This window comes from Eptatretus burgeri, chromosome 4, assembly GCF_056783735.1.
Source record: "Eptatretus burgeri isolate ZD-2024b chromosome 4, Ebu_testis_v1, whole genome shotgun sequence".
In the NCBI taxonomy this organism is placed as follows: Eukaryota; Metazoa; Chordata; class Myxini; order Myxiniformes; family Myxinidae; genus Eptatretus; species Eptatretus burgeri.
Window position 1 is genome coordinate 62,716,122 of NC_140964.1, and position 72,089 is coordinate 62,788,210.

The 72,089-nt window shown below is 42.0% G+C and overlaps 1 protein-coding gene across 1 annotated transcript; it reads right to left on the minus strand.

Moving 5' to 3' along the window:
* Positions 1–1,556: 1,556 nt before the first annotated feature.
* Positions 1,557–46,326, minus strand: LOC147028198 (actin-related protein 3). The gene is made up of 12 exons (XM_085878347.1): positions 46,073–46,326; positions 44,262–44,317; positions 43,915–44,039; positions 41,162–41,272; positions 39,216–39,311; positions 33,951–34,058; positions 32,978–33,121; positions 32,703–32,876; positions 29,948–30,040; positions 11,530–11,655; positions 11,218–11,301; positions 1,557–1,946 (listed from the first exon to the last, which is right to left on the minus strand). The coding sequence occupies exons 1-12, from the start codon at positions 46,114–46,116 to the stop codon at positions 1,851–1,853; spliced, it is 1,257 nt and encodes a 418-aa protein (XP_085734473.1). The 5' UTR covers positions 46,117–46,326; the 3' UTR covers positions 1,557–1,850.
* Between the last annotated feature and the right edge of the window lie 25,763 nt (positions 46,327–72,089).

Genomic DNA, 72,089 nt, shown 5'->3' on the forward strand with positions numbered 1-72,089 from the left:
TTCTTCAATCAGCACAATTTTAGGTGGCCAGCCAGCACTCTCTTATTACAGCGAGCATTTTAATGCACCTCCCAAGTTACCTGGAGGCATTAAAAAGCAAACCACAAAATGTGACCACATCACAGTTTGTTTCCAAATCACAACCTTCCATTGTCAACAAAGCAAATTATATCTCGGTTTTATCACCTAACTGGAATAAAATAACATGCTCACTCCGAGGACATCGGTAGTTATAATTAACAAAGCGTGCCAGACTAAATGACTGCATTCAAAACCAGAAGGGCACTCGGTAGAGCGCATTCCTCGACCACGTAATGCCTGATTCACGAGAACATATCGGGCTCAATACATTTTTGAAATATCGTACTATATATATATATATATATATATATATATATATATATATATATATATATATATATATATATATATATATATATATATATATATATATATATATATATATATATATATATATCGGTTTTGGCTCTACCTCTCAATGGTGAAAAATCACTTTAAGGATTAAATAATTCTCGAATACAGATACGGATTAGGATCTTCACCAAGATTGAATCAATTTGTCATGGTCACACACCAACCTGTCCACCAAGTTTCATCAGAATCTGTCAACAACCTTTTGAGATATCATGCTATATATTAGTTTGGCCCCAGTTCTCAATCGTGAAGAATCACTTAATAAATTAAAGCAGTCAGATCCAGATTCGGATCTTCACCAAAATCTAATCAGTTCGCCCTTTTCACCCACCCAACTTCATTCGGATCTGTCCACAACTTTTTGAGATATCCTGCATAGACAGAGAAACAAAAAGACAGACAGACAGACAGACAAAGAAGGGTGAAAATATAACCTCCTTCGCCGCCGGTGGTGAAGTTAATAATAATGTTTCCATCAATTAGCCATGCTTCAAAGCTCCAAGGAATTTTATTGAAATCTTGCACCTTCCAGAGATCAAAATTGGCGATACAAAAACAAAAATGGGCCGAAATCAATCGGGGCTGAACAGAGAAGCCGGACCCGGGAGTGTGCACGCACGCGCACCTGCCCGATTTGCCATCGGGAATCGAGATTTAGAAAAAGGGATTATTAAACAATGAAAAATTTCCTCGAGACACTGTCACGTCACGTTATAGTACCTCATTTCATGTGGTATCTGTATCAATTTTCTTTCAATAATAAAATGCCATTTGCATTATTTACACAATATTTGTTCGTTTTCCTTTGGGCATGCACAATTCTCCGAACAAAAATTGGTTTCAAAACAAAGAAAAAAAAAATCTTTTTGTGAAAGAAGAGACATACAACAATGCAAAACATGCAGATTGAAAACCTGTACAGGATGTATTGTCATGACCAATTCACAGAAATGTACAAGGCAATTGCAAACTATTGGTACGGATGGGTAGAGGAGGGAAGGAGGGTGAGGGGCAGTTCTGGAGGGTCAAAAGAGTAGTTTAAAATGAGGAACTAGATGAAAGAGTGGATTAAAGCACTCGATCGGTGCAGTGAGCAGGAAAACCCTCACCAAGTTTTTTTCTTTCTTTTTGACCGACCATTAGCCATGACAGCATGTGGCGACATCTTGATTTTTGCAGCTATTGGTCCAGGACAGGCTGCAGGTGTGCAAAGGTCTACAAGCTGAGTCCAAGGGGTGAGCGAGCAAAAGCTTGGCAGCAAGGATGTTGAGGAAGGTGGAAAAAAAAATCAAATGAGGAACAGACAAACGAAGAATAGCTGACACGGTCAGAATTTGGACACACGAATGGACAGCCCTTTACGTGCAGTGGGCGACCCTTATTGACCGCTTCCAATGTGGCACAAAAGGACTCCATTAAGACATTGCCCCAAAGACCGGGTTGTGGCGACAAATGCTTGGGCCATACTCTTCATAATCCTTCTTCGTGTGGCACACTTGGTAGAACTCGGGCTGTGGACAAAGTTGGGGATTAGTGAGAACAAGAGCAAGACATGAAATAGGCCGAAGTGTGGTTCATGACTGATGGATCGTGGAAGTTCACAATGGAATCACAGAATGCACATTTTGTCAAATTTGGCAGAGATTATCAATTTATGAATTTTAACAATTCACTAAAGTTTAGTACATATTCATTTAGAACTTGCTTATGAGACAAATATCACAAAAATGGAAAGAAACAAATCACTTGACACCAATAGCAGAGATGCCAACTTTTGGAAATCAGAATTAGGAAGGATTTTCAACCGACACCAAATAATGTGCGCGAAGCGCACATCTCGAGCGCGGAGCGCTCGACCCTTGCGGCGGGGTCCAGGGCCCGCCTTAGGGCCCTGGAAGCTCTGGGGTTCTAGACGCTCTCTAGTGCCCTCTGAGCCCTATTTTGGAGCATTTAACATGTTAAGAATTCCCACTTTTTGAACAAAAAAAGGGGAAAATTGTGCACTTTTTAATGTTACATGTATGTTAATATTAGTAAGTTAGGGGACAATCAAAGATTAACAAAAAGCACAAAAGAAGCAATATTTTTCTTACCTTACTGGCTGGTACTACTGCTGCTTGCTTTTTCCATGGCAGCTTTGCTGAGTGACAGCTGTGTGGCTCTTTTAGCCCTTCTGATTATGTCTTTGCTGTATTCTCTCTGGTAGCAAGGGGTGCTATGAGCTAGTTTTTCAATTAAGAGAGCTTCCAGGGTTTTGACACTCAAATTGGGACGAAATTCAGTATGATTCTTCCGTACAAGACTGAGTGCCCGCTCACGTGATGCGTTCGAATGAGGAATGACCAAGATTCCCTTCATCACTTTGCTCAAATTAGGATACTTCTTGGCACCAGTGCAGGGATCTGTGAGCTGTGAAATCCGATGCCACTGCTCATCCACTCTCACTGTCTCAGTAGCAATTGTAGCTATGGAGGCGTCTGCCTGGTAGTGAGCGAATTCACTCTCAAGACTGTCTATGTCACTATCACCGCCACTGAACAGACAGGGGAATTTCTTGATGAAAAACTCCACACAGTCAAACCCCACTTCTTGGTGTAGCTTAACATCCAGCACCTGAGCATGCTTGGCTAATTCATCATCTAGCGGCCAGGTTTTGAAGATGTAATTGCAGGCTTTCACATAATATGAGCGAACTGCACTGAAGAAACCTTGGATGTCTGACTCACTCAGAGTGAAGGTGGATTTCTTGAGACTCCTTTGTTCCCTTATATACAGTTTGGCATCGTTCCCAATCATGAGGTCCTCATCATTCTTCTGATGATTTCTGTCAGAGAAGGGTACATTTACCAGAGCAACCGATGACACCGATGGTTTCAAAAACCGTACGAAGATATCTTTCAGAAGACCATTCAATTCTCCGTGCAGGAGATGAATACAGGGTTCGTCTCTTTGGAGCAGAAGATTCCCCTTCTCAAAAAGCTTGTTAGCATATCGAAGGAAGAAACAATAGAGTTTTGTTTGTGGAGACAAGAACATCCTGTTGACACGTTTTTCTCTAGATTCCTGCACAGTGTTTGAGGAAGATGCGCTTTTAGTTGTAGAACTCGTAGTACACTTAGCCGCAGGGCGATCACACTTGCGTTTACTGCCAGCAGAAGAGGTCAGACTCGTAGTACCAGATCCAATTTTACGTTTGAGGAGAGAGCTTGAGGTAGGTGCAGCCAAGGAAGAAGACCTCTGATTCGAAGGTTTTGCTGAGCTTCTATCAAGTGATTTGGCAAAAGCAGAACTTAACTTGGGTCCTTCTTTGCCTGTAGATGGGACTATCACAGTCTTTCTCGACTCTGAAGGGATCTGCTTTGTAGATGAACGTGATGAAGGGCCGGTGATGCTACCTGCTCTCAGCATTGGTTTTGGTGCTGTCCCTGCTGTCTTCTTCGCAGCAGATACTGCAGTGGTAGTGGTGAATGCTGCTCCACTAGTGCTTGATCCTGCAGTGCCAGTACTGGCAGTAGATACAGTGCCGTCCTTCTTGCTCGTTGTTAGAGTCTTGGCTACAGTTGGTTGCATTTTTCTTCGTACTTCTTCTTTGAAGAAGAGGCGAAGTGGCTCCCACTGTTCAATCAGCCTGTCTAGGCACTGACCAAGGGACAGCCACCTTGTTGCGACATGCTTCAGAATCTTGTGTGTCGGGGCATCACAGAGTTCTTGCAGTGCTTTCACTCCTTTGACGCGTTTACTACTTTTGTCCAAGTAGTAGTAAATATCGATGAGAAAGTCATCTAATTCAATGGGTAAGGCCTGAGCCGCCTTCTTGGCCGTATTGTGCATCATATGGCAAGGGCATCCCATGATGTTAGACTCTGGATTTTGTTTGTGGATATAAGCAGCGACTCCTTTGTGCTTGCCCACCATGACAGAGGCATTATCAGCACAAAAGGAAACACAATTTCCCCACAGAATTTTCCTGTCACTGAACTCATGATCAAGCAGTTTGAAAATGTTTTCTCCAGTGGAATCTTGTTTGCACGCAGGCAAACTTAGCAAACCTTGCTTCACAATCCCAGCACTGTTGTCATAGTACGAAATCAGGACAGGATATAGCTGGGCCTCACCACTGTCATTGCTACAGTCTGTAGCTAGGCTAAATGGAGATAGTCTAGCAATATCGGCAATAGATGAAGCAGTAACATTTGACAACTCACCAATTACACTGGTCAACAACAAATTTGTTGTCTGCATTTTTTAAGCTGATTTAGGACGAATCTGATGCGCTGAATCCAAAACTCACATTAGTTTTATTCAATCAGGTCAAGTTTTTGAGATATGGCCACATGTCGTTTTTTACATTTTTGTTCACATGTACGCATGTGTGGAGCATTTTAGAAGAAGTTGGTGGGGGTAAAATGTCATGTCAAATAATTGTTTTGATTGGAAATAATTATTTTAATGACAAGAAGTATTCAGGTACGATAGTTCTAGGTGATTATGTCGAAAAGGGATCAGTTTGAAGTCATAAAACCTCAAAATCTTCCAAAAATTGGTGAGGCAAAGCATAAAGTTCGTGGATCAAAACTAAAGTTAATGGGGCAGATTTTGTAATAATGTGATACAAAAAAGTTGTATTTCTTGAAATAACGAACTCTGAAGAATGTACAATACCTACATGCGCCAATTTATGACATGCGCTTCTGCTCAAGCTTGGAGTGCCACAGTACGAACCCAAAGATTGGAGACTGTTCATTGACAGCAGCAAGCGATCACTGAAATGTGTTCTGCTACACAACGGCAACCAGTTTGCCTCTGTACCCATCGCTCACTCGACTACACTGAAGGAGAAGTATGAAGCGGTGAAGTACGTGCTGGAGAAAATTGGTTATGATCAGCATAAGTGGTTTATTTGTGTTGACCTGAAGATGGTGAACTTTTTGTTGGGACAACAGTCTGGCTTCACCAAGTACCCATGTTTTCTGTGCATGTGGGATAGTAGGGACTGTGCTCAGCATTACACGAAGAAGGACTGGCCTGTGCGGGAGGAATTGGTGCCATGCAAAGAAAGGAACGTCATCAACGACCCTCTGGTGGACAGAGACAGAATACTCTTCCCACCGCTGCACATCAAGCTCGGCTTAATCAAGCAGTTCACCAAGGCTCTGGACAAAGATGGTGACTGCTTCACTTACTTGTGCCAGGCTTTTCCAGGATTGACCATGGAGAAGTTGAAAGCTGGCATCTTTGATGGTTCTCAGATCCGTCAGCTCATCAGAGATCCAGAGTTCAAAAACTCAATGAACGAAGTGGAACTGGAAGCGTGGAAGACATTTGTTTTGGTAGTGAAGAACTTTCTTGGCAACAATAAGGCCAGAAACTACGCAGAACTTGTCAACAACATGCTGACTGCTTTCAGAAACCTGGGCTGCAACATGAGCATCAAGATGCACTACCTATTTTCACATATGAACCGGTTTCCTGAGAACCTGGGTTCAATGAGTGACGAGCAGGGGAGAGATTCCATCAGGACATGAAGGAGATGGAGACCAGGTATCAGGGTCGCTGGGACGCAGTCATGATGGCTGACTACTGTTGGAATCTGAAGAGAGACCTCCCTGCCGCTGAACATTCCAGGAGTTCGAAGAAACGGAAGTTCAAGCCCTGAAGTTTGAACAGTGGTGACGCAACATGCAATTTACTTGTACTTACCTTTATCAATGCCCACCATTCAGATGACAGTAATCGATGTTTCTATCATGTAATCAATAAATGTTGTTGGCAAAACATTTTTTTCTTAAAAACATGTTTAGGATGATATGTGTTGACAAAAATCAGCTGATAATGCCACAAAAATGTAATTGATTTTGTCACAAGATCTGATTTTTTCAAATCAACTTAGCACAAAAACCTGACCTGATGGAGAGAAACGGATGCCATTTCCTGATTCAGCAGTGCCAGAATACCCTAATTCACTTGTAGAAATCTAGACAACATTCAGAAAGTAAAAAATTGTTGACCAGTGTTATTGCTGAAGTTTTTGTTCTTGCACATCCATACTTTGAAGCAACTTTTGAATCTGGAAACATCTTTTGAAATAGAGGTCCAGCATGATCTGAGACTGATATGGGCAAGTTATGTTCCACAATAAATCCACTAAAGAGAAGTTCCGCTCGGGTAACATCCTCTTCCTCGCTTGTCCCTTGTTTGGTGAAATAATTCAGAAGTGTACCGGTACTCGTGCTCGAAGATCTCTCCTTTGCAATGTCTGTGTGCCGTTTGCTTCCAACGTGCTTCCGAATATCATCGCGACCTCCGTGCTCAACTGAAATATCAACACTGCATACTGTACAATACGCATGATGAATTCCTCTTTCAGACTTTCGAATACACGGGTATTGGAGACTGTATTCGGTCTTGCACTTCTGAGACCATTTCTTGGTCTTCGTAAGCTTCTTTTCTGCCATTTCGTAATCAACATCGAGGGCTTGAAGCATCGGTAACTTCGAAGTCGATGTTCCACAGCTGCAGCGCGACTCGTAGAACTCTAGCGGCTGTTAAACACCGCACGGTGGTCGCGACCGCCGGGCTGGTACGGGGCCCAGCTGCATGCTGCGTATCGCATGCATATACACTGTGCATACATACCGCATGCACTGTATTGCACACATACCGCATGCACTAAATCTCAGTGCATGATTGCATAAGCAAGATCCAGACCCAATGTTTCGCTGCTCCTCATTTGAATTTGCAATTTTTTACGTACAATTTGGTAGCAGCGAACGTTATGGAGTTACCACATGCTATACGTAGCAGACGATGCTTTTCATTCAATTCTCATACTAGTACATTCTGATTAGTGAACAGTGCAAAAATATCAAAATTTCGGGAGGATAAGGATAGTGATCGTAAGGGCGGGAGTTTGGGTGAATTTTCGGAAGCCTCCCGATGAAATCGGGAGGGTTGGCATTGCTGCAATAGGCAAGATCCACTGTTTAGCTGGGAAACTGGCCATCAAAAAAGCTTCAACAGATCCAGGCTGAAAATGAAAATAAACTCCATGCTAAGCTGGAAAGACCGTTACAGCCAGAGTAACAATCTCTCGTAAATAGATTTAATCAGCATCAACGGTGATCAAATATTGATCGCAAATGGAACCCACAACAATGATTCCGGAAAAACTGCATCGCCCCCAACTGGGACAGCCTATCCTCCTCATGGAAATAGTCCAAGAAAATCTAATGGCAAGTACATCAAGGCGAGAAATGGCCTTTTCACTTCTTGAGAATAGGACATTATTCAAAGCTTGTAAAATAATTATTGATGCTCTTAGAAAACAGTAAAAAGGAAAAAAAATCTTTAAAACAAATACCCATACAGGTTTTTTCTTTCCAGACAGGTTTCCACTGACAAACCAGACATAATCTGCTTAACAGAAACTTTCCTCCTTCAAGACGTCTCTGACTCCCAATAATCGCTCCTTGGTTACTCCCTCCTCTGGTGAGAGATCTGAGCCTTGTCCAGGTGGAGGAGTTGCTCTCTTCATCAAAGACTATTCCTCACTCACCATGCACTGCCCTCTCTCCCCCACACCCACAGGAATACCTCTGGCTTCGGTTTCCCCTCCTCTCCCACCGCATGTTTATATGTGTACTGTACCGTCCACCAAACAGTAATGACTCCATTTACACCTCACTATCCGAAAACATGGACCAACTTCTATCCTCTCATCTGAACTCTCTCTCTCTCTTCCTCGTATGTGGTGACTTCAACTGTCATCATGCCATTTGGCTTGGTGTGGGTACCTCTCTTACCTGCCATGGCTCTTCAGTAAAAGATTTCTGTGACTCATTGGGACTGACGGCAATCTGTCAACTTCCCGACCCGGATCTCAACCAATGGTACTCTATCTCTTCGAGATCTGATTTTCACCAATTTCCCAGAATACATCTGCTGTTCTTCCTCTGCTCGAATCAGTTCATCTGACCACGTGCATGTCAAAGTAGACATCTCTCTGGCTGTTATTAGAGAATCACTTCAGTGCCGTCGAGTCTGGCATTTCACTCAGGCCGACTGGCAAGGACTTCTAGCAGCCATAAAACTTCTAGACTGGTCTCCCAATTCTACTTCCTCCGATATCAACTCGTCCTGGAAATTCTTTCAAAGAAACTTGCTCTCTCTCATGCAGAGATTTCCCCATCTCGTCTTCAGTTGTCCTACCCTTCCTCCCGCCCATGGTACACTGAAGCTTGTGGCGAGGCAGTTGTCCTGAAACAACTTGCCTTTGCCTCAAGGAAGGCAAATCCAAGTGAAGGCAATCTCAGTTACTTCCACAAAGCTCTTAACAAGTGTGTGTCTTGAGGAGAGCCAGGAAACAACATCTTTGTCATCTCATATCTGAACTCTCAAACCTCTCTCCCTCCCCCAAATCCTGGTGGTGTCTAATCAAATCTGTTTATGGTGTATGTTCCCCCTCCATCCCATCCCTTACCTCAAATGGCCACACTGCTGACATGGCACGTGAAAAGGCTGAATGCCTAAACTCGGAGTTTCCTTCTAAATCTTGTGGCTGAAACCCATTGCTTTCTGTACCTACCTTACCCAGTCACACCCAGCTGTCCCTGGACTCTGGGTCCTTTTCTTCTGACAAAGTGGAGAGCTTGCTGTCAAACCATGACTCAGATTCTGCAACCAGTCCAGACAGCATCAGCCATCATGTCCTAAAAAAACTGGTCCACTGCTCTTGCTCACCCTCTCTCTGTTCTATTCACCCTCTCATTTGCTCAAGGTCATCTGCCATCTGCTTGGAAATCAGCAAACATTACCACTCTGCATAAAAAGGTGTAAAAACAGATCCCTGCAACTACAGACCAATCAGCCTTCTCCCAATCATCAGCAAGGTTACGGAATCCATCATCGCTTCCGACATTAAATCCTTCCTCTTATCCAATGGCCTGATTTCCGATCATCAATTTGGATTCAGACCAGGTCATTCGACCCTGGACTTGCTGTTCCTGCTTTCCCAAAAATGGATAGAGGTCCTCAATGCCAGGCATTAGATCAAAGACATCTCCCAAGACATATCATGTGCTTTTGACATGGTGTGGCACGCTACCATGCCCAACAAATTCTCTTCCTCTGGTGTCCAAGGCCATTTCCACTCATGGCTCGCAGACTTCCTCTCCTGTCGCAGTCAACGTATGGCCTTAAATGGAATTCTCTCATCCCCTCTTCCTGTCCAGGTTGGAGTTCCTGAAGGCAGGGTTCTGGGCCTAGCTAGTGCTATTTCTCGTTTTCATCAATTACGTCTCAGACTGAAAAATCCTCTTTATCTCCTTGCTGATGACTCCACCCTCTGCCGTACCATCTGTCATCTCTCAGACCGGCAAGCAGCAGCTTCTTCACTCTCTGCCGATCTGGATAAAATCACAAACTGGTCCAACACATGGAACATGTCCTTTCAACCCTGACAAATCTTACACTCTCACGACATCTCTCCAAAAGGACCATCTGGAACCGCCCCCCCCCCCATCTATTTTCTCAACAATCCTCTTGAAGAAGTCCTTTCATTCAAACTTTTGGGCCTCACTATCTGTCATGATCTTTCCTGGGAAAGCCACACGATCTTTCTCCAAGCTGGCCTCCAAAGCCAGTCGCCGATTGGGCATTCTGTCGTAAAAAGTCCTTCCTTGGCGCACCTGACCACATACAAAGCTTTCATCCACAACCTGATGGCGTACTGCTCTCTCTCTTCTGGGCAAATGCTCCCGCCTCTCACCTCTGTTGGCTTCATGCTGTCAAAATCAAGGCATTGGCAATCATTGGTATCTCCCACGATGAGGCCGAGTCTTTGGTTCCCTCACCGCAGGCAGTTTGGTGGTCTCTGTTCTCTTCAGTCTCCTCTCTGGCCTCGCTCCCCCCTCCACTCTGTCTGCAATGTCCCCACCCCCAACCCCCCATATTTCCGCAGGGCGCCCAAGGTCTGCCAGCAACCCCCTTCTGGTAAAACTACCAAAATCAAGAACCACTGCTCACCCTCATGCTTTCATTCCTCTTTTTTTCCATCTTTGGAACAAACTCTCACATACTCTTCCATCCCACTCTTCCCTCCAGGTCTTCAAAACAGCTGTTGTTCACCATCTCTTATCTTCCCCCATCCAAAACCCCAATCTTTTCTACCCTGCTAATCCACCCCAAACCCACCTCCTTCAAATTCCCTGCTTTCCTTCCTGAAAGTCCCTGTAGTGTCCATCTTGTTTATCCCGTTTACCCTGCTACCTTCCACAGATCTACCTTGTGTCTATTCCCCACTGTTTTCTGCTTCCCTCGCCCATCCGTCCTGTCTCCTGCTCCCCTTGTTATACGTTCTGCACGTTAACCCTTACATGTGCCTTGACATTGTATATTAAAAAAATAAAATAAAATAAACATTCCTTCGGGAGTGATGCACGGTGTCAATACCGACTCTCTCCAGCAGGGGGCACTGGTTAAAGCAATTGCACTACTGTATTCCATATGAACAGTGAAAAACTGCAAGTCATCTCCCCTCCCCCATCCTCGCAAGGGCAGAGGTGGGGGGGGAGGGTGGAGAAGTGGGTGTTTATTTTATGCCCATGACCTGACTGTGAGTTCCCCTATCATGCATGAAAAATTTGGTGGATCGGCCAAGCCGTTTGATTCAATCAGGTTGAGACAGACATACATTCAATAAGGTTCAGAGAGTTGATACAATCACAATGCATAAATCTAGGATTCCCGTATTTTAGTGTGAGGACCCAAAGTCCTGTGACTTACAGTGGATGCCAGCATGGAGCCACCAAACCACACAGCATATCGCTGCATATGGTGCGAAATCACTTGGACCTCCATTGGCTTCGGCTGCAAGAGCAAATGATGTAGGGTGAGAGGCACGATCACTTACACGGCCTCACAAATATGGAAAACTCTGAGACAAAGTTTACAACCAATTATTATTAACAAATGTCAAAAAGTGCTCATCGGGATAATGGCCATCACCTCGCATGTCAAGCTAATCGAGACAAAAAATGAGACAAATGTGCAAAAGCTGGAGTTGAGCGCCTTGCGTGCGTGTATGCGTTCTCGTGCCTTAATGCGGCCACCACTAAGCTCCTCGCTCAGCCGCAGTCGCCCGTCAACCGTACGCTTCAGGTCTCGCTGCAACCGCCGCCCAAAGTCCCGGAACATGGTCGAACCACCGGACAGCACGACGTTCTGTGGGACATCAAAGAGGATCCTTTGCACTCGCACAAACAATCCATTAAGCATTGTGAGATGGTGAGGTCATTCACCAAGAAGCATCAAAATTGCATCATCGACAAAGAACAGAATTACTTTTACGTCTGTAATTGGCAACTGGTTAAAAAAATAAAAAAACACAAAAAAAAACACCCAACAATTTACCAATTATACCTGCTGGAGCTCAAACAGCAAAATCAATTTCCTTTGAAAACTCGAAGCATTTGTTAGTGAAAAATACAATCTCCCGATTATTTCACATTCTTGACTGGTGAGAAATATTGGGTTTCCTTGAGGTCTACCCTTCTTCCCATCCGTGTGAACAACTCTGTTTGTTGCATTTTCACCTTCAGCTCCCACCCCCCCCTCCTCCACTATCCCTCCATCACTCCCTCAATTCCTCCCAACTATTACCCTGTTCCATGTCTTAAAATATAAATAAATAAATGAATAAAATAAAATAAAATAGAATCTTTTCCCTTCTCACCTTTCCCTCCCGTAACCACGTGACTTCCTCGAGACTCTCCCTCTCCCACTTCCTTGCCTTCCACATTTCCAATCCCACTTTGATCGTGAAGGTATTCACCACTCACCTTCACGATTTTTATCCCTTCAAACTCTTCCTTTATTCTGCCCCCCTCTTCCCTAATCTTCAAAAATAAATAAAATAAAAAGATGTCTCTTAAAATGTTGACTTCCTCTCTGCTGCTGTGCTCTTCTCTTTCAACAACCTGAGTTATTTTCAACCTTTCTTAAATCCTGTGTCAAAAATTCCATCTGTAACAACGCTTCTTTCCTTCATTCTCTCAATTCTTCTGAACTCCATCCATCCTCCAGTGAATTTAAACAAATCTCTGACCTACAATTTTTTTTTTTAATCCCATTTTGAAATGCATGTTCATCTTCCATTCGGTATTTTTTTCCAACTTCAGAGCAAATTCATCCCACCTCCTGAAATCTACCCTCTCCTTACTCCTCCCATCTTGCTCCCCATCCTACCTCTTCTCTTCACTCCTCTCCATTGCCATCTGCTTTCATAACAGTTCCCCCTCTGGTATCCCAAACTGTATGGTTTTCAAACATCCTTGGGCTCTGTTCCAATCGAACAAGTATCTCGCTCTCTCATTCAGTACACGCCTCAATATCTCAAACATGCTCCCTCTTTCCTCTTATCACACCTTTCCCTCTTCCCACCCAACCTAATTTGGTTCCCCCCCTCCCCCCGCTCCATACTTTAACATACCTCTACCCAGTCTCATCCTTCCTCTCTCACCACCTTCCCTTCTCCCTCTTCCCCCATGACCGTGCCTGCTCTCATCATCTCCGCTCCCTCCTCCCTATTCAAGACAAGCATCACACCTCCCCCTTTTCCCACCCCCTCAATTTTCATCACAACTCCCCCTCTTGCCCTCATGTCCTAAAAACCTGCTCTGCTGCTCTTGCTCACCCTCTCTCTGTTCTATTCACCCTCTCATTTACTCAAGGTCATCTGCCATCTGTTTGGAAATCAGCAAACATTACTGCCCTGCACAAAAAAGGTGCAAAAATAGATCCCTGCAACTACAGACCAATCAGCCTTCCCCCAATCATCAGCAAGGTTATGGAATCCATCATCGCTTCAGACATTAACTCCTTCCATTTCTCCAATGACTTGATTTCCGATCAATTTGGATTCAGACCACGTCACTCTACCCTGGACATGCTACTTCTGCTCTCCCAACAATGGATGGAGATCCTCAATGCCAGTCATGAAATCAGAGCCATCTCCTCGACATATCGCATGCTTTCAATACAGTCTGGCACACTGCCCTGCTCATCAAACTCTCTTCCTATGGTATCCAAGGCCATCTCCACTCATGCCTCTCGGACTGCCTCTCCTGTCACAGCCAACATGTGGCCCTTAATGAAGCTCTCTCATCCCCTAGTCCTGTCCAGGCTGGAATTCCTCAAGGCAGCGTACTGGGCCCTGTGCTTTTTATGGTTTTCATCAATGATCTCTCCGACTCTCTGGAAAATCCTCTTTATCTCTTTGCAGATGACTCCACCCTCTGCCGTACCATCGGTCATCCCTCAGACCAGCATACAGAAGCTTATTTGTTCTCTGCAGATCTGGGTAAAATCACAAACTGGTCCAACACGTGGAACACATCTTTCAACCCTGACAAATCACACAATACACACACACACACACAGTTTTTTTTTTCCAAAAGGACTGTCTGGAACCCCACCCCCCCCCACCCCATCTACTTCCTCAACAATCCCCCTGAAGAAGTAATTTCATTCAAGCTTCTGGGTCTCAGTATCTGCCATGATCTTTCCTGAGAAAGCCACATTTCCAAACTGGAATCCAAAGCCAGTCGCCGACTGGGAATCCTCCGTCATGCAAAGTCCTTCCTCGGCCCACCTGCGCTCCTGACCACATACAAAGCTTTGCAGCCTGATAGAGGACTGCTCTCCCCTCTGGGCTGGTGCTCCTACCTCTCACCTTTTCGCTGTGGAAAGCAAGGCATTTAGGATCATTGGTATCTCCCACGGTGAGGCTGTCTTTGAGTCTCTCACTCTCCCACCACAGGCAGGTCGGTGGTCTTTCTGTCTTCTACAGTCTCCTCTCTGTCCTCGCCCCCCTGCTCTGTCTGTGATCTGTCCCCCCCATATTTCCGCAGGGCACTCAAGGTCCACCAGTAACCTCCTTCTGGTTAAACTACCAAAATCACGAATCACTACTCACCTTCACTCTTTTATTCCTCTTTTTTTCTGCCTTTGGAACAAACTCCTACACACTTGAATCCCACTCTTCCCTCCAGGTCTTCAAAACAGCTGTTCACCACTATCTCTTGTCTTCCCCCATCCAAAACCACGATCTTTTCTACTCCCGTTAATCCAAACCAAACCCACCTTCAAATGCCCTGCTTTGTTTTCTGAAAGTCCCTGTAATGTCCATCTTGTTTACCCTGTGTACCCCCACCCCATCCCTCTCCCTTCCACAGATCTCATTGCCTCTGTTCCCCACTGTTTCGTGCTTCCCTCTCCAACCCCTCATCTCCTGCTTCCTTTATTACACATTCTGTGTGTTAGCTCTTATACAAGCCTCGATATTGCCAATACAATAGCTCTTATACAAGCCTCGATAACCAAAAAAAAAAAAAAGAAGTAGAAAAAAATTACCCCCGGCTGGGGGTGCCAGTCTTCTCTGAAGCTCTGTAGATGTAGATCTCTGATCGGCTGAGAATGGCTTCGATGTCGTCTTGTCTTTTGGTTCAACGTACAGACGAAAGCCCGGGAGTAAAAAGGATAGAAAACCTCAGAAATCAAACTACATTTCTGAGTTATCCGAAGATAGATTTTGAAAATGGTTGATTTGGAACATTTATGATCAATGTGTCTTCAAAAGGTCGGGTGAAATTTTTTTTTAACCATATCACATCGGCGATTTTTTTCCAACTTTGAAGACACGTGACTCGATAACCAGGACGAATTTCAAAAAACTGTCCTGACCAAATTTAGATATTGTTCCATATTATCATAATCCGAAGGAATTTCGAAGATCGGATCACAAACGGCGGAGGAGATAGATTTTGAAAATGGACGATTTCGCAACTTTGGAGTAGCCTTGACGTTGACCTTGACCTTCAATCGGGTCAAAGGTTATACCGTAGTGCATCCCTCATCGACATCTACCCACATACCAAATATCAAGAAAATAGGAAGAAAAAAATGGGGACCTACGTACGGACGGACGGATGGACATCGAGACTGGTTTATTAGGTCATCTCGTGAGAGATGACCTAAAAAGCACAACAGAGATGCCAGCACAAAGTGGACATCAGTCTTCAATCCCAGAAGTTTTCAATGACTCAAAAGGTACAATTTATCTGGAAATGGGAAGGAGACCACACTCCACCCCACCCCCATCCAACCTCCTCTCCCCCATCCAACCCACACCCACCTCCCCCTTTCAGACCTTATACTTCCTGCCCCCTCGAGAGCAATACATACTTCAAAGTAATTAATTTTGTGGAGAAAATAAACATTAAAGCTTAGACTTTAATCTCATGAACAATTCAGTGTGCTGAAACCTAAGCAAATCCAAAGGACTTGCAGAGGAAACCCACCTACCATTACAGTGGGACTGTCATTTTCCTTCCATGGTTTCAGAATGAAAAAAAACAAAAATTCACTGAGGAAAGTACAGTTCATTCATATACCTGAGGAAGCAGTACAGTTCATTTACCTCCACCATAACCGATCTTGTCTTGACCCAAAAGGCAACATGAACATCACCAGATAACACCATCAAAGTAATCAATTCCACCTCTGTAAAAAGCTCAAATCCCCTTTACCAATATTCAAGCTTTCCATGGTGCAGTCATCACCAACTGTGCATCGCTAAATAGAAAATCAAACTGAAGTGGATGACGATGACGGCAACACAGAATCAACGATGTTCGATGGAAAGACTCACCCACACCCCCAAAAGGTGGATTTTAACTGCAGCAATCGAACTGGTTTGACGCTTTGGCAGAAATGGAGGGAAAAATGTCTGATAAAGTAATTTGATGCTTGGCTTGACATGAAGAAAGTCGACATTGAAAGGGGTCGTGCTAAAGGCAAAAAAGGAGGATTGGCTTCGTGCTCAAACTTGGCAATCAATCGCTGAATGGAAAAAGGCCAAATGCAAAGACTCGACACATCAAACCAGGTAATATAACGTTGTGAAAAAGGAGATTTATCGGAAAAAGAAAGAAGGCATTTAAATACCCAGCAGGTAAAGAGAAAAGCTACATCGACAAAAGCTCAATCGGCAGAAATAGCTGCAACAAGGGTAGATAAGACGACCTACTCGGATAAAACTTGCAAGAGGTGGGTCGTCCATGGTCTTCAACAAACCATCTCATAAAGGGCTTGATTGATGCTAAGAGGGAATCTTGATTATTTTGTCCCTGGAAAACGATGCTGGATACCATTTACTGTCAATAGCAGTAGGGGTGGCCATGAATGAGATCCCGAGAAGAGCAAGCTGGTATTTGCCAGGTCTTGAATTGAGGAGGTATGGACTCTTTGTAACACCCGACTGGTTCAACAGAATGCCGGCGGTCAGACAAGGCCACACCATATCCCTTATACTTTAACCAGGTCCAAAGGGAAACGAGACAGCTAACATTGCTTCCCAAGGTGGTTATCATAACCTTGATCAAATTTCAGCTGATAAAATTATATTGTTCGCCACCGAGACAGACCGACAGTAGCCTTGACAAAACGTCGTATTCCTCCGCACCTTGGTTGGCATACCCAAACTCCTTGAGCAAAGAACATTTCTGGAAATAATTTTGTGTCTGGAGAAATATCCAAAAAGAAAAAACTGCAAAAGGAAGTTTGTTTTCACAACATTTTGGCCGAAGGAAAACAGCATTAATCATTATCATTAACGGCAGTGGGTTTACAGACTTGTGAAAGCTATTAGCAGTGTGATGCAATCACAATTAGAAATGTAAACGTTGAACATTGTGGTTTAATAGTTGTGGTAAGTGTGTACAAAGTGAAATTTAGTTGAATTTTTTGCTGTATCAATTTGCTTATTATTGCCAAACAAAGCTAAAGGAATGAAAAAGGCGATCAAGCAAAGTGGAGTTTTGGCAACGGCAAAGGCATTCAGTGTGGACCAAGGACGCGTGTGAGGGATGTGCGTCCGATCGTTTCTGCTTTCAGCTCCAGTGCACACACAGGCCAAGAGAAGCAGCAAATAGCACAGACGTTGAGAGAAAAGGGGACCAAAGGAATCCATCCGGTGGTGAGTTGGAAGGTATCCATATTATGCAAGATTATTGGTTCACACGACATGGAAACGGCACGGGTTGAATCATCCCTCGGGCCAAGACCAAGCCAAACTTTTACAGTCAGATCCGAGATGGCTTGCGACCACCAAGGTTTCGATTCCCAAAATCTATGGAAAACTTCCAAATAGATTGGTTTCCAAATAGTGTCGTCAATGGCTTGCGATCAGATCACCAAATGTGTCGAGATGTTTAACAACAGAAACGGAACAACACTTTAGCCAATATTCAAACTTTTAAAATAAAAATAAACCGATGTCACCCGCAGGGTGACCCGTATCTTGCCAAAAGGTGACCACGTGTGATTTCTTTAAGGTCACACTGAGGTGAACAGAGCTGCTATCCACCAGGAGCGACTCCTTGAGGAATATCTGCCTACGAGAGATTCCGATGAGAATCGTTCTACAGAGTAACCATGAAAAATGTGTTTGCCTCACAACGTCACCAAATGACGTCATAATGTCTCAAGCTTGACATCTCTAGAAAGCACTCATCGAGGTGTTCAATTTGAGGTACTACACGATATGGTTCCTAAAACGTGAAAATTTGACCTTGGGGTCAAATATGTTTGACCTCAGGCGCTAACCATGAAGGTCAAGGCCAATCCCCACCAAAAACTAATCAGCTGAGCGCCAGATCATATACTACATTCCCATAAAGCTTGGAGACTATTAGATTTAAAATACTCAAAAAAATAAGGATTTCATCGACTCCCCTGATTTGCGACAAAGTGACCTTGACCTTTGACCTTGACCTTCAAAATTTTGTGCACTGAAAGAGACCTCTATAGGCCTCTGATATGCGAAGTTACAAAAATTTCCAATGATAACTGTGCTCTGCAGAGTGATTTATATGTGATTACAGACAAAAAAAAATATGAAGGTCAAGGCCAATCGCCACCAAAAATTAATCAGCTGAGCGTATCACATTGGCGATTTGTTAGTCGATAGCGTAGCGCGCTGCACGTATCGCCAACGACCACGTGGCGTAGCCTGTTAAAAACCTGCCGCACGCCGATTTAAATCATAACCGCCTGAGAATTGGAAGTGTCAACATCGCAGTCACACCTTGACGATTTAGCCAGCATATGCCGACCTATGAAAAATGTGTCTAAAACGCTGGCACACGTCGAATACGGTATGGGTAAGTTGTGTATACGTTAAGAGCATGCTGAAAAACGATGAAGTACGCAGTCATATTTCGTGGTACGTTTAGTATGTCGTGAAATTTCAAGCATGCTGAAAATTTTACGACGTACTCGTCGTATGGCTCACACATTCTGCTACGCTTGGAATAAGTTGTAGGCACGATATGCGATAGTTGACACACGTCGACACAAGTTCCTTGTAAGTTACTCATAAGTCGAAACACGTCGAGGTAATGTTTAGCATACCCGAAAATGATTTTCTCCGTCAAGGCACATTTTATAGTTTTCTCCTTGGCTCCGTGAAGGCACATGACGAAATATCTGAAGTTGTTGTTGTTGTTTTTCTTTTGTTTGTTTTTTTTAGTCCATCACGAAAGTTAAAATATTGTTACGGCTGTGGAAATTCGCAAACCACCATTCAGGGTCCGTAGGTGAGATATCTCTAAGTACATGTGTAGTTCGCCCCAAATCCGTTGTCTCGAGGGAATTTATGTGATTCATTCGGGCTGCGACGCTTTTCTGTTATATCTTTATTTTGAACCAACGACGTCTCAACCGCCATCACACAACAACCACCATAACCACCACGCCAGCCATCGTCACCAACTACAACCACGCTCCAACCCTCAGACAACAACAACAACGCCAACAGCCACGACCTTTACCTTCACAACTCAATCCCGCAAACATCGCATCACAGTCGTTCCCAAACGGCACCATAACAATCAAATCACCACCGATAAACCCTCCACCACCCTCACTTCTCTCCTTCTACGGACATTCCCGCACCACCTGTAAACACTGAGCGTTGGGCTGTCTTGGGCTCGTTCAGCGATACGCACCGAGCCGCGAGCGCAAATAGCGGCCTTTCCGAGGGAGAATTCGGATCAAGAACGCTAAACGCCCACTTCTGATCCGTCCAATTAGCAAGCGCAGAGCGACTTGGCCCCACCTCCAGGCACGTTGGTGTGAAATCGATATATGCAAATTCTAGGATCAAGGGAGGTTCACGCCCACTTTTCCTCCGTCCAATTGGCGAGCGTGGCTCCGCCCCTGAGGTCATCCTGATCCGGATATTTGCATATTGTTTTCTCCTGCCGGCCTATAAAACGGCGAGCGCAAGGTGAATCGTGGCAGAGTGTGGCAGTAGCAGTGTGTGTCGGCAAGGAAGAGTGAGTCGAGTCATCGGTGTGGCAGCGAGTTGGGTTCTGCAGTCGGCTGAGGAGAGTTGCGGGAAGAGGCAAAGGAGCTCGGGTCCGAGGCGAGAAGGACGGCGGTCGGTGACGAGGTCACAGTGTGAGATCGCTCGTCGCGGGACCCAAGCCAGCCAGCCATTCTCCTCGGCCAGGGCATCAACAATTCCCCCTTTCCCCCACGCTGAGATAGTGCAAAAAGGGGGCCCCGTTCCCACCCCACTCCAAACGTCGTGCCAACGAAACCCGCCAAGGAGCACGGAGTCGGGGCACAGCCACGCGGCCACATCTGCGGCTCGTCCGCCAACGCGTCACGAGGACGCGGGTAGGACCCCCCCCCCCCAATCTCACGGACCTGGCCGCTCCTCCAGGTCACGCGCACATATTGGCTTCCAGGCCTGTTTGCCCCCTTGTCTATGAGGGTGGCTTCTTTCCTTTGTTTTTGAGTAAATGTGTGTTGGCGCCGTCTGTAAAGTAGAACTGTATAAGTGTTGCCGTGTGTACGCGTATTCGGTAGTAACTCTGCGTCATTGTTTCTTTTGTTTTAACTGCTATATGTGCATTTTGACTGTTTGGCTGTATATGTGTGCTTTCCGTGTGTCGCGTAATAAATGTGCATTGTGTGAACTGTTTTCCCGTTTCGCTTCGTCTTTTCTTTATTGACCCTCCATCCTGCTTCACGTAAAGGGTTCGTAGTGGGCTTAATACACCCGGTAATTAATATGAACCGTCCAGGTCGGCGATAACACCGCTCGGTTATCGCGATAGCACGGAACGGGCCGCCCAAGCGGCCCGTGTCCGGAGTCGACTTGCGGCGAGGTGCGATCGCCCGGTCGACCATTCGCGCAGGTACTTAGGTAGATCGAATTTGGCGAGCGACCCTATCCTGCGTGGGTGGGCAATTGGCACAATCGTGGTGAGGTTAACCCCCCACCCGTGACTAGCTCCCGCGTTGGTCCGAGAGGGTCACGACTGAATTGTCCGTCCGGTGGGCGACGTGCCACGATTCGAGTCACTTGGCCGTCCGCACGCCGGCGGGCGCGAATTCGCAACAATATATTCGGACATTTGCTTTTAAGTTTCGACGTGACAATATCCTCAAACAGAAAATATTCAGAGGAGGAACTAAGAATAAGACATGAGCAAACTGAAGAAGCAATCAGACGTGACGTAACGGCACGTGCAAAATATCGGAAGTTATTGTTGTTGTTTTTTTTATTTTTTTTCAGTAAGTTCTGTGGTCATCCGGAAGACGTCAATCAAATACGTCGACATACGTCAATATGCGTTGGAGGTATGTTACACATAGGTTCAAAGCACGTTACTCATAGGTTAGAAATAAGTTTTGGGTACGCTAAGCATTACCTCGACGTGTTTCAACTTATGAGTAACTTACAAGTAACGTGTGTCAACGATCGCATAACGTGCCTACAACTTATGGCCAGCGTAGTGGAACGTGTGAGTCATACGCCGGCATATGTCGTAAAATTTCAAGCATGCTAAAATTTGAGGACAACCGCAAAGTACAACGATGAAAGCCAGCGTACTACGACGTATGGCAGTGTTTTTCAGCGTGCTCTAAATGTTATCAAAACTAACCCATAACGTCTTCGACAAATTTTTCATAAGTCGGCATTCACTGGCTAAATCGTCAAGGTGTGACAGCGCCTTAACCATGATACCTGTAACAAGTCACAGATTTAATCTGACCTGACCTGAAACCAGAACTCGAAATGGAAGGGTTTTGAAAGTGCCAAAAAGGTGATTTGTGTTTTGCAGTGTTCAAATATATAATTCAATTGAAATAAAAGATTTTAAAGGTAGTTAAAAAAATTATTAAATTTCTGCAACTTTTCCAATGCAGTCTTTTACACCAACTTAATCAACACGTTATAATTATTCAGGCCTGTTATTTGTCCTTTATGTCGTCCATAAACAGTAATTTTCCTGTTTGGAATTATTTTCAATTTTGTTTCAATGCCAGACAGGCAGACAGAGTACAAGCATATCTCACTTCTCTTTGCGCATGTGTGCTCAGGCCAAATTCAGGGCCAAAGTAGTGCTAAACTTCAGGCTCGTTTTCCGATTTGTGTTCAAAATATAACATCAAGTTATTTCTCCATCATTAACTGACATTTGTACACAGAAGGACAGACAGAAAGACGGAGTGACTGACAGACGTAAACCAATTGCTTAACCCCACTTTTTGCTTTGCGTGCGTGGCGTAATAATAATAACTAGCCGAAACCCCGTCACAGACGGATTCCGTTAATTCAACCACCCTCACCAGCTCACCCACACTCGAGGGACATGGACTGGACAGGGCGTGCTTGCCCCCACCTACTCATCCCCCGCCCCAGCCCCATCCCCCCACGCCCCCCGCCTTCAATTTGCTTACCCCCACAAAAAATTTAAATACCCCGGTCCGTCCCCGCCTCTTCACTCCCCCTCCCCCCGTCTCTTGATTCCCCGCCCCACTTGCCCCCGGGCCCCCGCCCCCTGTCCACCCCCTCACACTCAACCCCGCTATATTCATCCCAGCCCCCGCCCACTCATCCCCCGCCCCTGCCCCATCCCCCCCGTCTCCCACTTTCAATTTGCTTACCCCCGCCCAAAAATTTGCTTACCTTGCCTCCCGCCTCTTCACTCCCCCCGGCCCCGTCTCTTCAAGCCCCGCCCCCGCCTCTTCACTCCTCGCCCCCGTCTCAACGAAAAGTGTTTATTCTGCTTCAGAGTTGAAGGTTGACTATTGCCACTATGTGCGATGCACTCTTACAGGTATGAAGTTTCTTTCAGTCCAGGTCACTGTACCGAGAAAAACGTGACGCGACCGCTTGGAGGAGCACAAAATTGGTCCTTCAGTATTAATATATAGATAATAATTTTACTACAAGGCAACCATCACGTATGTTTGTATACATGAATGTAGCCAAAATAGCTCCCCCTGATGGTGTGTCTGCTAGCACAGAAGTGGATGGGAAACAAGCCAGAATTAAATTGTGGAGATAAATATGCACACAAAATAATTTAATTCGAAACTAATGAAATAATGCAACTATCACAGAACATGGTTATACGAGCTGTTTGAGAAGAACAGTACTGAAGTGTGTTTAATGCCCAGCATAGACAGGCCCTTCATCTAGTAATAACTCGGCGTGCCTAAAGGTGCTGTCACACCTTGACGTTTTAGCCAGCAATGGCAACGTATAAAAATGTATGTAAAACCCTGTACGCTGAAGTTTTGGTCGTATTCATAACGTGTTGGTCGTATGCATAACATATTAGTAACAGGCACAGAACGTTTCGTTGTCTTATAGATAACTTATACCAACGAATGCTTAGCCTGTTGTCGGCGTTCACAACGTATGCCCAACGATAGTTTAACTTAGGCATAGCGCGCTGCACGTATCGCCGACGAACTCGTGGCGTAGCCTGTTAAAAATCTGCCGCACGCCGATTTAAATCGAAACCACCTGAAAATTAGAAGTGTCAACATCGCAGTCACACCTTGACGATTTATCCAGCGTATGCTGACCTATGAAAAATGTGTCTAAAACGCTGGCACACGTCGAATACGGTATGGGTAAGTTGTGTATACGTAAGGAGCACGCTGAAAAGCAATGAAGTATGCTGTCATATTGCGTGGTACGTCTAGTACGTCGTGAAATTTCAAGCATGCTCAAAATTTTATGACGTACGGCTCACAAGTTCTGCATACGCCAGCATAAGTTCTCAGCACGCTCCGCGATCGTTGTCACACGTTACTTGTAAGTTACTCGTAAGTCGAAACACGTCGAGGTAATGTTTAGCGTACCCAAAAATTATTTCTAACCTATGAGTAGCGTGCTTTGAACCTATGTGTAACGTATCTCAAACGCACATTGTCTTATGTTGACGAATTTGATTGACGTCTTCCGGACGACCACAGAACTTATTGAATGTGTTTCTAACTTACATCTACCGTATAATGGCGATTTGGCAGCGTCTAGGGGAATTGGTATATACAAATGGGCTTCACAAGAGGAACCCGTCAGTGTTCCAGAATCCATGTTGAGTCGATGTCAATGTCAGTAGTAGTAGTAGTAGTAGTAGTATTAGGTGAGCATGTCAGTAGTAGTAGTAGTAGTAGGTGAGCATGATGGGGAGTGTGTGGGTGATGATGGATCCTCGTTGCGTCCACGAATAGGAGACTACTTTGCACCATTGTTCGATGTTCTTTTCGGCTAATTTTTTTTTCTCATTCCCACGATGAACTATTTTTTTTGTTTCAGTTTTTAAAGTATTCAAAACGACTTGGACAAATGCATAATGTACTAATAATGAACACAGAACGCTTCGATAACTTATAGATAAGTTATACCAACGATTGGTTAACGTGTTGCAGGCGTCCACAACCGATGCCCAACGATGGTCTAACGTATGCATAGCGTGGCAGCGTATCGTCGACGATTACGTGAGGTTTTCTATTCAGAGGCTGCAACTTCACTTTTAATAAATGGCTGTCACTCGCCTATTGTTTTTGGACGCTGGTGCTCGGCAATTGAAATCGTTTTCATTGAACAAGTTAAATCGCTTCCACAGCACTGCAGTCACGGCACCAACAGCAGCAGGCTCAGTGCCAGCCTCATGCCAGGCTCAAGTGGATCCCTGTAGAAGGTGTACTGCTTGGTTATCCTTGGACCCACTCTGGTTAGCAGCTCGTCGAACATCGCTGGGGGCATTCGCAGGAAGTTGATGAAGGATGCATGGTCCTCGTTCCGGAGTTCCACCATGAGCTGGTCATATATGCCGTAATGGCGTCACCTCCCGATCCATGGTCTGACCCAGTTGCTTCTCCTCCGTTCACGTCTTCTTCTCCCGGCTCTATTGGCATGCAACTGGTGCAGTGTCAACTCTATGAGGTCATGCTGATGTTCGCGGACAGGTAGGTATTGTCGTCTCAGCATTGCCGTATCCTCCATCTCTCGGAATGACATGGACATGCACTCACCACGAGTCTAAAAAAAAGACTGATTCCTCCTGCGAAGCCCCTTTTTATATACCAATTCCCCTAATCGCTGCCAATACGCCATTATACGGTATCTGTAAGTTAGAAACGCGTTCAGCAAGTTCTGTGGTCGTCCTGAAGACGTCAAATACGTCTACATACGTATTTGTGCGTAGGACATGCTTTACAAATAATTCCCAAGCACTTTACTCATAGGTTATAAATAAGTCACAGGTAGCCTAAACATTACTTTGACGTGTTTCGACGTATGAGGAACTTTCAAGTAACGTGTTGTGAAGTGTGAACAATGTTCGTGTAGCATGCTTACAAAACGTTACTCATAGGTTAGAAATAAGTTTCGGGGACGCTAAACATTACCTCGACGTGTTTCGACTTATGAGTAACTTACAAGTAACGTGTGTCGATGTGTGTCAACGATCGCATAACGTGCCTACAACTTATGGCCAGCGTAGCGGAACGTGCGAGTCAAACGCCGGCATACGTCGTAAAATTTCAAGCATGCAAAAATTTGAGGACAACCCAAAAGTACAACGTTTAAAGCCAGCGTACTACGACGCATGGTAGTGTTTGTCAGCGTGGTGTTAACGTATACAAAACGTATCCATAACGTATTCGACGTGTGCCAGCATTTTAGACAAATTTTTCATAAATCGGCATACGCTGGCTAAATCGTCAAGGTGTGACAGTGGCTTCACCGTCGCTTCACTGATGGTTTTTTTTTTATCAAAAGACAGCATGTTGTACTTAACAAACACATTGCATGTCTATCTGTAAGTGTCAATGAGGATGTAAAATGAAGTAAAACACGTGGAAAAGGATCATTTATAACACATAGTTGCTCGTGTTGTTCGTGTGCTGCTTCCATGTACTTTTATATTGCTACATATCCTTGTGTGCACCTCCCGTGTCCTTTTACAGGGTTCCTGCTTTGGTAGAATAATAAATGTTACCGTTGGACCTACTACATTAAAGCTCGAGATCCCAATTCTTCTTCCTCTAACATGGAAACAGGCCAATAAATGTGGTTAAACCAACCCATTTTTATTACAAGTAAATGGATTATCAGATTTCCAACTACGTAAATGGATTATCAGCTTTCAACAGTACCATTTGTATTATTGTATGACAACAGAAACTCTTTAGAACTACAACGGCACTCGGTACAGTGCATACCTCCGCCAGGCTGACCAGTTTACGCTTTGTATCCCACCAATAGGCTGGATCTCGATCGAGACCTCAACAAAATATAATCAGCTTGTTCTTGACACCTAACCAACTCATCTACATAGTTTTGTCAAAACCGGTCCAAATTTTTCAAAAATATCATGCTATATATCGAATTTGGCTTAGTCTCTCAATGGTGAAGAATCAGTTAAAAATTAAAACATCTGGAACTGGATTCAGATCTTCACCAAAATCGAAACTATTCGTCCTCGTCACACACCCAACCTGTCCACCAAGTTTCATCCAAGTCAGTCCATAACTTTTTGAGACATGCTGCTCACAGACAAACAAACAGACAGATACGAAAACAACCGCCATCCACCTCCGGTGGCAAAGGAAATAGAGTTACAGACAGAGAAACTTGGCATATATATATATATATATATATATATATATATATATATATATATATATATATATATATATATATATATATATATATATATATATATATATATATATATATATATAGTGACGTCCACGGGACTTGAACAGTCCCGCCAACGTAGAATGAGCCGAAACGATGGAGGCGGTTTATTTGTTTATAACCCAAACATGGCGGTTCTAATCGCTCTACCGCAAACGGGACGAGGAAGGTGGCACGAGTCACTTTTCACTGAGTTGATGATGTTTATTCGTTTTTATTATTGACCAGAAATAACAAGACTCGGCAAGAAGAGGGATCCGGGGCGATTCGACGGGATGGTGTGGGATCGGGCGTGGGGAAAAACACAGACAATTCCAATGAATATACAGATCTCAGACCCTCTAAGGCGCCAAGCGCACACACACACACACACACACACACACACACACACACACACACACACACACACACACACACACACACACACACACACACACACACACACACACACACACACACACACACACACACACACACACACACACACACAAACGTAGCTATTTCTAGTGGTCAGGCTGGACCGTGGTTATGACGCAACTGTCCCTGGATCGGCGTCGGACGAGCTGGCCTTGCTCTCGTCAGGGGGGCAGGAGAAACCGTGGTGCTGTCGACCTCCTGGTCTTGGCCCAAGTCCGCTCACAGCCGCCAGGGAACCAGTTCTGGCGCCAAGTTGCGAGCAGGAGAGGGAGGCAGGTCCGCCCGCCGTTCGACTCCGTACTCCGAGTCAGCAGAACCCCGGAGCCAACCAAGGTGAGGCACGAGGCTCAGCAAGGCTCCAAGAGACGATCAAGAACACGATCGAATCAGGACAACAACAAGGACGCTCTCCGCGCAACAGCCTCCACACCAAAAAAACACGATCGTTTTTGTCCCGATCTTCTTCCTCTCCCTTTTCGACCCCCAACAGAACCTTTTTATCCTCCTGTCCTCGTCACTTCCAATCGAGCTGTTTATTGGCCCACCGCTGTCGCCTTCTGCCAATCGTGATCACGGGGCGGAGCCATCCGCTGCACTGTCCTGTGACGTCACGGCCAGTCTCCAGAGAATACCAAAAGGGGTTTACGCAGACACACTTACCCTATCCCGTGTCCCTATCTAATTACGTGACAATTATAATTTCCCCCCTTGAAGAAATGAACATTTACTAGACAACTTATCACCACTGAATTGCTACTTATTACATCGAGATCCTGGTAAACTCGAACAGCATGGCATACCTAATTAAACATCCTAATTACCCTTTGAATGCATACCCCCCCCCTCAAACGTAACAATATATATATATATATATATATATATATATATATATATATATATATATATACATATATACATACATATACACACACACACACAGGGTGTCCCAAAAATCTGGATGCACAGGCATTTTCCTAATATACAATTTGATATTTTTATTTTTATTTCAGATCCAAGATGGCTTAGAAACTAACAATAGAAGATCAAATTGAACTCATTCTCATGTACGCAAGACAGGATTCCTCACATGGAGGAGTTGCTGCTAAATTCAATAGAAAGCATCTTGATAAGCATTCAATAGCACATACCACTGTTAAAGTGTTCAAACGTTTTAGGTTCAGAAATGTTCAACGTTCTTGTATTCAGCGTATAAACAAGTGTCGCGAAGTCAAAGGTCGTCAATTTGAGCATATACTGTAATAAAACTTTGAAATAAATTTTTGCCTATGGATCCAGACTTTTGGGACATCCTGTATATATATTGTTACAAATTTGAAAGCTTACTGCACACAACAGCCAGAGTCCCTATAGATCAGTTATATCGGTAAGTATGTGTTTCTCGTTAGAATCCATCCCCTGTGTCTAATGGGAATTAAATGTTCGTGCGCTGCGGAGTTATTTTGATAGTCAGGGTTTTCTTTTACATTTTTACATCACTTAAAACTACAACAACACCTTCGCTCCATCCTGAAGCCAGAACGCTCACGGTGGGTGGAGTTCAAGAAGGATTTGGCGTCTCTCTCGACCAATCAGAGAGATGCGAGCGAGTTTGCCGTCGGTCGGCCAATGAGAGCCAACGCAGAACAATGTTACTCCTCTTCCTGTTTGAGGGGCGGTCCACCGTGACGCCCACCCCCCCCCCCCGGTCCAATCAGCGGACTTGGCACCTCTCTTGGCCTATCATGGGGGCGACAAGCGCATTTGCGTGCCAAAACAGTCCAGTGAGGGAGAGCAGGTCGGAGGAGGCGGCTCCTCCCCTCTGGAGAAGGAGTGAATAACTGTTCGGCACGATCCGACTGGTGGAGAGTTTGTTTTGGTCTGCCGGATCGCCCCGCCTTGCCTGCTGGCGCTCGCTGCCTCGTCCGCGCTGGTTGGTGTCCGCCCTTCATCCTCCGTCCCGGGTACTTGGAGTAGCATCGCGGTTGCAGGTTCGAGTCCCGCCGGTCCCAGACGTCGAAGACCACAAGAGGTGGACAGGTCCAAGATAGCTCTGGTTTCCAGCTCATCTTCCCTCGAGCTGGGAACCTTCAACAAAGACCCTACGGGGTCCATTTCTTTGGGTGTGTATCTGTGTGCGTGCTTGTCTTGTCAAGTAGAATTGTTAAGTGCTTTTGCTTGTACATTATTTACATTTCATATTCGGTTGCAATCTGCTCTTTGTCTCCCTTCCCGGTTTTTGCCAATTATTATTGGAAATAAATATCCCTTTTGTTAAATGTTCCATCTCGTTTCTGTGTTTCTTTCTTTGGCTTAGCATGGTGAGTGTTGGGAAATTGGGAAATGGTAAATTGTGCATTTGGACCGACGGGTCTTGGTAACCATCCGCTCGGGTTATGCACGGTTCGGGCACGATAACGGCTCGTTCCGCTCGAGGCTTGCCAAGGATGTGAATTCCCCGGTAGCTTTGCCACGTGGATACTTAGATAAATTGAGATTGGCAATCGACCCTATTCCACGCGGCCGAATTATTGGCGATTCACGGTCCTGTAAAGGACCCGTGCCTTTCGGAGTTCTCCGAGGAGCACGATCTAGATTCCGGGTGTTCGGGGGAGCCGACTCTACTGCTCCACCTAGCGGTCATGCTTGCCGCTGACACCCGGCTCCACAACAATATGATGATTTTATTTATATAGTGTCTTTTGCCGATGGATACAAGGCACTGAAAGAAAGAAAAGAAAGAGAAAGAAGTGGTGTGGGGATGATGAAAGATCAAATGGGGGAGGTGCTGCCTTGTGAGGTACTCAATCCACAATGCAGTTTTTAAAGAAAAATGTGAGGGTGCTGGGGGGTGGGGGCGAGGTGCATCAATTTAGCCGCTTCAGATTTCCCTCTTCACGAAGAAATTTAAATAGAAGCTTTTTCGGAAATTCCACCATCTCCAAATCACAGATTCACGAGCAGCTTGTTACCTTTGTCAGCAAGATCAAATGCAAGGTACTCCATCCAGGTCTCTCAACATACCTTGTACAATGGGCGTCGGACATCAATTGGACAATTCTGGATGACATCGTCCACAACTTCCGATATGGGCTGGGTGAAGTCTGGGTTGCAGAACTGGAGGGTGGGGGATAAAATAAGGGACACCAAATTGAGCCGAAAAATGCAACAAACATCATTTTGTATTTAACGGTGAGCAAAAAGAAGAATCCCTGCTCTCACACTGCAACAGATCCTCCTTAATTCTTCCCCCTTCCACACTCTTACCTTTTTAAAACTCTCTACTTAGTTACGTGGCTCTTAAACACGTTAGAAATTATTTAAATCAGCAATTCCACCACAGTTAAACCTCCCAACATGCTCAGAATAAAACATAGTATAGCAACCCCTTTTCAATCGATACTTTGAGCCATCTACATATTATGTAATTAAAAAAAAAAAATTAAATTTCCTCAAAACGTATCATGCTGGCAACTCTAACTCAATAAACAGAATTCAATATGGATACAAACAAACAGGACATAATAGTGACCGAAGTTTTTCATGCTGCACTCTTCAGGGTAAAAATCGCAGCAAGTGAAGAAGGAAGTGAATCCGTGTGCTTTATACGCAGGTCTCCATAAGGTTGACGCTGATTAGTTCAACCGTAATGACGTCACTGTTAATCCGAACGCCCATTGGTCGGCTCATCATCTTCACCTCGAGCTCCCACTGGCTGGAGCAGAGTTCGTCGATGATTGACGTTTGCAACCACATCGTGGAGAGAGGGAGGATGGGTTTCTCCTACATGCATGTAGAAATATCCAGCAACCACCGGCCACTGTACCTGCTTCATCTGCCATTGCACAGCACCTGGTTGCCAACCCTATCTGTGCAGACCAGTACAATGCAGATATGTTCAGGATATTGAGCCGGGTCAGAGCTCGTTTCATTTACGTATGTTGGAAGCAACCTTCATCCTTACCACCGATCCAATACTATGTCGTCAAAAGGAATTTGTACGATCTCTGTGTCTCTTTCAGCATGGAAATATCAAGGGAAGTACGGTAACAAATGGTGAATGGACCTGAGGGGAAACCCATCCCCCTCTCTCCAGGATGTGGTTGCAAATGTCAATCATTGACGAACTCTGCTCCATAGAAGTAGAGTCCATTTAGCATGTCCATTGTGTGTTCATCGAGCTTTAACACCATCAATGTGCCTCTCTTAACACGCACTCCGTCTGCTCTAATGAACAGGGAGGAAAACCTTTATTATTGTTTCCCAGAGAATCGGAAAGTTTCAATAAGGGAGTCCTGACTACCTTCACAATAAAGGCATTTCACCCCTGAACAACACCGTCACCATGGCCCATTCAGGCCTCTCCTCTTTCCTTATCTCCACCCCTCCATGCATCTTTTATTAAACTATCAATTGTAAATCGATCTCCCCTTCGATATGTGCAAACAATCCCTGATCAGATCACACATTGCTTGCTTTGATTGAAAATAAACACAAGTAGTGCAGGGTGATCCGATTTTTGAAGGTTTAGATAAATGAATAAATAAATAAACAATATGGCTGCCGAAGCACGTGACCGATGACATCATCAATTTTTTTCTGTGGACCAATTTATCATACTGATCGGATGTAGCGGTCTACGTATGCAATTATGACATCATAGCAAAGGCACCTAAGACATTAAAATAAATATAAATAAAAATAAAAACAAAAACATTTCCCAAGTTTCAATTTTTTCTTTGGTGCAGTTTCAGAGAGGTCCAAAGTTTTTCCTTTTTTCCAACATGGCTAACACCACATGACCTATGACGTCATAATTATCAATGAAACATTCTCTTTGAGTAGTCGCTCCTTTGGTGAAAATTTTGTGTCAATCTAACAAGCGGTTGTGGAGAAAAAAAACGCTAAAATACTGTGCGGATCAATAAGCAAACAGACAGACTCAAATGCCATACCCTCTCCGGTGAGGGTAAAGGGCACTTGAGCTTTTGAACCCAAAACGTAACCCACTGAACCCTGAGCTCCTTGGAGAAAAATCTGGCCGCTCAGGAAGATGGAGGTTTGAATAGTGGCTGGTAAAACGGTCGCTGGGGCTCAAAGGGTTAATCAGTTGACCTTTGTGTTACAATCCATAGTTATGCCATCTTTAGTCAAAATACCTTCAATGGTTCTCAAGTTATCGATCACGCAAAACTGCTACTTTCAGCTTAAGGTCACATAACCTTTGACCCTCTAACCCCAAAATTGTATCAGTTAATCTTTGCATTGTTGTGCATACCTGTATGAGGTTTGGTCAAAATCCCTTTAGCGGTTCTCAAGTTATCCTTGAGTGGTAACTAACATCTGCTGCTTTCAATTGAAAGGTCACATGGTCTTTGACCCTTTGAACCCAAAATCTAATCAGTTCATCATAATACATCTTTGTAACAAGTTTGGTCAAAATCACTTTGAACAGTGGTACACAAGTTATCATGGTAACAAAAATTGATCATGGACCGACGGACAATCCGAAAATAATGTCTTTGTTAAAAATGAAAATAAACATTTTTGGAAGTGTGACAGGAAGGTCCCACAATCTCCTTTAAACCCCATTGACCCTACCTAGCCAAACCCTCTTACCTGCAGGTTACTGTGTCCCCTCCCATCCTCTCCTCTCTCTTCCGTTTCCTGTTTGTTCATTCCCTTATTGTGTCCAACTGTTACCCCACTGTCAGTTCACACCCCCATTGACCATGCCTTGATCTTGTGAGCAAATAAGTTAAATGAATGAAGTACCAACCTCAGGGTGGAAGAAGATTTCTGGTCCGAGGAAGCGCTCATAACCAACATCGATGACAAATTCTTTCTTTGTGATGGCATTTACACCCGTGTGTTGCTTTATCCACTTCCCAGGGTCAGTGTCGAACTTGCTAAACTCCTTCACAATGTCAGGGCAGATGTACGAGTAACGCTCCTGGAAAGAAAGGAAATCAAATTTAAAAGGAGCTTATTGACATGAGGGAAATGCCACGTCGTCCAAGCAGGCCCGTTATATTCAAATTATTTATTTTCAACCTTGATGGCTTTGGCCGTCTCGAGGGATTGCTCCGGCGGGATTCCGACTTCACGCTCACGTAAAAGCTGCTGGATGAAATACGTGATGTCCCTACCCGCGATTGGGATGTGCTTGATGCAGCTTCCAATGACGTAGCCCTCCGCCTGCAACATCACATTCAAATGCATTCTCAGCATCACCACCACCAAACGTATGCCATATCCAGAGTAAACTACACCATCATGGACATGATGCACAAATTAAATATCATTTTCGAGTTTGTTCATTCTTTGGATTCTACAAATTAAGAAAGGTCTAGCTTTGAAAATGGCGACGTGGGATGAACTTCGACTTGCAATATTTTGGCACCACAGCAGCTTTGGATCATATTCCTCGTGCTTTGTCAAATCAGCATTTGTACTTCCTTCATGGTTTTCAGCAAAATGTAATTTAGCACAGTTGCAGTGATTAAACAGATCGTTTGGCATGATAAGGAAGTGCCTTTCCATAGAAGGGGAAACAAACGTTTTCTGCTGATACTGTCGCAACAACTAAGCTCCCACTGGTACCACCAGTCACTGTATTTCATGGCTAACCAAGCGGTGAGTGGGGGAGGGGGGGGGGAAGGGGCGCATTGGATCACACAGTCAAATTTTTAACACTCATTTAATGTTGGGGAGTGGTGAAATTTTATGAGCAACCAAAGGAAAAAAAAAAAAAATCAATGACATAATGGAATAAAAGTAAAGAAATAAAGCCTTCGTCACAGTTGTTTGTTCAGCTAAACCCACATGTTGTACGAATTTGGTGCTCCACCCATTCGAGACTTTTTGCCAACAGAAGGTGAAAGCAAGTGAGGCTTGGGTACCTGTCAATTTATCAAGAGGTGCATGACATTTTCACGGCAATAGAACATGCCTAGCAATGCTAAAGAAGCGGCAGAAAATGGTGAGAAATCTCCGTTTCCTGTTTCTACTGCAATGCCTCACCCACCACAGGGATGACGTGCGTAACTCCATCCCCGCTGTCTATCACCGTACCGGTCAGGGTTCGCTCCCCGACCTGCCGTGATGTCCACGAAGCTGCCAGGGCAAGCACCGCCTGGGGAAAACAGAGCAGCATGCAGCTGACGCTCACATCAGATTTAATTATTTATACCTCCAAAACTGGCATCACCAAATCCAATGCAGTCAATCAATCGAGATACAAGATTGGAAAGAGATCAACTAACCTATCGAAGCTGCTGTCCTACTGGATTCACTGAGATTGTAATCACTGAATGGAAGAATGCTCAATAAATTAATGACACATACGAAGGCAAAGACATGCATGACAGCACCATATGCTTGCTTGCTTGCCTTGTATACCAGTGACCCTGACAGCTAGTAGAAGTTAATCAAGTCAATGCATACTAGCATCACCTATCTTGTCATTGGAATCTCATTTAAATCTCTCGATTAAAAATTGGTTCGGAATTTGAAAGCAGAAATACTTTACTCAAGTTCAGAGCCTCAAGATTCCGTTGTACTCCCTTCCCAATTCTACAGAGGCGATGCATGACATCATCGCCAGGCGCTGAAGGAAGGGAGTACTCAGTTTTTACTCCATTTTGTTTGTTTGCTTGTCTGAGCGATATCTCAGCCATCATTTGAGCTCGGAAGCTGAAATTTGGGAACAAGAGTGAGAATCTGCTTTGGCAAAAACTCTATTTTTTTTTAAATCAATCAATCAATTAATTACTTAATTATTATCGATTTATTAATTACTTCTTTATTTTATTTCTCATCTGGGCAATATCTCAGGAATATTTTGAGCTCGGAAGCTGATATTTGGATATGACGGTGACCAAGTGATTTGGCTATAAAAGGTATTTTTGATTTATTGATTATTCACTTAATTATTCATTTTTCAATTAATTACTTAATTTTCAAAAAAGTTACAGATTCGGATGAAACAGTGGTGGTTTAGGTATGCTATTCAGTTATTGATTGAGAAATTAATTATTTTACGATTATTATTAATTGTAATTATGCAATGAATCAATCAATTATTGTACACCGCTCCCTCCCAATTCCGATTCTGTGCTGCAAGGCTGAATTGCTGGGCACCTGGCGACGTCACATGTTGGAGGATTTTTTTTTTATGATTTGGCATGGGGTGGTTTACTTTGAATGTACCTCTACTTGTTTTGATAATGTTCTATAGTGCAATTCGGCAATGATGATCCATCACAAAAAAAAAAAAAAAATCAGTTTGCGGAAATAAATGACATTTGCAATTAACTTTAACATCACAGACAAGCCAGTGGTTTGTCTGTCTTCTCTCGCCTCCTTTCTGGTCTTGCACCCTCTGCTCTTTCCGTGCTCCACCCCTCTCCACCCCCCAGGTTTCTGAAGGGTGCAATAGCCTCTTTCTGGTGCAGGTACAAAAATCCAGAATCACTGCTCACTTCCACTCATTCGTTCCTCTATATTCCCTGCCAGTGGAACCAATATTCACATTCTCTTCAATCTCATTCTTCCCTCCATGTCTCAAAGACGTTCACCACAATCTCAGACCATTCCCCATCCAAAATCATGATCTTTTCAACCCTCAACACCTCCACCCCCTCCCTCCCACAACACCCTCCAAGGCCTCCTCTTTCCAAAGTCAAGTTCTTCATTCCTGAGAGTTTGTGACGAAATACATTTCATCCACTCAGTGTATCCTCCCCTCATTTTCTCCAAGTCTCTCTCTATCTGTCGCTCATCTCTACTGTTGTATGTTCCCCTCTCCTCTTCCCTGGAAGGATCTCATATTAATATCATCATCATCATCATGTCTGGTGATACCACTTCCCACCCCACGAGATGCTGTGGAATCCAAAGGTCTCGACATCATTGGTATCTCCCATATAAACAGAAGCAGATGACCTGCTGCTTTTCATTCATCGCAGACAGGTTGGTGGCCTTTTCGTTTTCTATCACCTCTTGGTCGAGTCTTGCTCCCTCCAATAAATCATCTCTCCGTTCCTCCATGTAATAAGCATTCTTTCAGAAATCACACTCCGTGAAACTCCGAAAATTCAGGCTCACAACTCATTTCCACTCCTTTGCTCCTCCTCATTTCTCCTGCTTGTGTAAGAGCCTTACTCGGTTTATTCAATCCCACACTTCCCTCTACACCTTCACGTTGGCAACACACCAACCTCAAGTCATCCTCCATATTGATCTCTGGTATCTTGTAAATGCTCCTCCTCTACTTGGAGGTTGCTGATCACTTCCCTCTAATCTGTCCACTTCCTAATTATTTAATCACCTTGTCCTACTGTCTGTGTATTGCCTTTTCTCCTCTGTCACTTAGCCCTTCCAAGAACCTAGACCTTATGTACAAAAATAAAAAGTCTAAAATTGCACTCCAAATGTGAAGATTAAACATCAAGGACAGGGTGGGAAGCAGAGGTACAGAGACAAAACAATATAAACTCGAGGTGGAGCACTCGGTAGAGTGCAAAACCTCCGCCGCCAATACTGCTAGGTCACTCAAGTGAACCTGATATCCTATTCATTCAATTTGACGTCAACAGTGCTCACAGAGCTATAGTTTGCAACTTTCCCTTTTAACTTTTACATACTCGATTCATTCGTCATAACTCGATTCCTTGAGAGATAAATTGATTTTACGTGGGTATATCCACCTGAAGTTCCAAAATCAGCTGCAATTACAATCTTGGCATGTTTTTTGTTGGAAATCACTTATAACATGTAGAAATGCAAAAAAAATTCGAAATTTTGTTGAAAAAAAGTTGCAAAATTGTTTTTTTTTCTCTAACAAATGATTTTTTTGTTGGAAATCACTTATAACATGTAGAAATGCAAAAAAAAATTCGAAATTTTGTTGAAAAAAAAGTTGCGAAATTTTGTTTTTTTTTCTCTAACAATTGTTTTTTTTTGTTGGAAATCACTTAAAACATGTAGAAATGCAAAAACAAAATTTCAAATATTTTTTCAAAATGGCCACCATTGCGGCCATATTGGACTTTGGACCAAGTCCAAAATCTAATGCCATGATCCTTGGACCATACCTAATCCCCCACCAAGTTTCGGTGAAAGCCGTCCAGGAGTTTTTCCGTAATACTGTTTACAAACAAACAGACTGGGGTGAAAACAGTAACCTCCGTCCATCTTCGATGGCGGAGGTTAACTAGAGGGGGAGCACTCGGGAGAGTGCAAAACCTCCGCCGCCAATACTGCTGGGTCACTTAAGTGAACCTGATATCCTATTCATTGTAGGTCAAAACGGATCAGACTCTACTGAACCACGATTGAATAAACTAAACTAGATTTACGCGCATGTAGAAATGTGAAAAAAAAAAAATCAATTTTTTTTTGAAAAAAAAAAAGTTGCAAATTTGTTTTTTTTTTTCTCTAACAAATTTTTTTGGGGGGTTGGAAATCACTTAAAACATGTAGAAATGCAAAAAAATTCAAATATTTTTCAAATAAAATCGATTTTTTTTTCTCGAACAAATTATTATTTTTTTTTGGTTGGAAATCACTTAAAACTTGTAGAAATGCAAAAACAAAAATTCAAATATTTTTTCAAAATGGCCGCCATAGCGGCCATATTGGACTTTGGACCAAGTGCAAAATCTAATGGCATGATCCTTGGACCATACCTAACCCCCCCACCAAGTTTCGTCGAAATCCATCCAGGAGTTTTTCCGTAATACTGTTCACAAACAAACAAACAGACAGGGGTGAAAACAGTAACCTCCGTCCATCTTCGATGGCGGAGGTTAACAAGAAAAAGAGCAGAGATTGCAAACCCTCACCAGGACTTCTTTTGAGTGGTGTATAGGTTTTAGAGTAAATCCAATATGGCTGCTAAAACCATGTGACTTATGTCATATGTGTGACCCTTTTGTTCCTCATGGACAGGCGGTCATACGTGTAAAGTTTTGCCTCAATCCGTTTTGATTTTTGTTTTGTTTTTACCACTTTGAGAAGTTTCTCCACTTCAGAGAAGATTTTTTAATGTTTTTTTTTTTAAACAATATGGCTGCCAAATCACGTGACCGATGATGTTATGATTTTTTTTTCTATGGACCATTTTATCCCGAGATGACCCTCAAAACTTTTCATCCGATTGGATATGGCATTCTACATCTGCATTTATGACGTTATAGCGAGCGCACCCATGACATCATTAAAATAAAATAAAAATTACACTGATTCTCCGTGAGGAGTGCTTGCTATGTGCCAAGTTTCAATTATTTCCTTGGTGCGGTTTCAGAGATACAGAGGTCCAAAGTTTTTCCATTTTCCCCAATATGGCCACCACACCACGTGACCAATGATATCATAATTATCATTTAAACATTCTACATGAGTAGTCGCAGCAATGGTGAAAATTTCATCTCAATCCGACAAGTGGTTGCGGAGGAAAACACGAAAGTTCTGTGTGAGCAAACAAACAGACAGACAGGCAGACAGACAAAGAAACAGACAGAGACAGACAGATGGATAAAGAAACAAAAAGACAAAGAAACAGACAGACAAACAAACAAACAAATGGATCCAAATGCAATAAATACCCTGTCCGAATCCTTTGACGAGGGTAACTAGAATGGATATTCAGTAAAGTGCATAACTCCGCTTGGCTGAACAGTTTACGTTTTGTATCCCACGGATAGGCAGGATCGTGATCCGGACCTGAACCACAATCTAATTGGCTTGTTCTTGTCACCTTACCAACTCATCCACCTAGTTTTGTGGTAATCTATCCACAACGTTTTGAGATATCGTGATGTGTATATATATATATATATATATATATATATATATATATATATATATATATATATATATATATATATATATATATATATATATATATATATATATATATATATATATATATATATATATATATATATATATATATATATATATATCGGTTTTGGTCCCTTTCTCAATCAATGATGGAGAACCACTTTAAAAATTCTCGTATTCCAATCCAGATCCAGATCTTCACCAAAATCTAATCAATTCGTCCTAGTCACACACCCAACCTGTCCACCATATTTAGTCCGAATCCATCAACAACTTTTGAGATATCCTGCTCACAGACAAACAAACAGACACAGACAGAGGTGAAAACATAACCTCAGTCTACCTTCGGTGGCAGAGGTAATCAACAATCAAAAGACCAGAAATTAAATTGGGACCCAAACATGCATACATCGAAAATCAAAAAAAAATAAAGTTGTTTGCTCACCTGCACAGCAATATAAAGCCCTGGGATGTTGAAAGACTCAAACATAATCTCTGCAGTGTACTCTCTATTTTCCGGGGTGTTAAGCGGAGGCTCTGTCTGCACACACGGAGTTAAAAAAAAATTGAGAGAAGGATTATATTCCTGGGCTGTCAGGATGGCCGACACGTACACACAATCGCCTCAAAGCTGTCTCGCCTGGGTTTGAATCCTGACCCAGTTATAAACTGTCATTCACAGGCAGGGCGATTCAGCAGTGTGTGCCGTCCCTCGGATGGACGTTAAAGTTCCCATGGTGTCCTTTGTGAAGAGTACCCTAACTATCACCAGGACTCTAGCCAAATTACAAATTCCTGTCCTCATCTTATTTGAACATCAGGCTTGGCCCACCAGTTCGTGAAAGACCTGGGCCAAGCTTTACCTCGCCAACCCACAAGAACACAGAAATTGTGGTTGTTTAACAACAACAACAAGAAGAAGAAAATATTGATTCCTAAAACTGAAACGAGAAAAGACCGAACAAACAGCTAACGTTGCACCTATAATCGTATCGGCTATCGGTACCGAGCCAAAATTGCTTCGGTTGTAGAATATCGGAATTGGTAACGACACCACATTTTGAAACCGATGATAACACAGCATGCGCATTAGAGACTGGAAGAACCGAGATGAAGAAAACGAAGCAGTCATCATCTGGGACCTCTTCAAGTGAGGGGAAAACACTAGTAGGTTTGCCGTTTTCAATGTTTATCAACAATCAATTTCACGTCGAAGAAAGACAACAAACTCTTTCAACACAACAAACCTTGTGCTTCATTTGAGAAACAAACACAAGTGAAACGTTAAGAAATACAAGGAGCAAAAGAAATCCAGCGAGTCAGCAAAAGATGTGGAGCAAAGAAGAAAAGGAGAGTTTGTGTTGGAAGAGCGCAGATCGTGCACGATCGTAGAGTCCAGCGTATCCACCATGGGATCGGCGAAATCATAGCGACGGATCGTCAATCATTCTCAATAGTGGACGACGGAGGAGTTTCTTGCTTGTTGAAGGAACTCAAACGATTTTCACCAAAATTTGAGAGGGTGTGAAGTAAGAGGTGCAAAGGTAAAAACTTTGCAACATTTCCTGGTTTCGTTTCACTTCCGAAATTTTGAGTACCGGGATAAGCGAAGCCGCGACTCCCTTCCGAGTCGAACAGCCCATTATCCGAATCAGCCGACCTTGGCATGAAAATACCCGTTATCGGCGTATCGGTAAAATTTTGGTGTCGATGCAACATTCCAAACAGCAAGAAACCCAAAACATTTCTCTGCCTCGTATACACCAAGACTGCATATGGAAGCTGCTCATGAAGGCACAACGAAACACCTGCCCTTCAAACGATAACACCTGCTACGGATGAGGCTCCGCCAGTCAAGGGAGCAAGCAAAACCTTTGCTGTCCATCGATGCTATTCATAAACGTACAAAATATATCTGAGAATAAACCGTAGCAGCCAGCAAGCAGAGCAGATTCCAAATGTTATGCTGTATTGAAAAATTTGTGGAGCATGAAACAGACCACAAGAGAATGCTCCATGGGCCTTGAGCATTTTATTTTACACAAGTATGAAAAATAACAATAATAATCGAACAAGCCAACTTTGAAAGCCAAACGTGGCAGCAAGTCAGAAAAGGCAACCATTTCTTCGATGCCAAATGAACTCACAAACTGCTTTTCACCGTGTTTTGGTATTTTTAGCATGAAGCGCAAATGAGAAATAGGAAGTTCTTCTTTTTTGGACAAGGGAACTCGCTATCGGAGCAGGCCACGCAGACCCACAGTGCCTGGCCACAAGCATACGAGCCAGCTGAGGAAGTGGGTAGTGGATGAGGCAAAGTTTCACAATCCTTTCAGCCACATCACCCCCACATTCTCTTCCTCCATCAAATTCGCCCCACTGAAGCCTTACCAGCAGGAAATAGTGATCTTCTGGCTCTGCGTGCAGGTATTTGAAGATTACTTGCTCCATGAAGCGTTCCATGAGGTCCCAATCTTCCACAATGCCGTGGCGGATGGGCCACTGTGGAGCACAGGTGAACAAATGAACACGGCGGTCAGCTTGAGACAATGCGGATGCGCGCGGGGAACAACGTGCAAACAAGTGGCAAGACAGCAGAAAAGCAATTAAACACAATATTGTTGAAGCAAATCCTCCCAACAACCAACGAAGATGAAGAAAATCCTCCTCTCAAAAACCAAAGGTAATGCGATAACTCCCCACTCTTTCCCAAACAACTAAAGGTAACATAGAAAATACTCCTTCCAACAACCACATTGAAAGGAACGTAGTAGATTCTCTACCCAATACCCCAACTAACTCCAACCCCATCCCGTAAGAGGTAAAACAATTCACAATCACATTGGAAATTAAAAGCAAAATAATAAACAAATAAGACGACGACAGGTAATTTAATTTCCGATCCGAGTCCACAAGTCACCATGCTCAAATCCAAGCTTCAAATCCCACATGATTGTAAAAACACAAACATTCACATTCATTGACAAATTGACACACAGTTCATCAAAACAAACCAAAATCGTCTCAAACATCCCATTCATAACTAGAACGGTACTCAGTCGAACGCATACCTCCGCCAGGCTGAACAGTTTACATTTTGGATCTCACCGATAAAGTACGGATGCAGATCAGGCCTAAGTCAAATCGGTTTGTTTTTCTCACCTACCCAACACATCCAAGTTTTGTCAGAATCCGTCCATCACCTTTTGAGATTCATGCAATATTGTTTTCAGCCCCATCTCTCAATGGTGAGGAATCTCAAAAAAAATTCGAGTTTTCGGATCCAGATCTTGACCAAAAAAATGTGTGTTGCTGTCCTTGACCGATCACGTACACACACCAAAAATTTCAGGACAACTGCTTCAAAACTGTGGACAAAAATCTTGTGACAAAGACAGACAGATAGATAGATAGATAGATAGACAGAGAGACACGACAGACCAACATACTTGAAAAATTATTTTGGCAAGTAATAAGCAAACTAGAATGGCACTCGGTGGAGTGCATATCTTCACCAGGCTGAACATCTTACATTTTCTAACCCACTGAGACACCGAATCTGCATCGGACCATAAAAAGGAAAAGGGGGGGGGGGGAAATAATAAATTATATATAAAATAGACTTGTTCTTGTCACCAATTCAAATCATCCACCATGTTTTGTCATAACCATCCAAAACTTTTAAACTTTTGATATATCATGCTATATATCGTTTTTGCCACCATCTATCTCTCCATGATAAAGAACATAGAACATTCAAAACATTCTCAGATGCAGATCAGGACCTGCACCAAAATCCAATCAATTAGTCTTGGTCACACACTAAACTTGTCCACCAAGTTTGGTCCAAATTCGTTCACAACTTGAGAGATCATGCAAGATGTTGTTTTTGGCTCTAACACTCAATGGTGAAGAATCACATTTAAAATTATAGTATCCAGATCTTCACCGAAATCCAATCAATTCGTCTTGGTCACACACCCAACCTGTCCATCAAATTTCTTCTGAATCTGTCCAAAACTTTTTTGAGATCTCCTGCTCACAGACAGTCGTGAAAACATAACGTTCATCCACCTTTGGTGGTGAAAGTAACCAAAATCATCTCAAACACTCAACTAAAAAACAAAATCAACTCAGAAATCCCATGAAAAACCAAAATCATCTCAGAAATCCCATGAAAAACCAAAATCATCTCAGAAATCCCATTAAAAACCAAAATCTAAAAAAAAATCCCACTGATAACCAAATCATCTCAAACATCCCATTGATAACCAAATCATCTCAAATGTCCTACTGATAACCAAAATTATCTCAAAGATCCCATTGATAACCAAATCATCTCAAACGTCCCATTGATAACCAAAATTATCTCAAAGATCCCATTGATAACCAAATCATCTCAAACGTCCCATTGATAACCAAAATTATCTCAAAGATCCCATTGATAACCAAATCATCTCAAACGTCCCATTGATAACCAAAATTATCTCAAAGATCCCATTGATAACCAAATCATCTCAAACGTCCGACTGATAACCAAATCATCTCAAACATCACATTGATAACCAAATCATCTCAAACGTCCTACTGATAACCAAATCATCTCAAACATCCCATTGATAACCAAAATCATCTCAAACGTCCTACTGATAACCAAATCATCTCAAACATCCCATTGATAACCAAAATCATCTCAAACGTCCGACTGATAACCAAATCATCTCAAACGTCACATTGATAACCAAATCATCTCAAACGTCCTACTGATAACCAAATCATCTCAAACATCCCATTGATAACCAAAATCATCTCAAACGTCCTACTGATAACCAAATCATCTCAAACGTCCCACTGATAACCAAATCATCTCAAACGTCCCATTGATAACCAAAATCATCTCAAACGTCCCACTGATAACCAAATCATCTCAAACATCCCATTTCAACCATAAAGTATTGCTAATGAAGTGAAAAGTGATAACATCTTATCTGGAATTGAAGAAAACCTTTAAAGAGTCATCTTCCGAATTCATTCAAAACTGCTCCAATTTATAAGAAAATTAATAAAATCTCCCTCCCTTCTTAATCAAATCCCATTTCAGCACAACAGTTTATACGGCAACGCAGAGAGGGCACCGCACGCACCTTGGTCGCGTAGCTCGGCTTATCGATGGCTTCGTCGCCAATGAAGAAATCCAGATCATCAACCCCTTTCATCATTCGCCGCTGGGCCTTATCTCCGACCTTAGCAGACTCCTTGATGGAGATGCCTGCGGGGAGCAGAGAGCGCACCAAAGCATGCGATGCAAAAACATGGCCGGTTCACTTTCCAGCTCCAAAACTCTCACCACAAGCTTTCAAGAAGAAAGTAGACAGAAAGCAATACAACAATGAATTTCACACTCAAAGCTTTCACGAGTCACAGGGCAAGACCGTAATGCACGGACACCTTTAAAACGAAAAGATTTTGGTCGAACAGTTGCAGAACTCACAAGATGGGATGATAAACTGCGGCTCCGTGTTTCCGGCGTATCCGATCTTCGTGTACCTGCAGACGAAGGAAGGAAGGAAATGTTAAACAAAGACATTCTGACAATGAGCAGATAAATAAATGCAGACACACAAACATACTTCTCTAAAAAAAAAATAAATAAATAAATAAAAAGGGCTTACATAGACACAATGACAGTTGCTTATCTAACAGATAGATGTTGAACATTCTAATCTAAGGGATAGAATGACCGGTCAGACCGCATGCCACAGAGTGTGTGTGCGAGTCACGGGCTGCATGACATTTCAGGTAAATGGTCATGAACAGGCATGCACCGCATGGAATGAGACTCAACATTGCACCTGCACATAATTTTAAAAAATAATAATCAAACCAAAACGTACCCACACCTGTGCCAGTGTTGTTCTCCCACTTCACATCAGTGAAATCAAGTTGACGAACTGATGGAGTTCAATATTAAATGAGGTGTGTCAAGTTAACACAACACAGGTACGGCTGGCAGGATAGCCTACAGGTGTGTACGCTCACCTTTGAGCTGTCAAGTCTGGATTTGAATCCCAATCCAGCTATAAACTATCATTCTGGTGTTTTGCAGGCAAGGCGAGACATCCTGTACCCCCCATCTCCAACGGTCCCCACCCAACCCCACAATAGCGTGGGAATAATGGTGGTGGTGGTGGTGGTGGTAGTAGTTCGTGATAAGACCCAGACATGATTGCCAAATCGCATCCTCCAATGTCCAAGATGTTTGTGTGTCCGAATCGAAATCAAATTCCTCCTAAGAATCTGCATTGTGCTGGTGGTGGTCGTATGGCAGCTTAGCTGCCAGGGTAGCTATCATTTCTTGAAGCGTGACTGTGTCGCTGATGCAGTGCCCCTCTACCAGTGCACACACTGGAACTGGTACTCATTTTGCCAACCTCGGAAGGATGACAGGCTGAGTCAACCCCAACCTGTTACTAATTCAGCAGCCAACAGGGCTAGAACTCAGGACCCTAGGATCCCAAGCTGCCACCCTAACCACTTCAGGACCCATGGATCCCAAGCCACCACCCTAACCACTTCAGGACCCGAGGATCCCAAGCCACCAGCCTAACCACTTCAGGACCCTAGGATCCCAAGCCGCCACCCTAACCACTTCAGGACCCTAGGATCCCAAGCCACTTGAGGACCCTAGGATCCCAAGCCACCACCCTAACCACTTCAGGACCCTAGGATCCCAAGCCACTTGAGGACCCTAGGATCCCAAGCCACCACCCTAACCACTGAGCCAACACCAGGCTCAGCATTGTGCGTTGGTACCTTTCACCCACCTAACCCTCTCGAAGGTCAAGACACCAGGGAATCGACCTTTAGGAGGTCTTCCTGTGGCTGGCATTCCAACACATCGGGCACAACGGGGAATTGGGATAAAACAGCAAACAAACAAGCGTTCTGAGCACGGCAACGCCCCAATGATCCCCGCAACTTGAGCAACGACCTCGGGGGTCAGAAGTGCGACAGGTCCACCAAGAAGGGTCCACAAGGAGGTGGGGAGACAGGTCAAGAGGAAACATCATCGGTCTGTCCGTCAATATTCACTGTTCAGAACTCCCAACCGAGTGGACGCCTCAAGACGTGGAGACAGACACCACACACCCTTGGCCTAGTCGGGGTGGTGGACACCGTACGACTACACGGTGTCACTAAAGCAGATGCTCAATGGCCTTTGGCTTGAAACGTGCGGCCGGCTACGGAACGACGTGAACAAGAGACAAACACGCAGACAGACAACGTGAAGCATCGCCTCACCCGGTACCGCAGTCGACCACACAAGCCGGCATTTGGCCCGCCATGGCGAGGCAGCGGGTGGAATGGAAGGAGAGAACGAGAGAGAGAGAGGAGGAAGTAGATTCGATTAAAAAAAAGGGGGTAACGAGAAATACAAACGACGAGGAAGACGAGGGGCGGGATAAAGACAGAACGAAGGAGACGAATCGAAAAAATTCGCCCCGGTTCGCAAAATGTCCGCGCCCCGGAAGAGTTGCAACCGAGCGGGGCGGAGCTTGCGTTGGGAAATGGGGTGGGGAGGTATGAGTGGACGTGATTGGTCGGTTGGGGAAGGGGTGGGGAGAAGTGCTTGAAGAGGGGCGGGGAGAGTTAAGGGGGCGGAGATAAGGGCTTGAGGGGGCGGGGACTAAACGAAAAGCATAAAATTCAAGCGAATGAATGAACAAATTACTATATATAGACATAAGGACGAGGAGCACACCAGAGGGTGATCGAAAAGTCCTCTGTTCACCTGCAATACAGTTTATTCAGCTTGTCCTGCTTACAGTACATGTTGGAAATGGTCTCTATAAACTTAAATATATATATATATATATATATATATATATATATATATATATATATATATATATATATATATATATATATATATATATATATATATATATATATATATATATATATATATATATATATATATATATATATATATATATATATATATATATATATATATATATATATATATATATAAACCGGGCGTAGTGGCGTGCGCCTGTAATCCGGCTACTCGGAGGCGTGGGTTGGAGGATCGCTTGAGGACGGGAGCTCTGCGCTGGGCCGCGCTATGAGAGGGTGTATGGCAGCCCGGAGTCATGGCGAAACCCAACCCTTATCCCTGCGTCGTAAGAGGCGACCAGGGTTGCGTCAGGAAAGGCATCCGGCGTAAAACCTGTGCCAAATCAGAATGCGGATCATAACAGATGATCCGCTGTGGCGACCCCGAACGGGAGCAGCCGAAAGACGAACAACAACAATATATATATATATATATATATATATATATATATATATCTGATCTCAGACATTTTGTTTTGTCTTTGAAGGTCGTCAACTCAAAGACTCGCACAATTCTTTGTTTCACAACTTGTGACGTTTCTGATCGACCAACTTATACCATAACCAACAGTTTTTCTTCAATCTAAAAATCACAATTATTGTGCAGGGCTGCTATGACGTCATATTGTCATCAGAGGGCGTAAAAAACCTTCAGTTGATTTTATGTTTCAACATACAATTACAAGGTCGTCCTTCAATAACCTGGAGCTGGAGGGTTTAACTTGTCAACGTTTATATATCTACCTATTTGAATGGCTTCCAGAGGTGCAGGTGGTGCAAATATGATATCAAAGGAATTGTTTGTACGTAATATATCAAGATGTTCATTTTGTCATTGATGAGATAAGTTTCGGGTTTTGATTAGCATCACATTACTAATCCGTTTTTTTCTGATGGAGTAATGTCCGAGTGCATCAAATTTAAGCTCCGATTTCATTAAAATCCACAAATTTCACATTGCGGTCAAGTCGGCACACGGGGTCTCTGTTTTTACCACCTCTTCTCTCACATTGCTCCCTTTGCTCGCTCAGTCCTCCCACCCTATCCACTCCAGGATGCACACTTTCTTCCAGAAACCCCTCCTGGGAAAACTTCTAAAATCCAACATGACTCAACATCTCAACTCTTTTATTCCTGGTTTCTTCTGTCGATGGAATCACCTTCCAGAGCTTGTTCTGATTCACTCTTCAGGTTTCAAGCAGTGCACTGCCTCCCCTGGTCACCCCCAATTCTGTCTGATGATACTTATTACCCCCATGAACCTTTCCTAACACCCATCTTACTTGCTCATTTCAGTAATTCTTCTCCTCCTCCTCTGTCCTTATCGTATTCTTTCTTTCCCTTGATGTTTGTCTGCCAAAAATACATTGCTCTTGCATGAGCCTCATTCCATTGCAAAGGAAAAATAAATAAATAAGAAAGAGGTGCATAGCAACGATAATTGTGAAATCCATAAAACAAATTTGACCTTAAAAATAATTTGTAGTTTGAGCTTTAAATTTTTACATCCTCGTGGAGGATCTCTAAGTCTTACTCACGTTGTTGTTCTTGTGGACTTTTTTGTTTCACAGCCGACAGTTTTCATCGAAACTTCCTGAAACTTGGCGTATATATGTACAAATACCATGCGCAGACAGTAACCATCTCCGATTTTGAAAATTCCTCCGCGAAAAAAGTTATGACGTCAAAAATATCTCCGCTAATGGAAATCGCCTAAAAAATTATCTCCGAAACAAGGCAAGCTTTTTGAATTTTTTTTGTGGGAATCGAACAGGGCATTAGCAGAAATGAATTACCACACATATGATACATCACTATGACGTCATATCAATTTTTATGACGTCATTCCTATTTTTTGACATTTTTTTGTTTCACAACCCAGAGTTTTCATGGGATCCTCGTGAAACTTCCCATGTATATGCAGAAATCCCACGCGCAGGCAGTAACCATCTCTGATTTTGGAAATTCTTCCTAGAAAAAAAGTTGACGTCATAATATCGCCACTGATGGAAATCGCCTATACCATTATCTCCGAAACTAGGCAAGCTGTTTGAATTTTGTTTGCGGGAATCAAGCCGGGCATTAGCACAGATAATTTATTGCAAACCTGATACATCACAATGACGTAATTTTCGTTTTTATGACGCCATCGTTAAGAGGACGAGGATCTTAACTCATTTGAGCTTGTTTTTTCTTAATAATTATAAATAAATCATTCAAGAAAGAACCCTCATCAAAAATATTAAAGAATTCTGGCTGCCAGACATTGCATCCGATTAGGTTGAAATTTAAAACATATATTATACCCATCAGCACAAGATCATAATTGTGGTTTCATATCGATTGATTAAGTGGTTCAAGAGAAATTCTTTTTTTTTTTAAGATTTTTTCTCAATCCAATATGGCTGCCAGACCATGTGACATCAATTATTCAGGAATACCATGATATCCCCAAGGCTTGGGGAACATTTTTGTGAAGTTTCCCCCTTATCTGTCCAGCCGTTCTGGAGAAGGTTTATATAGGTTTTAGGGTAAAATCCAAAACAGCAGCCCACCATATGACCTATGACGTCATAATTATCAATAAAACATTCGACATGAGTAGTCGCTCAAACGGTGAAAGTTTCGTCTCAATCCGACAAGCGGTTGCAGAGAAAAACATGAAAGTTCTGTGCAGACAAATAAACAAGAAAAAGACGTCATGCAGAGCACGACACTTGCAAAATCCACCCTCCCCCCACCCCCTCTTCAAAGGTTGCCATGGATACATCAAATTGTCCATTTCGTTAAGATAAAAATTGACAATCTTAATCAAAGCTCAGGTCAATTGGATGAAAATTGATTGTCAGATTGAAATTGATAATTTTGGAGGTTTGACCTTGAGTTGACCTTTCACCTTTTGAGCTCAATAATAGTTGGTTTCCCAATTCAGTGATGCACGATGCAATTGCTGCTTAATTTTCAGGCTAATCAGATGAAAATTGACGATTTTTCGGATGAAATTTGATTTTAGAAGTTTGACCTTAAGTTGACCTTTGACATTTTGACCTCAAAAATAGTTGGTTTCCCAATTCAGTGATGCAATATGCAAATTTTGTTCATATTTCAAGTCAATCGGATCATATTTCTCAGTAGAGACTACCTCTGTAACTTCGTAAAGTTTCATGACGATCGGTTTGGAATTGTGACCTGTACGCGATTGACAGAGACAGACAGACAGACAGACAGACAAAAAAAGACAAACAGACAGACAGAATAGGAAAATTGACTGACCAATATACTTGAAAAATCTTCGATTTTGCAAGTAACAAGAAATATGTCGTGCATAGCACAATACTTGCGAAGTTCATAAAACAAATTTGACCTCAAAAATAATTTGTGGTTGAATTCAGTGACCTGATATACAAATCGTCTTCAAATTTCAAGTCAATCGGATGAAAATTGACAATTTTCGAAATTTGGCCTCTGTTGACCTCAAAAATAATTATTTGTTGAACTCAGTGACCTGATTTGTAAATACTCTTCAAAGTACGAGTCAACGGGATGAAAATTGAGGATTTTGGAAATTTGACAAAGTTGTTGACCTTTTGTCCTCAAAAACAATAGGCTTCTTGCTCATGATGAACACTACCAGGTGGTGAAGTTTTATGAAGATCGGTTTAAAATTGTGACCTCTAGGCGATTGACACACAAGCAAACAAGCAAACAAACAAATAAAAACAGAATAACGCACAAGACCAACCAATATAAGTATTTTAAAAATCTTCGATTTTCGCATGTAACAAATAAACAAGGGAATTCCAATGTCACAAAGGGTTTTCCAAAAACGGTTCAATTGCACTCTTAACTCCAGGTGTTGAAGGTATGTGTGGTGTACTATACTGTCTAACCATGTCTTCCCCCCATCATAACCTGTGATCTTTTCTACCCTCATTATCTCTAAATAACCCAACTCTCTTTGTTGCACGTTAAAGCGCGTTTCCTCCCCTTCTCTTCAATCATTCCCTTTATTGTTTTGTCCAAATATTACCCCACTGTCAGTCTGTTACCTTTCTACTCTCTGTCGTCTCACTCTTCCATAAGGTTCATTCTTATGCAGAAAAAATATACAAATAAAATTATAAGTTGATTATTTTGTTTGTCTCTGGACCTGTCCAGGCCATGTCTGTTTGTCTCCGGATGTGTCCGGCCGTGTCCTGGCAGTGTTGAGGTTTGGTGAGGAGTTTGTCTCTAGACATGTCCAGGTGGTGTTTGTCTCTGGGCAGTGTTTCTTTCCAGAGTTTGTTTATCTCCAGCCATGTCTGGGCAGTGTTTGTCTCTGAACTGTGTATATCTCCGGACATGTCCAAGTAGTGTTTGCCTCTGGGTGGTATTTATAGTATCACCGGTAGACAATGGATTTCACACATTATTTTGTTTCCATCTTCATTGTTATTCTATGCAGAATCACTTTGATGAAACATTATGAATCGTAATTGACGCTCCACCGCACGTCTGCCTTCCCTTCCCCCGCCCCTCGTCCTCTCTCCCTCACTCCTCACTCACCCTCCCTACTCTCTCTCTCTCTCTTTTCCCTTCCACCTCCTCACTCTCCCCCACCCCTCTCTTTCTCTCCGCCCTCTTTTTCTCAGCCCCCCCTTTAGGATTTCCTCCAAAAAAGCGACGTGGTGGTATTTGCTGGTCATAAATAAATTGCTTTCATCAGTTCAGAAGTTATAAATCGAAAACGTTAAGCTATCACTTGTCTTGTCACAATCACCATCAGACGTTTTTGGCAAATGCCACAAAATCACCCACGAGAAGCATTTCTAGAGTGTCTGTCACTGGGTTTCATCAGAAACCCACCACCAGAACTTGAACAGCCCTGAACAATAAAGGGACAAACTTTGAAATAAAATTGTATTGCCTCGAATAAACCTCCCACCATAATTGACTCACCCCATTCGGAGGACATGTCGTAAGTCTGAAAATTTCCACTGAGCTTTACTCAACAAGTTCATTCCCATTTATTCAAACATTCATTCCACAGTGAGACTTACAAAGCAATCAGAAATGTTTCTCTCTCTTTCTGTTGCCATGGCCGAGATCGATTGAAATTCGACTTTTGACATGGTTTTTTTTTGAAAAAAAAAATTATATACAATGTCGAGGCTCGTATGAGAGCTAACACACAAAATGTACAACAAGGGGTGCGGGGGGGGGGGGCAGGAGACAAGATGGATGGGAGAGGAAAGGAAAAATAAACAGTAGGGAACAGAGGTATGAGGAGATCTGTGGAAGGGAGAGGGATGGGGCGGGGTACATAGGGTAAACATGATGGACACCACAGGGACTTTCAGGTCCTTACATAAAAGGGACTTTCAGGAAGGAAAGCAGGGAATTTGAAGGAGGTGGGTTTGGGGTGGATTAACTGGGGTAGAAAAGATCATGGTTTTGGATGGGGGATGATAAGAGGTGGTGGTGAACAGCTGTTTTGAAGACCTGGAAGGAAGAATGGGATTGAACAGAGTGAGGGAGTTTATTCCAAAGGCGGGGAAAAAGAGGAATGCAAGAGTGAAGGTGAGCAGTGATTCGTAATTTTGGTAGTTTTACCATAAGGGGGTTGTTGGGGGACCTTGAGTGCCCTGCAGAAATATTGGGGGGGGGGGGGGACACATATCACATATCACAGACAGAGCAAGGGGGAGGGGCGAGGACGGAGAGGAGACTGAAGAGAACAGAAAGACCACCAAACTGCTTGCGGTGAGGGAACCAAAGACTCAGCCTCATCGTGGGAGACACCAATGATCCTAAATGCCTTGGTTTCCACAGCATGAAGCCGACAAAGGTGAGAGGCAGGAGCACCAGTCCAGGAGGGGAGAGCAATACTCCACCAGGCTGCGGATGAAAGCTTTGATGGAAATGTTCTCAAATAATGTCAGTTCACCGTTGTCTCCAACACAAGTCTATAAAATTTCAAGTCAATTTAGACTGTCTATGTTGACCTCAAAAATCACCCACAGCTCTTACACTACAAACACAGACTCAACGACACGACTGACGACACCTGCAACCTCTGCCAGGCTGCCCCAGCCCCACACACAACAAAACACATCATGGAAGACTGACTCCACTTGGACAAGAGCACAGCATCATAGATGTGAGGGATCTCTGGGTCGCTCCTAGGAGATCGATCGGCTATATCCATGCCGCGGGCCTGTTCGAGCAGAAGTGACTGGGGCAACACAACAACAACACAAGTATAAAACTGACCCCACGCAGGTTTTGTCAGGTCAAACTCTTTTCGACGATGGAGGCCGATGTTACTGTTTCCATATACATCGCATTCTTCCAAAATTTCTCTTTCTATTATCTCTTCTGACCTCTCTTCGCTCATTTACTCTAATTTTAACTTCAGTGGCGGCACTGCTTGGGATCCTAGGATCTTGACTTAAAATCCCCCTCGGCTATTGAATTAATACCAGGTGGGGTTGACTCTGCCTGTCATCCTTGCGAGGTCGGCAAAATGAGTGCCAGCTTGCTGGTAACCTGTGTCGGAGGGGCGACCTGTCCAAGATTGTCCCCCAATAGCCAATGAGACTGCTTAGCCAGCACCAACGCTCTGCACAGAGTATGGTCCCAATGGATGGATGGATGGTGGCACTTGAGGCCTAGCTAGTACACAATCCTGAACACTCAGTTAGTCTATCTCGTCTTTCTATCGTCCTCCTTCTCCCACCGAATCGTCAATTCCCTTTGAAATGCCTTTTAGCATGTCATCCTTCTGTGGATCACGCGTCGTCGCATCACATGATCAACCCTAGTCGCATGATCCAAGATGAAAGCCAACTTCAAGTCTACCCTTGAGTGTAACTTATGTTCTCAAAAAAGTCGCCTGGTAGTATTTTGTTCGAGCATTTATGTCGAACTAGAATTGTATATGGATTGCTGGATTGGGAACGAAGCAGACAGATTGCTGAATGCTGATAAAAGAGCAAAACAGATGAACCTTGTGCAATAGGCACTGATGCTGCTGTACGGGGCATAAAGCTCCATTTTCCCCAAAAATATATATTGGAAGAACGAAACTTCATGACACACTTTGTTCCTCCCAAAGCTCTCTTTACCATCGCAACGGTGACCACAAACTGTATGAGCATTGACAATGGTTTGCATCGGCTTGTGAAAGGGGAAATTGAATGCTGGAGCGATTTACAAACTTGCAGGTCTTATTACATGAAAATGTTTCTTTGTATTTGCTCATTTGGGGAGGGAGGTGATTTATTTGTCAGGAACGGAGATATTTTTTGTTGAAATCAACAGAAACATTTTTGTTTAAATCCATAAAATGCGCTAGGCGAGTGTCGCCGAGTAAATTTTTGGGGGGACAAATTGGAGGAATCTTGTGAAGTCAATGTTTGTGAGTCTTCAGTTCTGGAGCATCATTTCAGAATCGAGGTCGTGGAATTGTTTGAAAAATAAGGTTCCATCAGCCTTGAAAATGTTAAATAAAAACCAGTTTTTGGGGTTGTGCAACAATCCGGGGTTGTTGTCCGCACTAAATGTGACCGGATCTCACACTTGCCGCTGTATTTTACTGATAACGTTAAAACATACAAATACAGTACCTTCCCACCTTGCTCATACAAATCCACATCAGTTCACCTCATTTTTCCGACCTTGCAAGGATGACAGGCAGAGTCAACCCCACCTGGTATTGATTCAACAGCCGAGGGGATTTTTAAGTCAGGTGTTGACCTCCTAGACTCAGAGTGGATGGTCAAACCATTAAGTCACTTGTGCTGTGGTACACACACCTGCTTGTTGTTCTGCCACCGTTTTACCTTTTTGCCCTCCGCTTTGTCTGTTGATTCATTTCCCTCTGTCATTCTGCTTTTCCATGAGCCTCGATACCTGAAAGAAGAAAATAAATTAATAAGCAGGCTGCAGTGAGACCACGGACAGCACATGCACTGATGAGCTGTCTAAGTCTGGTTTTGATTTCCGACGAGACCAAAACTGTCGAATCGGTGTTTCGCAGAACTGTCTAAAGCAGGGGTTCTTAACCTTTTGATGATTCCAGGCCCCCAATGGATTGCCCAACATGGTCCCATACCCCCTTCGCTTGACTGTCAAAATCATCATCATCACCAGTCCCATTAGTTGACAGTATGAATTACAAAGACGTCAATAGCTTGAATTTATTTTAGATATGGATAGCTCGGAATAGAACATGAAAGGCAATCATAAGCATTTATCAAATATCTTCTTCTTCTTCTTTCGGCTGCTCCCGTTAGGGGTCGCCACAGCGAATCATCCTCATGATCCGCATAGTGATTTGGCACATGTTTTACGCCGGATGCCCTTCCTGACGCAACCCTATTCGCCTCTTACGACACAGGGATATGGTACACCTATTTTAACCGGGGTATACACTATACGTTTATCGTTTATCATTTATACGGTAAGCATTTATCAAATATATTTACAAAAAATAAAAATAACCGAGAAATTACAAATATACAAACATTGAATAACAGTGAATATTGAATAACAGTGAATATTGAATCACAGTGAATATTGAATAACAGTGAATATTGAATAACAGTGAATATTTAATAACAGTGAATATTGAATAACAGTGAATATTTAATAACAGTGAATATTTAATAACAGTGAATATTTAATAACAGTAAATATTTAATAACAGTGAATGTTGAATAACAGTAAATATTGAATCACAGTGAATATTGAATCACAGTGAATATTGAATAACAGTGAATATTTAATAACAGTGAATATTGAATAACAGTGAATATTGAATCACAGTGAATATTGAATAACAGTGAATATTGAATCACAGTGAATATTGAATAACAGTGAATATTGAATAACAGTGAATATTTAATAACAGTGAATATTGAATAACAGTGAATATTGAATAACAATGAATATTTAATAACAGTGAATGTTGAATAACAGTGAATATTGAATCACAGTGAATATTGAATAACAGTGAATATTGAATAACAGTGAATATTTAATAACAGTAAATATTGAATAACAGTGAATATTTAATAACAGTGAATATTGAATAACAGTGAATATTTAACAACAGTGAATATTGAATAACAGTGAATATTGAATCACAGTGAATATTGAATAACAGTGAATATTGAATAACAGTGAATATTTAATAACAGTAAATATTGAATAACAGTGAATATTTAATAACAGTGAATATTTAATAACAGTAAATATTGAATAACAGTGAATATTGAATAACAGTGAATATTGAATCACAGTGAATATTGAATAACAGTGAATATTGAATCACAGTAAATATTGAATAACAGTGAATATTGAAAAACAGTGAATATTGAATCACAGTGAATATTGAATAACAGTGAATATTGAATCACAGTGAATATTGAACAACAGTGAATATTGAATAACAGTGAATATTTAATAACAGTGAATATTGAATAACAATGAATATTTAATAACAGTGAATATTGAATAACAGTGAATATTTAATAACAGTGAATATTGAATAACAATGAAAATTTAATAACAGTGAATGATGAATAACAATGAATATTGAATCACAGTGAATATTGAATAACAGTGAATATTGAATAACAGTGAATATTTAATAACAGTAAATATTGAATAACAGTGAATATTTAATAACAGTGAATATTGAATAACAGTGAATATTGAATAACAGTGAATATTGAATCACAGTAAATATTGAATAACAGTGAATATTGAATAACAGTGACTATTGAATCACAGTGAATATTGAATAACAGTGAATTTTGAATCACAGTGAATATTGAATAACAGTGAATATTGAATAACAGTGAATATTTAATAACAGTGAATATTGAATAACAATGAATATTTAATAACAGTGAATATTGAATAACAGTGAATATTTAATAACAGTGAATATTGAATAACAATGAATATTTAATAACAGTGAATGTTGAATAACAATGAATATTGAATTACAGTGAATATTGAATAACAGTGAATATTGAATAACAGTGAATATTTAATAACAGTAAATATTGAATAACAGTGAATATTTAATAACAGTGAATATTGAATAACAGTGAATATTTAACAACAGTGAATATTGAATAACAGTGAATATTGAATCACAGTGAATATTGAATAACAGTGAATATTGAATAACAGTGAATATTTAATAACAGTAAATATTGAATAACAGTGAATATTTAATAACAGTGAATATTTAATAACAGTAAATATTGAATAACAGTGAATATTGAATAACAGTGAATATTTAATCACAGTAAATATTGAATAACAGTGAATATTGAATAACAGTGAATATTTAATAACAGTGAATATTTAATAACAGTAAATATTGAATAACAGTGAATATTGAATCACAGTGAATATTGAATAACAGTGAATATTGAATAACAGTGAATATTTAATCACAGTAAATATTGAATAACAGTGAATATTTAACAACAGTGAATATTTAATAACAGTGAATATTGAATCACAGTGAATATTGAATAACAGTGAATATTGAATAACAGTGAATATTGAATAACAGTGAATATCAAATAACAGTGAATATTGAATAATAGTGAATATCAAATAACAGTGAATATTGAATAATAGTGAATATCAAATAACAGTGAATATTGAAGAACAGTGAATATTGAAGACATTGAATGTTGAATAACAGTGAATGTTGAATAACAGTGAGTATCAAATAACAGTGAATATTTAACAACAGTGAATATAGAATCACAGTGAATATTGAATAACAGTGAATATTGAATAACAGTGAATATTTAACAACAGTGAATATTTAATAACAGTGAATATAGAATCACAGTGAATATTGAATAACAGTGAATATTGAATAACAGTGAATATTGAATGACAGTGAATATTTAATAACAGTGAATATTGAATAACAGTGAATATTTAATAACAGTGAATATTGAATAACAGTGTATATTGAATCACAGTGAATATTTAATAACAGTGAATATTTAACAACAGTGAATATTTAATAACAGTGAATATAGAATCACAGTGAATATTGAATAACAGTGAATATTGAATAACAGTGAATATTTAACAACAGTGAATATTTAATAACAGTGAATATAGAATCACAGTGAATATTGAATAACAGTGAATATTGAATAACAGTGAATATTGAATGACAGTGAATATTTAATAACAGTGAATATTGAATAACAGTGAATATTTAATAACAGTGAATATTGAATAACAGTGTATATTGAATCACAGTGAATATTTAATAACAGTGAATATTGAATAACAGTGAATATTTAAGGACAGTGAATATTGAATAACAGTGAATATTGAATCACAGTGAATATTGAATAACAGTGAATATTGAATAACAATGAATATTGAATGACAGTGAATATTTAATAACAGGGAATATTGAATAACAGTGAATATTGAATAACAGTGAATGTTGAATCACAGTGAATATTGAATAACAGTGAATATTGAATAACAGTGAATATTGAATCACAGTGAATATTTAATAACAGTGAATATTGAATAACAGTGAATATTTAATAACAGTGAATATTTAATAACAGTAAATATTGAATCACAGTGAATATTGAATAACAGTCAATATTGAATCACAGTGAATATTGAATCACAGTGAATTTTGAATAACATTGAATATTGAATCACAGTGAATATTTAATCACAGTGAATATTGAATACAGTGAATATTGAATAACAGTGAATATTGAATCACAGTGAATATTGAATCACAGTGAATATTGAATAACAGTGAATATTTAATAACAGTGAATATTGAATCACAGTGAATATTTAATAACAGTGAATATTGAATAACAGTGAATATTGAATAACAGTGAATATTTAATAACAGTGAATATTTAATAACAGTAAATATTGAATAACAGTGAATATTGAATAACAGTGAATATTTAATAACAGTGAATATTTAATAACAGTAAATATTGAATAACAGTGAATATTGAATAACAGTGAATATTGAATCACAGTGAATATTGAATAACAGTGAATATTGAATAACAGTGAATATTGAATGACAGTGAATATTGAATAACAGTGAATATTGAATAACAGTGAATATTGAATAACAGTGAATATTGAATAACAGTGAATATTGAATAATCGTGAATATCAAATAACAGTGAATATTGAATAACAGTGAATATTGAATAACAGTGAATATCAAATAACAGTGAATATTGAATAATAGTGAATATCAAATAACAGTGAATATTGAATAACAGTGAATATCAAATAACAGTGAATATTGAAGAACAGTGAATATTGAAGATATTGAATGTTGAATAACAGTGAATGTTGAATAACAGTGAATATCAAATAACAGTGAATATTTAATAACAGTGAATATTGAATAACAGTGAATATTGAATAACAGTGAATATTGAATGACAGTGAATATTGAATAACAGTGAATATTTAATAACAAGGAATATTTAATAACAGTAAATATTGAATAACAGTGAATATTTAATAACAGTGAATATTGAATAACAGTGAATATTTAACAACAGTGAATATTTAATAACAGTGAATATTGAATCACAGTGAATATTGAATAACAGTGAATATTGAATAACAGTGAATATTGAATCACAGTGAATATTTAATAACAGTGAATATTGAATCACAGTGAATATTTAATAACAGTGAATATTGAATGACAGTGAATATTGAATAACAGTGAATATTGAATCACAGTGAATATTGAATACAGTGAATAGTGAATAACAGTGAATATTTAATAACAGTGAATATTGAATAACAGTGCTTGTAATATAATCTAACATTCAAACCAACTATAAATGAACAAATCAAATATATTCAAATATTCAGAGATCGAATCCCATACCCCCAGCATTTAGTTCCCATACCCCCAAAGGGTATGGATACCCCCGGTTAAGAACCCCTGGTCTAATGTTTCGGACGCTCGAGAGGCGTCAATTGCTGTTCAGACGTTTTACTGATTCGCAACTGGTTTCAGATTCAGTAATAATAGTTAGCTTGTGCCTGAAATGCACCATTGAAGATATTTATCTGTGGTGCATTGAAAAGTACACCGTTATGTATAGAATAAACTGCTAAAATACACAAGGGTGGTACTAATCAAAGTTACACTTTTACATACTGTACATAAAGCCAGGTGCTGGTGGAGTGTGTCCACAGACCTACAAGTGTGTACAACTCTTCGGGAAGATGCATCGCTCTGCATTCGATTGTCCTCCATCGTCTCCACGGCACAGGCACTCAATCTGTCACTATTTACAGGTGTGATCCCAGCATCTCCTGACACGTCCATACTGTCAAAATCAGATTTAACCTACTGCATCAGGGTTCAGTAGTTTCATCATCAAGATGTCACGCAAGTAAGTCAATTCATTCATGCAACTTCATCCCTTCATTAGTCAAAAACAGTGCGATTAATTTTTCACTTTTCCACGACAGCACTGACACCATCAGCTGACATCTCAGTTCCTCCACATCAGCACAACTACAGGAAAGGAAGGAAAACAATCAACTGGCAGAATGGGCAAGCAGAATCATTTATTGCCAAATTTGGAATTGTTTTGTGACTTAGAAAAGGGCAACTTTCAAGTGAACCTCAGTCAAAGTCAATCAACAGTTAGTAATATTGTCCAACTACTTCAAACAAGTTCCATTCAAGGGAGCTTCAATGCACGAGGAAGCCAGTAGGCCCATTGCACCTGCACAATGGTTGTCAACCCATGGTTGTTTGTGTATGGTTTTGGGTTTTTTTTTTTTTTAGTCTTTGACCAGAATGACTTGGCCAGGGTCAGGTTTGAACTGTTGACCTCCTAGACTCAGAGTGGATGGTCGAAGCATTTAGCCACTGAGTCTGGTACTTTATGCACTATATTAGATACAGTAACGATAAGCATAAAATGCACGATACTTATCAGGCAGTGCCTTTGGAATGTGGAGAGATCGATGAGAAATTCCTTCTTGGCACTTTTCCCATTGTATCGTGACTTACTGACAATTACCCATAAGTCCCATCCTTCTATTACACTGTAGAAACTTCCCTATTAAAAGATATTTTCAGTTTCATTTATTTTACCATGTTAAAACCTGTACCACATGAAACCCCATCCATCTTACACCCTCTCACAGAAATCTCCTTCCAGCATGTGAGCTTCTCTCGCATCAAGGTGGTGAATTCCTAGCCAATCTTAACTCATCCACTGCTACTGGTCCTGGAAGTATGAGGATTATAATCCTGCTGCTTGCATCTTGGAAATTTGCCAATGTTACCCCCACTCCAGAAGAAGGGTGCCAAACCTAACCCTCTCAATAAGCTGCATTTGAAATGACCTAATGTGACCCAGAATGTACGCACACGCAGAAACCATTAGCGACAGGGGTCACCGGGGCAGCTGAACAAGTCAACGTATAATATCGTGTGTGTGAGAAGGATTGTTACACAAAATGGCTCCCAAAGCTTCTAAAATAACCGAAAAATACTTGGAAAGAAAGAAAAAAGAAAGAGTTGTTGAACTTTCTGAACTCGCCCAAAAAGATGACATCTTGCAGCTCCTCGTACTGCAAACTCCCGAGGACGTGGACTGGTGCAAGGCCTGAAGGTTCATAGACGGGAACGTTCTACCCAAACCTTCGACCATCGCTGCTAGTGAGTGGACTTTGAACGTTGCAGGATTACCTTGTGTGAACATGGCAGGCATGGTGATTGATTTAATGGACATCTGCAATCAGAAATACGATGCCATCGTTCCCAACATTTAGGAAGACTTCCCAGAGGGAGACACCGGATCTGGTTTGGTTGCTTTTTCACACTGATGGGAAGGTCCTATCTGGGGCTTGCCAATGCGCAGGGTAAGTTTAAAATGATGATATTTACTCTTAATCAGATTTTCAGATACACACACACACACACACACACACACACACACACACACACACACACACACACACACACACACACACACACACACACACACTCACTCACTCTAATTTCTATCCATCTAATTTACATTTAGGAACGGAATAATTATGGTTAACCACTTTGAAATTGCCACTCTTTTGTCCAAATACTGAAAACTATGTTGAAAAGACAATTTCACTTACACATTTCGCACTGGTCATGGCAGGTTAAAAGTTCCTTGCGAGCAGAACCAAGTCACTGTAAACACACATGGAGCGCATGCGCAAAAGGCCTCATCAGCATTAATTTGTCATTTTGAAAGTTGCGTATTCGAGACCAGTCAGAATTTTCCTCATCATAAGCAAAGTAATGGAACTGATCATGACAGTCGACCTCCCTGATATTTGGTCATCAATTTGGCATCCACCCAGGTCAATCCAGTCTGGACATGCTGCTTGAACTGTGTCAACAATCGATGGATACCCTTAATGTCAAACAAGAGGTCAGGTCAATCTCATTGAACATTTACTGACCATTCAATAATATCCAGGACCCTGCCCTGCTTTCCAAGCTCAAACCTAATAGTAGACAGGGGCCTTTCAGACACTGGTTATCATCTTTCCTCTCTAAGAACAAACAGCGGGTTGCTATATGGATGAAAAATTTTCCCTTGTTCTATCAGGAGATATCCCGAAAAAGATAGCTTTCAAAAACCAATCATGTTCTTGGTTGACATCAATGATCTCTCTTCATCATTGGAAAATCCAAGTGCATCATTTTGGAGATGACCCTACCTGATACATGCCTCCACTCTGGTGGTAATAATTGCTGCCAATCCAGAGACAATGTGCAACAAGTCATCCATATAACTTGGAATATAATTTAATTGTGGGACAGTCCACAATCTCACTTTATCTCTCCATAGTGTTCGAATAGTTTATTCCTCAATCGATTTTCATGGTAAGCCTTTGGGAGATGCATAGTCAATGCAGTTCCTGAGCCTCATGATCAGCTGTAGCCTGCATTTGGGAGTCACAGCCTCATTTCCAAGCCGGCCCTCAAATCCAGCCATTGTCTCAGACTTTTCTGCAGGACTAAGCCTTTCCTCATCCATCCTCTATGTATGATTGTGTACAAAACCTTCATCTGAAGCACCATGGAATTTTGGTCTCGGTGTCTCTGTCTCTGTCTCTGTCTCAGCTGCTACTTCCTGCCTTTCCTCCCATGAGACTGTGGAGTTTGAAGCCCTCAATGAATCAATGGTATCTCACAAAAGGACACAGTCCCACGGTCAGCTTTTCATCAGACGAGTCGGTGCCTTTGCAGTCTATTATCATCTCTTTCTTGTTCTTGCTCCTCCCATCATCTTTTTTTTTAACCACTCAACCACGAACAAACCCCAAAGGTCACAAACATTCTACCAGAACCCTGACCTCAACATTTGCCTCCATTCATTTGTTCCCCTCTTCTCTCACGCGTGAAACTTTCTTCCGGAGAAAAACGACACAAGAGAATAAAAACATAACAATAAAAATGTTAGAGTTGTCCACCATAAAGGGTCATAAGGTGTTGACGTTTCAGGCTTTACCCTTCGTCAGAGCAAACGAGGAAGGATAAAGGCCGAAACGTTAACAACTTGTGATCCTTTATGGTGGACAACTCGAACCATTTTATTCTCATGTCTTTCAATGTGTTTACTCGTGCTCTTCCCTTCATGCCTATATGTCTTCTGCGAACAGCCATCTCATGGTTACTTCGATTTCAACCTCTGAGCTTCACTACACTCACTGAAAAGTTTTTCTTCCTATACTACAACAAAGCTCATGGAAGAGTGAGATGATAAAGGGCAAAAGGGCAACAAAATGACAGTGGAACAATAGTTGGACACAATAAGCAAGGGAATTCACAAACACGAAAATACCAGAGAGATGAGGAGAGGAACTACAGTTACCTGCAAGTAAGTGTTAGGTTCATTTAGGTAGGGTTAATGAGGGTAGAAAAGATTGCATGCAGTGTTAGAGGAATACATGAGATGGCAGTGCACCACCTGCTTTGAAACTCTGGAGGGAAGAGTGGGATTGAACACCTTCAGGAAGGCGGTTTGATAAATGATTGAAAAGAGGGACAAAAGATGTGCTGTTGAGGTGTGCAGTAAGCCTGGATTTTTGGAAGTTTAACTGGGAGAGAGTTCCTGCAAGAACATTTTCATCATGGAGTTGCTGAGGATGGTCTGAGGGGTGAGAGAATAGAGGGAGCAATATCGAAGGAGAGGCATTAAAAAAGAAAAACACAACAAAGCAGAGGCCACTGACTTGCCTTCAGCAGGTGTGGTGCTTTAGCCGCTTTACGGGAGATGCCAGTTATGTTGAAAGCTTGAGATTCCACAGATTTCTGGAGAGACAGATGTGTGGCTGGGGCGCCAGCCCAAAGAGGAGAGCACAACTCCATTCAATTCCGGACAAAGACCTTGTAGGCTGAGTAGTTCTGATTTTTTTTTTTCAAGGAATGACTTGGAACAGCAGAGGATCCCCAGTCTGCAGCTGGATTTGGAGGCCAGGTTTGCGATGTTGTCAGCTCAGGAAAGGTCATCGCTTTGCTGGTCACCAAAAGAATGAACCAGACACAGTGGCGTATTACTTAGAGCATCCGCTTTGAGTCTGAGAGGTCAGCGGTTTGAACCTGGGCCGAGTCATATACCAAAGACTTTGAAAATGGTACATGCTGCTTCCTTCTGGTGGTAGTAAATGTTGAGTTCCCAGTAAGATGTTGGCAAAAAAAAAAAAAATGAAGTAATATCTTAAAAACTACCTAGTCCATGTTCAGGTGAAGGTTGCATCATTTTGTATGGTTATTTTTTGAGACTTCATTGATTTATAAAAGATATTTATTATGAGCACATTGTCTCTTTGGACATACAGTATTGTTATTCATAAACATTAAAGTGGAAATCGTTCCTCACCTAATTAGTACCCAAAACACCCCAAGACAAGAGTTCGTTCAATAAATCTTGGTCAATTTCAAAGATGCGACAACCATCCGTGGAGGTGGTTTCGTAAAGTAGCACACTTGCCTTGTTAACCAACCTAGACGCATATGCAATATCCAGTGTGTGTCACTCTGCAACCGCAGAAGTTTGCCAACTGTTGTTTCAGACAAAGAATATGTGGCTTGGAAGCATCACAACAAAACAGGAAGTCGAGCATTCTTTCAACAAACGAGGACAACACTTCGCCAATTTATTGCAGTCGTGTGAAACAAACCTTGAAGTGTCAACTTTAACTGTTGCTAACACCTTCTATATTGTGTGGGCAACAATGAAACAAATCCTTACAATTCAGTTTCAAGGCTGCATCTGCAGTGGGATCAGTAATTTGATTTATTTTTTAGAAGATGGATATGGATGAGGAGGACATCATTTTTAAAAAAAAGTCTTTATTCATGACAACATTCATATTTTTTTTAAATGCTAGAAATATCTAATAAAACAGGTAGACTGCTCATGAATGAATGAATGAATGAATGAATGAATGAATGACCCCTCGATCCCACTCAATTTGCCTTCTCTTCAAGCTTACCTCTGTGTTCACTCTCAGGTGTGTATCAAGTGGTGTCATGGTTGGAGTGTCTGCTCCGATGCTGGGAAGTTGGTGGTTCAAACCATGACCAAGTTATACCATAGACTTTAAAAATGGTACATGCTGCTTCCTTACTTGATGTTCAGCAGTTAAAGGACAGAAAATCCATCCATCCATCCATCCATCAGGAACATACTCTGTACAGAGCATCAGCACTGCCAAAGCAGTCTCCTGGGATATTGGGCACAATCTTGGACAGGTCACCTCTCCAACACAGGATACTCAAATGGCTCAATCATTCCAGCAAGCTGGTACTCATTTTGCCAACCTCAGAAGGATGACAGGCTGAGTCAACCCTACCTGGTATTAATTCAACAGCCAAGCAGGATTTGAACTCAGGACCCAAGGATCCCAAGCCCACCACCCTAACCATGAAGCCAACACCAGGCATGATACAGCATGGACATCCCCATAGTTTGGCATCCATCGGGAGGAGGAAATTCGTCCTTAGGAAATGCCCTGCTGAGGGCGGTGAGAAAGGCGGTGCCATTGTTGTGACGTCTATGGTACCCAGACTGCTCTAGGAAGTGATGGAACTTCTCCCAAGCTCAGTGGCTGTGTTTGTCTTGACTAGCATTCCTGTGCTGCGTCTCATGTATTCATCTGTATGTCCATGTGTGTGAGACGTGTGTGGCAGCTCCGCAACGAGCCTTGGATCCTGTAAAAAAGGAAAGAAGTGCTCACATAGTCTAATAGGAATCTTTTGCACTCATATTATGCTTGTACAACTTTCTCATCAGAAATGTTCTCATCTATATACATTATCTCCACCAGTTGGTCGCTCAGTCAGTTGGTCTGCCTATTCGGGGATGGGCTTCAAAATCAAATCGCCACCATTTTGTTCACGCTGCCACTTTTTTTACACTCTCATGGCTTTGTCTTAACTCTAATTCGAGATCTCATTTCATTTTTCATGGTCGCTAAGATGGTTTAAGACTAGGTTTCAAAAACAGGGAAGAAAATTTGTCAAAAAATTGGCGTTTTTAGACAAAAATGCATTTTGGGTGAAATTAAAGCGTGTAATATAAAGTCCATTCAGACTCCCTCACAGCTTCATCTTAACTATAATTCAACATCTGATTTAATTTTTTTGTCGTCGCAAAGGTTTAAGACACAGTTGCCAGAAAATGTGAGAAAAATCAGACGAATATTAGCATTTTTAGACAAAAATGCATTCTAATAGGCATTTTGAATGTATCTGGTTGGATGCCATATGGGGAGGGTGAGGGAGGGGGTGTGGTGGGAGGAATAGTGAGGGGGGAGGAGAGAGGGGGAGAAGAAGAGGGAGGGTAGGGTTGACCTCAGACATTGAATGCCCTGCTACCATTGACCTGCAGGGTAGATATGCTTGTCTGTTGATAGATGGACAGGTGTGGGTTGTTTCCATTGCCAAGCCAATTGGTGCCAGGACATTTGGTGATTTGGCAGATCCCTTCACTAGTTCTGTCCTTCAGTCAGGGGTGTTGTATACTCTCATACTTGTTGTTTTTTGACAAATACAGAGATTAATCTATAAAGTCAGCGACACGTCAAAGGCGATCAAAAAACATTCGCCCAATGCGACGTGTGATTGAAGGAAGAGAAGTGCCACTTCCAAACTCCTGGCCAAATTTCATTGCCCTGTCTGAGAGAACAAGGCAGATCTTGCCTGATTCATATCATAAGAACCAGTGGCAAATGCACCAGCTGACAAAGAGATCGTTGTTGCAGGTGGGTTTGTCGATGAACAGGAAGTCAGGTCATCCCATGCAGCTACAAATCTCACACCACTCATAGTAACACATTAGGAAGCAGATACTTGACTTGTTCCTCATGCACTCAATATTCACTTTGACACTGCAGTGGTATCTACATGGAACACTGATGTTTTCCTGCTGCTGGTATCTCATTTTTGACATTCGAGAAGCAACAACCTGTGGATGATGGCTGGAACAGCAAAGAAGAGAAAATACATTCCATTGCATGCTGGCAATTGGAAGCTGTCACTCGGTTGTGCCATGGCACTTACCACCATTTCATGCCCTAACAGGCTATCATACAACATCATATATCTGCAGACATAGCAAATGTTCAGCATTCATGCATCATCATGGACTTTTAAGTGGCCAAGGAGTGGGAATCTTGAGATGGAGTCAGCTCAAATCAGCAGATAAATTTGTATGCAGAATCTATGGCAACGAGAATGACGATTCTGTAGACTAGCAGATACTCGTCTACGACGGGTATGGGGGACAGGACGGATCACAATACTCGGTTACGTAGTTTATTTGGATGTTTTGCGCCGCATTCAACAGCTCAGTTCATATTGGTGGCATGTCTGGGCACCTATGGTAGCGTTTGAGACCGGTCGCTTTAGATTGTTGGCCTTGACACATAGTGCGGATGAGTAACACGAACGATTTGACATATTCATAGTTTCTATATTACCTCCATCAACAGATTAACAACATGGCAGGATAAAATTCGTAAATGCTGAGTTGACCAAACGTCCTGAATTCATAGACTTAGTTAAGTAAAGCACGTCGCCTGGGGCCACCGAATGCTGCTGATTGTGACGTCATCGATTCCCTCTTTGAAAATTCTATCTATATTCGATTTCATTAATCTGCTATCACCTGCGTAAATACATGGAACACATAATGTGAATATTTTGGAAGTATGAACAGAATATGCTCGGAGAAAAGTGTGTTAGAAGCTCCAGGCTTATGCCCATTATATTATGATGATGTAATGTGTGCCATTTTGTTTCCAAAGTATAACAAGCAGGAAATATTACTACCAACCAGTGATGCCCTTCAGCTGCACATCAAGTGTGTGCATTCCCTAGTCGAAAAAAATTGGGGAAATTCAGAGAAAAAAAATAGGAAAAAAAATATACAAAAAATGTTTTTTCCTATTTTTTCCATATGACGAAATATATTTTAAATAGCCAGTTTCAAACAAAAAACAAACTTAGGAAATAAATAGGAGAAAAAATATTTTAAATGGGCAGTTTTTGAACAAAATAAAGAGGGGAAAAATAGCAACCACTTTGGTGTAAAAAAAAAACAAAGTCCAGAAAAAGTGAAAAAAAATAATAACCACTTTGGTGTAAAACAAAGTCCAGAAAAATAGTGAAAAAATAGTAACCACTTTGGTGTAAAACAAAGTCCACAAAAATAGTGAAAAAATAGTAACCACTGGTGTAAAACACCTCTGTGCTGGAGCTCTCTGCTGATGATCTCAAAGTTAAGTTTCCGGTCATTATCTGTCCCTTTTTAACTGTTTATTTTCTCACCTACATGTTACTGTGTGTTCCTAGTTCGGTTTTGTTTCAAAAATCATGCTATTTTGTGAGTTTTCGTCGACCTTGTCTTACCGGGTGCTTGAGGCCAACCCATCCTTCCCCTCTTGGTGTACGATCGTGTATATTTGTATTTTCTCCCCATTACCTTCAATTCCTATCTTCCCCACTTTCCCAACATCCCCCATCCCTCCCAACTAAACACTCTGTTTCTTGTCATTAACCCCCCCCCCTCCACCCCAAAAAAATCTTTCTGGTGCGAGAGCCCAGTGACGTTTAAAGTATTGCGCATGAAAGGTTTCAAGGTGTCATTTGATGACCCATGCCATGAAAAACTAAATAAACCGTTTCTTGAGTTCGGCCACCATGTCCTTCAAAGGTTTTAGGTCCCTGAGAAAGGCCCCTTTGGTACTTTTAATCAAACTATCGAGCACGAGAAAAACGAAAATTGAAATCATCGATTTATTGAACTGAAATCATGAAATGACAACTCAAGAATGAAAATACGCAGGCTTGGCTGAACAAGAACGCCCCAGAATGGGCCCCCAGTTTCTTTTGATAAAACTTTTAAGCACAAACTCTAAAGTGGTCTTAGAATACTCCTATAATGTCCAAATCATCAAAAACACTGCTCAAGAAAAAAATTACCTTGGCCCGTCGAGGCAAGAAGGGCCCAAATTAGAGGAGGTGCTGAAAAAGGGCCCAAATCAGACACTTGAAAAGAACACGCACGGGCTCAATGACTGAATCGGGTATATATTGCAATCTTAAAATGACAACTCAAATAAAATACACAGCCTTGGTTCAACACGAAGGGCCCAAAAAGGACACCCAATTGGAAAAAAGAAAACGAAACTAACCTAAACGTTTTCGGAACATCGGTTCGGTATTTTTTCTGGTATTTCCAAAGTTTTCCAAACAACAAATGGATCCCAGTGACTCGGAGTTCAATAATGACGACCACAATGATCAGCCATAATCTTCATCACAGAGTGACGACAGGAATGCACAACATCTTCCAGAAAGTGACCTGCCGTTCACATTGCCGGTGCGAGAAATGAGCTCAGTGGAAACAGAAGGGGAAAAAAGACAACAAAGGATCCACTGTAGTTATTCCGCAATCAGGTAAGCCGGTATACCACACCATTCCGAAGAACAGATAAATTTAATTCCAGTCCGATTGTTTTGTTTTTAAGTTCATGTTCATATTTCAGACAAGCCCAATGGACATGCACCTTTGTGGCGATTGTTTCACGACTTCCTGCCCTAGGATTTACAGTGTCCCACATATGTCTTCCAGGAGGAGCATCTGGGATGACCCCGCCGACACGCTGCATTTTTCATGTGTGTCCTGCAGGATCCTGCGGTAATATCCTAGAATTGACACCCGGTAATATCCTAGAATAGAAATTGATAAGAAGTTCAGTCAATTCCAGATGTTTGCTGAAAAACTTCAGTTTATCCAAATATCGTAGCGTGGTCGAACGTTTACCAGAATTCCCGTTAGATACCGATGGGTATCACAGCAAGTGTTACAAAAACTTCACCGCTGTATCATCGAAATTACCAGTTACCATTACCAACCAAAACGTCAGTGACGAACGTAACATACAGTTATGTATGTTGCGTCCACTGCTGGTATTTTTGGTGACGAATGTCTGTTTTGTAATAACAACATCAAATGCCGACCAAATGGTAGTAAAGAGAAACCGGGTAGGATTGAGACAAAACAAGCCGAGAAGAAGATACGAGAAATATCAACAATTCTCAAGCTGCAAAATGTCTTGGTGAAGATATCAGGGGTGGATCTGATTGTGAAAGAAGCCAAAGTACATCATTCATGCCGATCCGAGAAAATCAAAGCCGCTGACAGAGTGAGCGCAAAGGAGGAGGATATACCTACTGAAAAGCAAGTCTCGAAGGATGTCTTGGAATCAATATATGCATACGTCGAAGAACACGTAATCGAAAGGAAACGACCGGAACATCTGAAATGAATTTTCGATCGATATCTGGATCTGTGTGAAGAATTCGAGTTGAAAAATCACATCACCGTGAATCAGTACTTTGGCGAAGTACTGAAGAAGAGATTTGCAGGCCAACTGATAATGAATTCATCAGCCAGCAAAAAATATGGTGTGATCGTCCATAGCACAGCCATTGATTATTCGTCAGTTGAAACAGTTTACGATTTCAAGTCATCACCCGAAGGGCAGGTAACGAAAGCTGCTTTAGTGATGTGGAAGGTGCTGAAGTCAGTCAAGAAAGAGCCTCTCACCGATCCGCTCACAATTGACTCACTGAAAAAGGGTTTAGGTAAGCCACCTGAATTGGTCGAGACATTTTACAGGGTCCTATTTGGTGATCCCAATGTCAAAAAACATTCAGAAGCTGTTAAACGCCGAGCTAATGCCGCCAGTCAAGATGCGCTCTCCATCGTATCAGGGGCCACCATGAAAGCTGTCAAGCATATTCCGATCGCCATGGCGCTGAAGTCACGCACTGGAAGTCGCCGTGTATTGACCATCTTGAATCGGCTCGGATACTGTTTCAACTACACGGCGACCGAGGACCTGGAGACCGAATTAGCGTATTCCATTCTCAACAGGAAGCTCAATTTCCCGGATGGAGCTGAGGTGGATGAACTGGCAGGTCTGGCGTTTGACAATTACAACGAGGTCGTACATACCCTTTCTGGAGCAAACACATTGCACGATACCATGGGTATCTTTTATCAAACCATTCCCACCTGGATAGGAGTACCATTGAAGTGTTTCTGGAGGAGTCGATGCCCACTGTGTCGTCCCACAAACGGCGGCCAAGACGAAAAGTAAATGTCCAAAGTGCGGCACTGGAGCCATACCGGAAAAAACCCCGCATGGACCGCTTCACGTACGAAAACATGGGTGTATCTAGTCGAGCTGATAAGTCTCAAAACATTAGAAAGTTGGACTTTATCTGGATGGCTGCACATGCTCTCGAGATGGAAAATATTCCAATGTGGGCCGGCTTCATGGGTCATTTCTATGTTGACCACCTCCCTAAACAACGTGTCCTCTACATGAAAAACATTCCGGAGCCACCGACGAGCAAAGATGTCGTTGTCCAGACCCTCAAAGTGACACAGGCATGCGCTGCCGAGCTCAGGTAGAGGTACGGAGTCGTGACTTACGACTTGGATGTGGCAAAGAATGCTTTGAAAATCCAATCCACTGAAAGTCCAACATTTGATGATGCATTCATCCTGTTTGGTGTTTTCCATATCTGAATATGTCTATTCAGAGCAATAGGAAAGCTAATCAGTGAATCCGGAGGACCACAGCTCCTTGTTGATGCAGACGTCCTTGCATCTGGCTCAGTACGTGGCTTCATCGAATGCACCTACAACCGCTGCAAACGTCTGCACCAAATGTTTGCCTTAGCCTTGCGCGTTCTTCACTTCAGAGAATTTCTGACCACATATGAGAACTTCGACGAATTGGTTACTCGGATTCATTCGGTGGATATGACCAACGCCCA

Excerpts from the sequence above, each read along its gene's own strand:
- LOC147028198 (XM_085878347.1), bottom strand. The coding sequence starts at position 46,116 with ATGGCGGGCCAAATGCCGGCTTGTGTGGTCGACTGCGGTACCGG. Across the intron at positions 32,877-32,977 it reads AGACGGCCAAAGCCATCAAG|GAGCGTTACTCGTACATCTG; the intron begins GTTGAAAATAAA and ends CTTTCTTTCCAG. Across the intron at positions 11,302-11,529 it reads TTAGTGGTGGCCGCATTAAG|CCGAAGCCAATGGAGGTCCA; the intron begins GCACGAGAACGC and ends TTGCTCTTGCAG.